Raw genomic sequence first — 72,089 nt, 5'->3', positions numbered from 1 at the left:
GATGCACCTTATTGGTATGAATATTCTAAAATAGACTAAAATAGATGAAGTAAAAATTAGTCCCTAGAAACCAAACACCCCCTAGTATTTGTTTTGAACTCAGGAAGCAAAGGATCTTAATCATGTGTCCAGGAATGAAGGAATCATCCATCTTCTTTATGAAAAGCAAAGAATAAAGAAGTAAAGTAACACAAGGCATAATATGCTTGCTATGGTTATTGGCGTTTCTTCCCATGCATTTAGGAGTAAAGTCGACTGTTTGAACTGATGCAACTTGCAATTCCTAGTGACAAAAATATTGTAGAAGCACTAGAGGCCGGTACATGCATTTTATTTTATCTATTCTGCGCACTTGTCCTTTTACTTATATATTCTCACTCAATTTTGATTGGAAAAAGGCTATATAAAATTATTTCTAGGTGTCCGTGTATTCTATTTCACACATGGCTGAGAAAAACCCGGAGAGACACTGCTCGAGAGCTAAATTCTCCGTGGAAACTATCTATTTCAAGAGATGTGCCTTCTTACAAAACATCCTACTACTAAATCAATTTTTAAACCTCGTCCCCTTCATGCGCCGTCTTGAGGACGTCCCAAATTTCTTTGGCACTTTTCAACCCTTGCGCCTTGTTGTACTCCTCTCGACACAAGGAGGCGAGGTGTATGGATGTGGCTTGGGAGTTGAAGTGCCTTATTTGGGCGGCCTCATCGGAGTCATAATCCTCGTCGCCCACTTGTGGTGCCTACGCTCCAAACTCAACAATATTCCATATGCTTTTGTAGAGTGAGGTTAGATGGTGCTTCGTTTTATCACTCCACATACAATAATCTTCATCATCAAAGTATGGTGGTTTGTCTAGGGGTACGGAAAGTAGGGGAGCACGTTTAGGAATGCGAGGATAGTGAAGAGGCATCTTACTATACTTCTTACGCTCTTGGCGCTTCGAAGATGTAGACTCGACACCGGAGGTGGAAGGTGAAGAGTCAGTCTTGTAGTAGACCACCTTCTTCATTTTCTTTTTCTTCTTGTCACCCTTCCTATGTGACTTGATGGAGCCGCCGGATTCTTCCTTGTGCTTGTCGCCGGCCTCCTTCGATGGAGTCCTTTCATCGTTCTTCTTTCCCGAGGCTTTGGGTTTTTTGCCAGTGACCATCTCCCTCTTGGCGTGTTCTCCTGACGTCACTTCGAGTTGCTAAACTCTAATGAAGCACCAGGCTCCGATACCAATTGAAAGTCGCCTAGAGGGGGTGAATAGGCGAAGCCTGAAAATTATAAACTTTGAACACGCACTACACCCAGGGTTAGGGTTAGAAATAAAATCAGAGTGTGGAAGATTGTTCCTCTTGCTATGAGTTGCTCAATCAATGCGAATAACTTTTGGGAGCTAACTCAAACCAATGTGAGCAAGAGAACTTCTAGTGAGAGGGGAGAAAAAACAAATCAAATAGTGAAGATCGACACGAATGGACACGGTGATTTGTTTCTCGAGGTTCAGTTCCAAAGAACCTACTCCCTGTTGAGGATGCCACAAAGGCAGGGTCTATTCTAACCCTTTCCCTCTCTCAATCGGTCACTTAGATCGGTGGAGCTCTTCTTCTTAATCACACGGGTCACTAAGACCCCGCAAGGATCACCACACAATAGGTGTCTCTTGCTAGCTTTACAAAGCACTTAGAAAGATTAGAGTGAGAAGAAGAAAGCAAACAAGCAACAAGAGCAACAAAACAAACACAAATCACCCTCTCTCAAGTCACTAAGCACTTTTGATCACTTGACTTGATTTTGGAGCTTGGAGAGGATTTGATGCTTTGATTGTGTCTTTGGAGTGTATTTTTTTGCTCTAGTATTTCTTTGCACCAGACAGTGAACAGTGTCGTGTCATTGCTGTCGATGGGCACACTGGGCAGTCCAGTGGTGCACCGGACACGACACTGTTCACTGTCTGGTGCGTGCCACGTCAGCCGACCGTTGGGGTTTGGAGCTGTTGACAGTTGAAGTCTTATGTCCTCTTGCGGCACCGGACAGTCCGGTGCGTTCTGACTTTGCAGACTAACTTCTGACTTCTACTCTGCTGACTATGCTGCAGTCAGCGCAGTCGACCGTTGGGCGAAGTTTACCGTTGCTCTGTTGGCTCACCAGACAGTTCGATGGTGCACCAGACAGTCCAATGAATTGTAACGGACATGCGCTGAGAAAGCCCGAGAGCAGCTAGTTCGCGGAGGGCTTGTATGCTCCAAACTTTGTAGAATTCCCTCAAGTTTTTTCTTTGTATGTTTATGTTGAACTTTATGCACCTGAAAAAAACATTACCTAGGCAAGCTAGTTAGTCCATATGGTTTGTGATGGACCTCAAACACCAAAATCGATTATAGGATATGTTGAAGCCATTTCCCTTTCACTTCTAATTAGTTCTCTAATTGTGGACATTGTTCTTTATTGTGGGACGATCGAACTACCAACTTTATAAACAACATATTCACATCCGATGATAGAGGCCACAACTCCAATGACCATTAGTGGCCATAGTCTTTATTTTTAATGTTGGGACTTGTTACCACTTGTATTTCACACTTGAATGTTGATACATATATCGCCACAACGTTAAAATGGACGAAATTTTATCGCTTGTATTGGGCTTGTTGATACGACCACGCCATTAAGCAACACGTTACAACCCCCAAGACATACTACATCAACTCAAGTACAACCAACATCATCACCAACCCAAGCCTTTGATGGACCAATTACACGTAGCCGAGCTAAGAAGCTACAACAAGAGGTGCACACACTACTTTATGAATTTCAATTAAACACTAATGAGAACTTTATGCTACCTAAGTCATGTATGTTGATATTACTTAGGTTCACCAAAGAGGAAGGACAAAACACATCAAAGGCGAATCAGCAAGAAGAGCTATGTCCGAGTCAGTCTAGCGCTACAGAACCGTCCAGAAAAAACAGTCATATCTTTTGATTCCCAAGAGCTATGAAGGCCCATAAGTACTTTTTGGAAAGCTCTTGAAGTCTAGTCTCCAATGTTTCTAAGGCCGACTTAATCAAATCTACCAGGAAGGCAGCCGACCTACTTTAGTGCTGACTGGTCAGAAGGTCAACAGTCTGTTTGATGACCAAGTTTTCGTATTAAACTGCAACATTCTACAAAGTTTCATGCATTAAGCATGCTATATATGGTGAGAAAGCATATCAAGTCAGCTTTCCAACGTATCCAACCCCACGTCATTTGAAGATTCCTAGAAGAAGTTATTGTCAAAATACTGAAGGCTGCGCAGAAGTTAAACAGCCACACGGAAATCAGCTCTGCAGATCTCCCGAAGAGGCTCCTTCACATTAGCACGTGAAAATACTTTTGTTTCGTGTTTATATCTCGCTAAGGCTAGTTGTTACTAGTATAAATACCCCCCTATGTCTATTATGTAAGGCAGCTTATGATAATCTAAAAACAGAACCCTTTTGTTCAGTTGTGTGCTAACAAATATTGAGAGTGATCTCTACCCCTTTGCTCTTGTGAATTCCTTTGCGGGATTGCAGAAGCGGCGACTTCATCCGCTCCCAAGTGGTGCTCCTACTCCCTTCGAGGTCTCCTCGATTGATTGTAGGCTGTGTTGGTTGGTTCTTTGAGAGTGTGGTTGGGCGAATCCTTGATTCAGGTTGCCGGTTAAAGACGGTGGTTGGCTTCGAGTTTTATTTGTCAGGTTGCACTAGTTATCGCTGCTTGCAGCAAGTTATTTTGGCTTCTTCGAAGCTAGTTATCTGAAGATTTAGCCTACGTCGTGAAGATCGGGCCTCAGTTGCCACGGTAGGATTCTTTACCCTTAGCTACATATATTTTGTGTTCGTCCTATCCACCAAAAAGCCATAAAATATTTTTGCCATAGCCCTTTGTTTCAGTATGTTGTTCCAGTGAGTTTTGTTAAGTTTCAGTCGTTAGAATCTTTGTTTAGTTGCTGGTCACTCTATCCTTTGTGTTTCCTTTGAGCCTCTTATATATATCTGAAAATATCCACAAGAAGAAAATTCTGAAAAAAACCTCATCATTTCCTTCGCGTTAACTTTGATCCTATTTAAGTTATAGCTGCTGGTTGAGTTCTTTGTTAATTATTATAAAGTGTGCAATATCATATCAGATCTCTGTGTTTAGTTCTATAAAAAAAGAGTATCAAAAAAGTGCCAAAAAAGTGTTGAACAAGATTGTGAAAGAAAAGTAGAACAATCAATTTGTTTATGTGCACAAGTGCTGAAAGTTTTATCAAGTTGTTCAACTAGTTTGCTATTGTCATTTGGTGCAAAATTTTGGTTGGATCTGATTGCAACACTTGCATTCCAATCATACTCCTTGTCTGCATCAAATCTGAAATTTCTTGCGCGTGTGTTTGATCTATTTACATCACTCGTATCTTGTGGTCAGCACTAAGAAGGGAACTTCTAGTTGGATGGTTATTTAACATTACAACAACTAGGATTCAGATTGCTTCCCTTGTTTATTATTCCCCACCAAGCTCCACATATAAGCCATCGTAATCGGTACTCTGGTCTTGTATTCGCTTAACCACCACTTTCTTGTTACCACCACACATTTTCTTGCAACACGCAGGGAACTCATAAGAGCCTTGGTTGGTAAGAGTGGTCAGGTTGTGAGATTCTATATAGCTTCATATTCCACCTATATTTGTTGCCTTGTCGCCACTAATTTCGCAGGAAGATGGATCCCAACATTGAGATTGAAGAATGTGTCACCATGATACAATTCAATGAGCTCAAACAAAGCATAGAAGCCAAGCAAGATCTTTTGGCACAAGATCTTCAGACACTTATGGCTAAAATCAGAGGTTGTCGTCAACTCCCTGACGGTGTAAGAAACTATGATGAAGATGGGGAAGAAGGTGAAGGAAATTATTCTAGAAGGGCAAGTGAACATGGGGGGAGAAATCAAGGTGCTGCACGTGGTAGAGGAAGAGGCCAGAATCGAAGAAATGATGACAATGAGGAATTTGAATTTGGGAATGATGATGATCAATCCCAACATCGCTATGGTCGTCGTCATCATAGAGGCGTCAACCAAGAAGAGAGATTTGGGAAATGTTGGACTTGTTCTCAAATACTATGAATTAAGAACAAGACAACACAAAATGTTAAATGTTAATGCCCTTCGTCCTTTGAAGCATCATTTCCCTTAGGATATAATGATCTTCAGATGAAGGTCATGAAGGACATACCTTCATGATTGCAGTATATGTTAATAAAAGAAGAAGCATATGAAATATAAGAGACAACATAAACAATCATATAACATTGTTGATTCATTCTTATTATATTATCATGGAAAGACAGAAACAATATTGAATTACAAAAGTACCTTCGGCTTGACAGAAGACAAAAAGTACAAGCGTGACGCAAAAGCAAGTACAAGTCAGCGTAAATAGTACGGGGATACTGTTCATCTATTTATAGGCACGGGACACAGCCCGTGTAAAATTACACCCATGCCCTTTACATTTGCTAATAACTTTAAGGTAATCCACCGAGGTCTAAATAGCCTTTTCCCTTTTAAGTCGGTTCCTTTTTCTGCCGTTATGTCGAAGCTCCCTTGCACGTAGCTTCGGCGCTGCGTCAACCTTCGTATTGTTCGTGCTTTTCACACTGCGTGGTTCTGATCCGAGTCCGAAGGCACCTGTTCATATATTACACTCGGGAAACATTGTTAATCATGTTTTTGAGGACCTTCGGAAGACGAAGGCCCCCAACAGTAGCCCCTCACAATATTAATTTGTTAGAATAATGAATTCAGATTGTGACATGGATGAAGGCCCTAAGCCGAAGGTCCGAAAAAACACCTTCCCTTTGCTAGAATAGCAACAGTCAATGACAGACGGGGCCCTCCAACTTGGAGCGCACTGGGCGTATAAATAGGAACTCACATCGACTGCACTTGATACACTGCTTGTGCCATTTGCCTTATTTTCTCAATTTTATAACTTGTGCTTACTAGCGCTTGATAGCTCTCAAGCTTTTAAGCTTCTGTTTGAAGGACACGTTTTCATTATTTCTGAAGAGAAGATGTCTCAAGACAAGAAGACAGTTGCTGAGACGAAGCTAACCGAAGAGGAGAAGCTCCTTGAGGAGAAGACTGCTGGATTTGTTGAGTCAATAGCAAAAACAAATACAGAGAAGATTACTAAAGAGATACTGGAAGGCTTGTCTGAAGATACTGATGATAGCAACAACTATGATGTGGAGAGTGGAGGCGAAGACTCTGAAGATCGGCCCTGGCGACCAAGTCATGCAGTCTTCGGGAAATCAACTATCAAACAGAGTCATCTTGATAATATGAGAGGAAGGTATTTTTGAGATATGTCTATTGTGAGGGCTGACGTAGACAGAGCCGTTCCTGCTCCCGAAGAAAACGAAGTTGTGATCTTCCGAAGCTTCTTCAAAGCTGGACTTCGGTTCCCATTGAGCAGATTTGTGGTTGAAGTTTTAAAGACATACCAGATTTTCCTTCACCAGATCACTCCCGAAGCAATTATTAGAATGGGGATCTTCGTCTGGGCTGTGAGAAGTCAAGGTCTAGAGCCAAGTGCAAGATGTTTTTGCAGTATGCATGAACTTTCGTATGAGACGAAGGCCTAGGGTAAAAAACAATATCATAACAATTTCGGTTGCTATAGCTTCGTTGCTCGCTCTGGCGCAAGCTACCCAGTGCCAACGTTTCGGAAGAGATGGCCCGGGGCCTGGATGGAAGAGTGGTTTTATGTAAAAAATGATTTGAAAGCGAGAGAAGACATTAAAGAGATCATCATGCGCCCCATCTGGTCCCGCTTTGGCCTCCGAAAGCCGAAGGTAGAAATTGATGAGGCAGCCGAAGCATGCCGAAGGGCCTTCTGCACAGTTTGCTCTTTTATTGGGACAAGAGACTTACTTCAAGAACATATAGCCTACAGGATATGGCCACTTATAGATAGCTGGGAAATGCCAAAAGAAACCATCACTAACCCTAGCGAAGGCGGCCTGGTTTGATTGAAATACACCTTCAAGTTTGGGGACAAGTTTGTCGAACCAGATGATGACTGGCTGAAGCGTATTGAAAATACTAGCAATGATCTACTTGGAGCATATTCCAAGTCTGAAGATAATGCACTATCTGCGGCCTTCGGGAGCCGAAAAAAGAAAAGATTAAATAGGGTTTTTGATGCTATTGGATTTGTGTACCCTGACTATCGCTACCCGCCACGGGGGCAGAAAAGAAAGGGTGCCACTTCTGGAAAGGTTGCTGTTTCGGCTGCTCCAAGCAAGACTGCGCCGAAGAGTAAAAAGTTGAAGGTCCTTACCCACCGACCACGCTATATTGAACCGGCCATAGTGCCTGAGTTTGGTGGGGAAACTTCTTCAGCTACTGAAGTGAAAGAACCTGCTCCTCCCACGCAGAAGATTGAAGAGCCGGCTGTAATGGCGAAGGTACCCTCAGCCGAGTTAGCTGAGCTGAAGACTGATAAAACTGAGGAGCCAAGAATCGAAGGAACAAAAATATTAGAAGTTTTAAGCCCTTCGGCAGAAGTGATAGTGCCGAAGGCACAAAAAGGTCTTGCGGCAACTCCCAAAAGAAAAAGGATGGCAAGTGTACTAGATGTGCTAGAATCGGTAAAGGCTTCAAGCTCTATACCTTCAGGGAAAATTGCCAAGGCTTCGAAAATGCAAATCAAAGCTGAAACAAAACCGGCCGAAGTTGAAGCTGCAGTGAGCCAGGCTAGTGCCGAAGTCGGACCTTCAAAACCTGCTGAGAAAAAACCCTCGGAAATTGAAGAGAAGGCAGCAGAGGAAGAGGCTATAGATCAGACTTTGCCTGAAAAAGTTGCTCCCGAAGCCTTAAAAGAAAGTATTGAATATATCATCCGTCATGCTTCGGGAAAAATACTCTCTAAAGAAGAAGAACGAGAAGCTCAACACTATGCCCAGAAACTAAAATATCCGAAGGGGGCATTAGTATTCAACGGCAGCAGAGAGGAAAATTTCTTGTACTGTCTCCCGGATAGCAAAGAGATATCTGTTTGCCGGGAGATGGGTAGAAGCTTTGGATTCCCAACGTTAGAAGATGGCCTCTCAGTACTGTCGAAAGATGAATTGGCCGATAGTTTGGCATATAATAGTATAAAGGTGCAAAAATTAATTTTTGTATTTAAAAACAAATTATTTCATTTGTTTATACTTAATACTATACTCCTTTTGCAGGGCTTGATCCTTAGTAATGCCCTCAAGGCACAGAAAAATATCGAAGATGAAGGGTGCACAATGGTTGTGAACAACCTTCGTTCAGAGGTAATTGAACTAAGGATCGAAGGCCTTGAAAAGGATAAAATATTAATTTCGTTGGTGAGCAAAATAAAAGAAGATGAGGCTAGTTCCAAAGCTCAAGCTGAGGCTCAGAAAAGTGAAATTGAAGATCTTCGGAAACAGTTAGCCGAGGCCAAATTAAAGTGCGCTGTTGCCGAAGCTGATCGAGATGCCAGTGAGTACTGGAAAAATTATTTTGAAAAACAGTTACAGAGCTTCGCGCATCAAAAGAAAGATGTTTTGAAAAATCTGTGGAATGCGTAAAAAAGATAAAGACTAGCTTCGCCAACGTGGGCGCCTACTCAAACGAAGACAACTTCATACGGGGCAACCCTGAGGGCGTCATCGAGTGGATCAATAATGAAGCCGAAGCTTTTGAGTGACCGTGGGGACGTCTGTGCATTCTCTGGTGGGAGGGGGGTTGTAGACATTTTGGAGAAGGCAGGCTGTGAACATGTTAAAACCTTGGCCCAGGCCGAAGCTACCTTCTCCGTCGACGATATGAAGGACCCCTCGGCCGAAGTGAGTTCAATAGGTGGAAATTTTTTCACTGATATCTGGGAAAATGGCGGCCAAGTGATGGCTCATGAGATAATGAAGAAGAGCGAAAAAGATATTCATGACGCTCGAGAAGCAACGAAAGAAGCTGAAAAAGCTGCGAAACTCGAAAGACGGATATGTATTACTTAATGGCTTTTAGCTTTGTTGTTGATTTTTGTGACTTCGAACTAATTTGTTTCTTCTACCGCAGCTGAACTATCTCCTCCTCCAGAGCCATTCGACCCACTGGCCGACCTAGAGGCAAAGAAAGCAATAGAAATTATTAATATGGCCGAAGCTATTGTAGACGAAGTTGTTACCAAACTGCTAACCGAAGCTGCAGAAAAAGTTCTGAAGGAAGAAGAGTAGCTATTGTAAAAACATTTCTAGAATATTAATGTAACATTTGCTGAACTATGCTTGTAATATTTGGTGCTTATAGATTTGAATGTAATATATGAATTGTTTGTAATTCAGTTCTTTGCGATGCATGAAACTTTATGTACATGCCGTTTTTGAGCCTTTGGCGAAAAAAACATCTTCCCTTCTTTTCATGCTTCGTAAAGAAGAGCTTTTATGCTTCGTAAAAATCATCCATACTTTGTAAAACATCAATGTTTCGTGAACAATAGATCCCTTTTTCCGCATTAGAACTGATGAAGCTGTAATTCTCAGCTTACTTTGTGCCTTGGCATCTTTTTATTTTTTTTGTAAAGCATTGCCCGAAGATCGGCTTCGTTTTCAATTGATGTCATTGATGTGATATGATGTATGATGTGATGCTATGCGATATGATGCGATGATATGATGCGTAGAATGATGCTAATGCCGAAGACACATACCCACGCTGAAACACGATATTTGTGTCCCCTTAGGAACCATCAAAAATCTCTTTGCCGTTTATTTTTGGCTTCACCGCTTATTTTTCGGTGTAAGTTCTGCATCCCCTAAGGAACGTCTTTTGAACTTCTTCGCCTTCTATTTCGGCGGTATTCGCGTTGACTTTTTGCGCTTCGCCTTATATTTCGGCGGTATTTGGCTCTGCATTCCCTTTGGAACGACTTTTGAGCAGAAAACTTACACTACGCTCCCTTGGGAACGACTTTTTGAAGCTTCGGCAAACTTACGTTGCGCTCTTTAAGAACGACTTTTTGTGGCTTCGGTGAAACTTCCACTGCGATTTTTAGCTCTGCATTCCTGAAGGAATATCTCTTTGTAGCTTCGGCATTCTCGTAAGTCTGTGACGAAAGTATATTTCATTTTGACATAAACGAAGCTAGTACAGGAAATTAAAAATGACAAGAAAACTAGGTTTACATTGATTGTTCCTTATTAAAAAGAAAATGACAGTGAATGTAAAACTGTGCCAGAGGTAGGATATCTCTCAATATATGTGTTTTGATTCTGGCGCAGTACTATTAACTCTGCGAGCTTCGGAACCCTCCCTGAAATCTTGCTGCTGATGGGTCTGTTGGCTCCCTTCTGGCTGTTGACCTTGTGAGTAGGCAGGTTGTAGTGGCGGCGGAGGTGGAAGCTGTGGCCAAGAAACTTGCGGCTGACTAGCCGAAGCAACAGAAGTTGCAGGATGATTACCCACATATTCTGGTATGTAGGGTGAATGACACGAAGCAGTGTGCAGGACCTGCTTCGGTTGACTTTGCCGGGCTTCGGCTTCTGCAATCTCTTTTTGCTTTTGGATGATGATTTGACATGTTCTTGTATTGTGACCCTTGTCTTCACCACAAAATAAGCAGTAGATCTTCCTGGGCTGGTCCCCATATCTTCCTCCGAAGCCCCTGGCGCCTCTGCTTTGTTGTTGCCCCGAAGCTTGCATAGAATACTGTGGCCTCTGTTGTTGACTTCCTCTGTCATCACTCTAAGTGGAGTTGTGAATTGACCTAACGTGTCTCGGGTGGATTCTTCCTCCGAAGCCCCTGGTCATTTCAGAGAACCTGTATGCTTCCTCCCTTCTTTGGCGGAAGTCATTGTCAGCCCGGATGTACTCATCCATCTTCTGAAGCAGCTTCTCTAGAGTCTGTGGGGGCTTTCTAGCGAAATACTGGGCAGTAGGTCCTGGACGAAGCCCCTTAATCATGGCCTCAATGACAATTTCATAGGGCACTGTAGGCGCTTGTGCTCGAAGACGCAAGAACCTTCGGACATATGCCTGGAGGTACTCCTCATGATCTTGCGTGCATTGAAACAAGGCCTAAGCTATTACTGGCTTCGTCTGGAAGCCTTGGAAACTTGTCACCAGCATATCCTTGAGCTTTTGCCACGAAGTAATGGTCCCTGGCCAGAAAGAAGAATACCATGTTTGGGCCACATTCCAAATTGCCATGACGAAGGATTTGGCCATGACAGCTGCATTGCCTCCATATGAAGATATAGTTGCTTCATAACTCATCAAAAACTGCTTCGGGTCTGAATGCCCATCATACATGGGAAGTTGAGGTGGCTTGTATGATGGGGGCCATGGGATAGCCTGCAGTTCTGCTGCCAAGGGATAAGCATCATCAAAAGTAAAGGTATCATGAGTAAAATCATCATACCATCCATCGTCGTTGAACAAGCCTTCTTGATGAAGCTCCCTGTGTTGGGGCCTTCGATCTTGTTCGTCTTGAGCAAGATGGCGTACTTCTTCAGTGGTTTCGTCGATCTGCCTTTGAAGATCAGCCAGTCGGGCCATCTTCTCCTTCTTCCTTTGTACTTGCTGATGGATTATCTCCATGTTTCTGATTTCTTGGTCCAACTCCTCCTCCTGGAGTGTTGTACTAGTGGCCTTCCTCTTCTAACTTCGGGCCTCTCGAAGGGAAAGGGTCTCCTGATTCGGGTCCAGTGGCTGCAGTGTGGCAGCCCCTGGCGCTTAAGCTTTCTTTGGTGGCATGACGAAGGTCAGTGCTTGCCGAAGGTGGTCGAAAAAGGGTTCACCGGAGGTGGGCGCCAATGTTGGACTTGTTCTCAAATACTATGAATTTAGAACAAGACAACACAAAATGTTAAATGTTAATGCCCTTCGTCCTTTGAAGCATCATTTCCCTTAGGATATAATGATCTACAGACGAAGGTCATGAAGGACATACCTTCATGATTGCAGTATATGTTAATAAAAGAAGAAGCATATGAAATATAAGAGACAACATAAACAACCATATAACATTATTGATTCATTCTTATTATATTATCATGGAAAGACAGAAACAGTATTGAATTACAAAAGTACCTTCGGCTTGACAGAAGACAGAAAGTACAAGCGTGACGCAAAAGCAAGTACAAGTCAGTGTAAACAGTACGAGGGTACTGTTCATCTATTTATAGGCACGGGACACAGCCCGTGTAAAATTACACCCATGCCCTTTACATTTGCTAATAACTTTAAGGTAATCCACCGAGGTCTAAATAACATTTTCCCTTTTAAGTCGGTTCCTTTTTCTGTCGTTATGTCGAAGCTCCCTTGCACGTAGCTTCAGCGCTGCGTCAACCTTCGTATTGTTTGTTCTTTTCACACTGCGTGGTTCTGATCCGAGTCCGAAGGCACCTGTTCATATATTACACTCGGGAAACATTGTTAAATCATGTTTTTGAGGACCTTCGGAAGACGAAGGCCCCCAACAGGAAACTTAAGTTTACCATGCCAAAATTTGATGGTAGATCTGATCTTGAAGATTATTTCACATGGGAATTTAAGGTGGAGAAAATCTTCCGCCTACATAATTATTCAGAGGAGAAGAAACTTGCAATGGCATCTCTTGAGTTTGAAGCATATGCCCTGATTTGGTGGGAGCAACTTCTTCGTGAGCGTGAAGAAGATGGAGAGGACCCTATTATTAATTGGCAAGAGATGAAGCGAGAAATGAGAATTCGTTTTGTGCCGAAGCATTATCGGCGTGATCTTTTTGATAAATTGCAGAATTTGAGGCAAGGAAGTTTCTCTGTTTAGGAGTATTATAAGGAGATGGAGAAGGCCATGATTAGAGCCAATGTGTATGAAGACGAAGAGCAAACCATTGCACGTTTCATGGCTGGGTTACACCGCAACATTCAGCGTATTGTTGAGTTTCAGCCGTACCAAAGTCTTACTGATTTGGTACATCAAGCCACCAAAGCTGAACGTCAGCTGCAACAAGATGCTAAGAGCAGCAAGCCCTTGTCATATGGTGCACGAACCATGACTGGTGGAAGCAAATCGATCTCAAGGTTTACTGCTGCATCCTCAGCAATAAAAGGTTCAACTGGAGGCTTGCGATCCAATATTCAAGGCAATTCTAGTGGAAAGAACGGTGCTGCTCCAAACACGAGTTATAAACCAGCAGCATCCACTTCAATATCAGTGGGTTCAACAGCCAAGAGTAGTGGTATTCAGTGCTTCAAGTGTGGAGGTCGTGGTCATGTCATAAAGGAGTGTCCAAATAATCGTGTGATCCTTGTGACTGATGATGGAGAATATACATCAGCTAGTGAAGAGGAAGCTGAAACAGGAAATGAAGATGACATTGATAAATCTGAAGAACATACGAGATGTGAATTTGAGCATGGTACTACTCTTGTGGTTACACAAATCTTGAGTGTTCAAATGAAAGAAGCTGAAATTGGACAGCGACATAATCTTTTTCAAACGCGAGCAAAAGTGCAAGACAAAGTAGTAAAGGTGATCATTGATGGAGGGAGCTACCATAATCTTGCAAGTCGTGAGATGGTTGAAAAGCTTGGTTTGAAGTTGCAGCGACACCCTCATCCATATCATGTCCAATGGTTGAATGAATCGAGAGATATCAAGATTGGTTATAAGGTGAAAGTTCCGTTCAAGATTGGAGAGTATGTTGACATAGTGGAGTGCGATGTTGCACCCATGTCTGTGTGTCACATGCTGCTAGGAAGACCTTGGCAATATGACCGATATTCTCAGCATTATGGAAGAACAAATCAATACACACTAGATCTGAAAGGGAGAAAGTTTGTACTCAAGCCTATGACCCCTCAACAAATCATGGCTGAACATTTACAAAAGAAAACTGAAATTAGTGCAGCAAGTAGAGGAGAAGAGTAAAAGAAATTGAGTGCCATCCACAATTCGGTGAGCGAGTGCTACAAGCCAAATTCAAGAGATAAAAGGAAGGAAGAGGGAGAACATCTAGTTATGCTAGCCACAAAATCTGAGCTGAGAGAAGTGAGGAACAACCCATATCAAGTACTCTTTGTACTTGTGAACAAAGATGTTTTGATTTCTCCTAACGGCATAACATCTCTTCCTAGTGTTGTGGCTGATCTTTTGCAGGACTTTGAAGACGTGTTTCCACAAGAAACACCGGCTGGACTACCTCCAATTCGGGGATTAAGCATCAAATCGATCTTATTCTAGGGGCTGCACTTCCTAACCGTCCACCATATCAAACCAATCCTGAAGAAACTAAGGAAATACAAAGGCAAGTGTAAGAACTTCTTGATAAAGGTTTTGTTCGTGAAAGCTTAAGCCCTTGTGCTGTTCCTGTGATTTTAGTACCTAAGAAAGATGGATCTTGGAGGATGTGTGTTGATTGTAGAGCTATAAAAAATATTACCGTTCGCTATCGCTATCCTATTCCACGGCTAGATGATATGCTTGATGAATTAAGTGGTTCCACAATTTTTACTAAAATTGATTTGAGAAGTGGATACCATCAAATAAGAATGAAAACCGGAGATGAATGGAAGACTGCATTTAAAACAAAATTTGGGTTGTATGAATGGTTAGTGATGCCCTTTGGGTTGACTAATGCTCCTAGTACTTTTATGAGATTAATGAACCATGTCTTAAGAACTTTCATTGGAAAATTTGTTGTTGTCTACTTCGATGATATTCTAATTTACAGCAAGTCTTTTGATGAACATGTGAAACACATTCAACAAGTTTTAGATGAGCTTAGAAAGGAGAAATTATTTGCTAATCTTGAGAAGTGTAGTTTTTGCACAGACCATGTTGTGTTTCTTGGCTTTGTTGTTTCAACAAAAGGAATAGAGGTGGATGAATCTAAGGTGAAAGCCATCAAGGATTGGCCAGCTCCAACGAATGTAAGTCAAGTAAGAAGTTTTCATGGTCTTGCTGGTTTTTATAGAAGATTTGTGCGAGATTTCAGTACCATCGCTTCCCCTTTAAATGAATTGACAAAGAAAGGTGTTGAATTTAAATGGGGAAACTCACAAGAAGATGCTTTTCAAGAATTGAAGAAACGTTTGACTGAAGCACTTGTACTTATTCTTCCTGATTTCACTAAAACTTTTGAAGTAGAATGTGATGCTAGTGGGATTGGGATAGGAGGAGTTTTAATGCAACAAGGAAAACCTATAGCATATTTTAGTGAAAAATTGGGAGGTGCTTAATTAAATTATTCTGTGTATGACAAAGAAATGTATGCTTTGGTCTGAGCGCTTGAAACATGGCAGCACTACTTATGGCCAAAAGAGTTTGTTATTCATTCCAATCATGAAGCTTTGAAGTATTTGAAAGGGCAAGCCAAACTGAACCGTCGCCATGCCAAATGGGTTGAGTTTATCGAAACATTTCCATACATTGTGAAATATAAGAAAAGTAAGGACAATGTGGTCGCTGATGCCTTGTCTCGAAGGAATGTGTTGTTGAATCAACTAGAGGTAAAAGTTTTGGGTCTTGAAAATTTGAAAGAAATGTATAATGATGATCCTGAATTTTCAGAACCATACAATCATTGTAAAGATGGAAAAGGTTGGGAAAAATATCATATACATGATGGATTTTTGTTTAGAGCTAACAAACTTTGTGTACCAAATTCTTCGGTTAGATTGTTTTTATTGCAGGAGTCACATGGAGGCAGTCTAACAGGTCATTTTGGACAAAAGAAGACTTATGAAATGCTCAGTGATCATTTATATTGGCCCAAGATGAAGAGAGATGTCATCAGACTTGTGGAGCGTTGTGTCACCTGTCACAAAGCTAAGTCAAAATTGATCCCTCATGGTTTATATACTCCTTTACCCGCTCCTAAAATTCCTTGGGAAGACATAAGTATGGATTTTGTTTTAGGACTGCCGATGACTCGAAAAAAGAGAGATTCTATTTTTGTTGTGGTTGATAGATTTTCAAAAATGGCTCATTTTATCCCATGCAACAAGAGCGACGATGCTTCACATGTTGCCAATTTGTTTTTCAGAGAAATCTTGAGGCTACATGGAGTGCCCAAGACCATCGTATCTGACCGTGATGTGAAGTTTGTGAGCTATTTTTGGAAAACATTGTGGGCAAAGCTTGGGACTAAACTTTTGTTCTCCACAACATGCCACCCCAAACTGATGGACAAACTGAAGTGGTAAATCGTACGTTGTCAATGCTGCTGCGAACAATGGTAAAGAAGAACTTGAAGGATTGCGAGGAATGTTTGCCACACGTGGAGTTTGCTTATAACAGGGCAGTACATTCTACAACTAATTTATGCCCCTTCGAAATTGTATATGGGTTCAAACCTATTGCTCTGATAGGTTTGTTGCCCCTTCCATTGCAGGAAAGAACCAATATGGAAGCTTCCGAGCGTGCTGCATACATAAAAAAGATACATGAGAAGACTAAGGAAGCAATTGAGCTCAAAGCAGTGCGCAAGGCTACAAGCATGAACAAGCATAGGAAGAAAGTGTTATTTGAACCAGGAGACTTGGTTTGGATTCACTTGCGCAAGGAGCGTTTTCCTGAGCAGCGCAAATCCAAATTGATGTCACGAGGGGATGGTCCATTTCGTGTTCTTGCCAAGATCAATGATAATGCATACAAGATAGATCTTCCACCAAGCTATGGCGTGAGCAACACGTTCAATGTTGCTGACCTCTTACCATATACAAGTGAAGACACTTTAGAGTCAAGGACGACTCCTTTTCAAGGGGAGGAGGATGATACGACCACGCCATTAAGCAACACATTACAACCCCCAAGGCATACTACATCAACTCAAGTACAACCAACATCATCACCAACCCAAGCCTTTGATGGACCAATTACACGTAGCCAAGCTAAGAAGCTACAGCAAGAGGTGCACGCGCTACTTTATGAATTTAAATTAAACACTAATGAGAACTTTATGCTACCTAAGTCATGTATGTTGATATTACTTAGGTTAACCAAAGAGGAAGGACAAAACATATCAAAGGCGAATCAGCAAGAAGAGCTATGTCCGAGTTAGTCTAGCGCTATAGAACCGTCCAGAAGAAACAGCCATATCTTTTGATTCCCAAAAGCTATGAAGGCCCATAAGTACTTTTTGAAAAGCTCTTGAAGTCTAGTGTCCAATGTTTCTAAGGCCGACTTAATCAAATCTACCAGGAAGGCAGCCGACCTACTTTAGTGCTGACTGGTCAGAAGGTCAACAGTCTGTTTGATGACCAAGTTTTCGTATTAAACTGTATCATTCTATGAAGTTTAATTAAGCATGCTATACATGGTAAGAAAGCTTATCAAGTCAGTTTTCCAACGCATCCAGCCCCACGTCATTTGAAGATTCCTAGAAGAAGTTATTGTCAAAATACTGAAGGTTGCGCAGAAGTCAAATAGCCACACGGAAATCAGCTCTGCGGATCTCCCGAAGAGGCTCCTTCACATTAGCACGTGAAAATACTTTTGTTTCGTGTTTATACCTCGCTAAGGCTGGTTGTTACTAGTATAAATACCCCCCTATGTCTATGATGTAAGGCAGCTTATGATAATCTAAAAACAGAACCCTTTTGTTCAGCTGTGTGCTAACAAATATTGAGAGTGATCTCTACCCCTTTGCTCTTGTGAATTCCTTCGCGGGATTGCAGAAGCGGCGGCTTCATCCGCTCCCAAGTGGTGCTCCTACTCCCTTCGAGGTCTTCTCGATTGATTGTAGGCTATGTTGGTTGGTTCTTTGAGAGTGTGGTTGGGCGAATCCTCGATTCAGGTTGCCGGTTAAAGACGGTGGTTAGCTTCGAGTTTTATTTGTTAGGTTGCAGTAGTTATCGCTGCTTGCAGCAAGTTATATTGGCTTCTTCGAAGCTAGTTATCTAAAGATTTATCCTACGTCGTGAAGATCGGGCATCGTGACACATCACTTGTTATTTCTTTATATATTGATTGTGTGTTGATGAAATGTTGAATGTGAGAATGTGTATGTATGTTATTGTTGGTCACTCATTTTTTACTTCTAAGGGACATCAAAAACAAGGCAACACAAATGAATTAGTCTAACACTCCACCCTTTTAATAACAATTCTTAGAGATTAATTAGAGGGAGAATGTACAAAGGATAAATAAAAGATGTAAGTAAAGCATGAAGATAAAGTGAATTACTCATCTTGGTTGAACATTACTTTACTCTATTTCTTATTGTAACGCCCCGTCCACTCCTGGACCAGCTGTACTTATGCCTAGCATCCCTCTAGGACCATAGACCATCCCTATAGACCAACACGAGTCTTTTGTGCGTATTTTGTCCTCACTCTTGCGCACCCGGAAAGACTTCTCGGTCGTTCATCCATTCCAAAATTGCTCTAGGGCCAAGCACACTTAATCTAGAGGTTCTTTCGAGACAGTCTTCTAAAAAAGAAGGTGCACCTTATTAGTATGAGTATTCTAAAATAGAATAAAATGGATGAAGTAAAAATTAGTCCCTATAAACCAAATATCCCCTAGTATTTGTTTTGAACTCAGTAAACAAAGGATCTTAATCATGTGTCCAGGGATGAAGGAATCATCCATTTTCTTTTTGAAAAGCAAAGAGTAAAGAAGCAAAGCAACGCAAGGCATGATATGCTTGCTTTGGTTATTGGCGTTTCTTCCCATGCATTTAGGAGTATAAAGAAGCAAAGTAACGCAAGGCATAATATGATTGCTTTGGCTGTTCGTTTTGGATTAAAGCCGACTGTTTGAACTGATGCAACTGCAATTTTTAGAGACAAAAGTATTGTAGAAACAGTAGAAATCGGTACATACATTTTATTTTATCTATTCTGCGCACTTGTCCTTTTACTTATATATTCTCGCTCAATTTCGTTTGAAAAAAGGCTATATAAAATTATTTCTAGGTGTTCGTGTATACTTTTTCGCACATGGCTGAGAAAAAACCATAGAGACACCGCTCATGAGGTGAACTATCCGTAGAAACTATCTATTTCAAGAGACGTGCCTTCTTACAAAACATCCTACTACTACTAAATCAATTCTAGGAAAAGTATAAACTCAAAATGGAGTTTAGGTTATAGGGTGAACTAATCACAGTTAGTAGTTTGTTATTCTCTAAGTGTTGTCTATCTCCATGATTACATAATATGATTCTACTCTTTTTAATGAGACATAAAAGTTAAATCAGGGATAAATCCTTATACTACATATTATTAATCTCACAAGGTTAAATATCCATTTACCACTAGGGTTTCCTTTTTATTTATCTTATTAAACAAATTAACTATCACATAAATTAACCTATAGCCTAGGAATAAAATTAAAATACATAGACAGTGAATGATCATAATTTATTTGGACAGAGAATAATCATATGAACATTTTGCAATTTGAATCACTAAATTTGGAGTTCATATGAAAAAGATATGAAATAAACAAGTTTGAAAGTTTAAAATACAAAATTAGGCAAAAATCTATGATTAAACAAAAGTCCTGGGATCTGTTTGCAAGAAACCAGAGGCCTGCGCGTAAAACTAAAGGACGGCGGGTTGATTCCTACAAAACCGAGGGCTTCTTTAGCAAAACCGCCGCGCGAAGGGGTACGGGGTATCCTCAGCCGTCAGATCCACGATCAACGACCGAGATTAGCTCAGTGGGCAAGTGCACGGGCGCGGGTGAGTGAGCGCGGCTGACAAGTGGGGCAGGGGTGTCAGCGACCTGAGGAGGAAGGCGGGCTGACCAGCCGGGCCCAGCGCCAGGGGGCGCAGGCATCGATAGATGGGGCCCAGGGGCCGAGCGCGTGGATACGAACCGGTGTCCGCAGATCTGGACCGTTGGATCGGGGACGGGCAGTTGTGATAGGGCGTGTGGGGCTTTATAGCTCGGTGACCGGCGTTGCTCCCTCCGCGGCGGTGAGGTAGACGCGGTCGCTGGGGGGTCTAGGGTCGCCGATGAGGGCTGGAACGGGTCAAGAGGGTCTGGTGAACTCACTAGCAGGCTTCCGGCCGCAAGAACGAGACCGGAAACGGGAGAACGACGAAGGGGAGTCACTTCGGGCACGTCGGGCAACTCCGACGAGGAATTTCGGCCGGCGAGAGGGGGTCTAGGGCATGCTAAGGCCTGGCCTAGCTGCAGTAGGGTAAGGGGAACACTACGGACCAAAGCAGGGGCAAAGGGCCGGCTAATTTGGCCAGTCACCGTGCGGGCGCGGCGAGCCGGCGCAGCTGAACCCCGGTGAAGCCAAATTGGCCAAGACAAAGCGGAATTGGGAGAAATCGAGCATGGGAATGAATGTCTCACCTCGGGACGGAGCTCGGGGTGGCTTGGCGCGATCTCTAGCGAGCTAGACTGTCGGTAGCACGGCCGCAGACTCCGGCGAAGCCGAGCGGCGAGAGCAAAGCGTGAGAGAGGGTGAGCTTGCGCGAAATGAGGAAGGGGAGCAAGTGCGGGTGCGGGCGTGCTCAAAAGGGAGCTGGGGTGTGTGGGCACGATGCAACATTTTCTCTATGGTTTTCAATTCAAATTCAAACCAAGTTTCAAATTCAAATCAAACATGTGCAATCAATTCAAAGAGTATTTTGGGCTCAGCACGATGCAACAATTCATGACTCACATAAGTTTTGACAAAAAATAAATAATAAATCCCTCACTAATTAAGCTACAGCTACTCAAAAGAAGAGAGAGAGAGAGAGACTAGAGAGGTAAATGGTAACATCTGAATTTGGTAGATATTTAGTTCTCTAATTATGAACTTTGTTCTTTATTGTAGGACGATCCAACTACCAACTTTATAAACAACATATTCACATCTGATGATAGTGGCCACAACTCCAATGACCCTTAGTGGCTCGTCTTTATTTTTAATGTTGGGACTTGTTACCACTTGTATTTCACACTTGAATGTTGATACATATATCGCTACAATGTTAGAATGGACGAAATTTTATCGCTTGTATTCGGCTTGTTGTCGCTTTATATATTGATTGTGTGTTGATGAAATGTTGAATGTGAGAATGTGTATGTATGTTATTGTTGGTCACTCATTTTTTTACTCCTAAGAGACATAAAAATAAGGCAACACAAATGAATTAGTCTAACACTCCACCCTTTAAACAGCTATTCTTAGAAATTAATTAGAGGGAGAATGTACAAAGGATAAATAAAAGATGACCAAAAGGTGACAGAAATTAATTAAGTAAAGCATGAAGATGAAATAAATTACTCATCTTGGTTGAACATTACTTTACTCTATTTCTTATTATAACACCCTGTCCACTGCTGGACCAGCGTTACTTATTCCTGGCAGCTCTCTAGGACCATAGATTATCCTCACAGACAAACACGAGCCTTTTGTGCGCACTTCATCCTCACTCGTGCGCACCCGGGAAGACTTTCCGATCGGTCACCCATTCTAAAATTGCTCTAGACCTAGCACACTTAACTTGAAAGTGCTCTAGACCTAGCACACTTAACTTGAAGGTTCTTTCGAGATATGCTTCCAAAAGAGAAGATACACTTTGTTGGTATGAGTATTCTAAAATAGAATAAAATGGATAAAGTAAAAATTAGTCCCTAGAAACCAAACAACTCCTAGTATTTGTTTTGAACTCAGGAAGCAAAGGATCTTAACCATGTGTCCAGGAATGAATGAATCATCCATTTTCTTTTTGAAAAGCAAAGAATAAAGAAGCAAAGTAACACAAGGCATAATATGCTTGCTTTGGTTATTGGCGTTTCTTCCTATGCATTTAGGAGTATAAAGAAGCAAAATAATGCAAGGCATAATATGATTGTTTTGGTTGTTGGATTAAAGCAGACTCTTTGAACTGATGCAACTACAATTCTTAGAGATAAAAGTACTGTAGAAGCAGTAGATGCCGGTACATACATTTTATTTTATCTATTTTGCGCACTTGTCCTTTTACTTATATATTCTCGCTGAATTTTGCTTAAAAAAGGCTATATAAAATTATTTCTAGGTGTCCGTGTATACTTTTTCACACATGCATGGCTGAGAAAAAACCGGAGAGACACCGTTCGTGAGGTGAACTATCCGTTTTCATTTTGAAGGCAATAAATTAAAACAAACTAAAGGACTAAATAATATTGTATCTTTACCCTTTTCATTTTGAAGGCTACAAATAAACACTTTAGTATTTCCTTCGAATTCAGGAAGCGAAGGATCTTAATTAATCATGTGTCCATGCATGAAAGATTCATCCATCTTCTTTATGAAAAGCAAAAGAATAAAGAAACAAGTAACGCAAGGTATATACTATGCTTGCTTTGGTTATGGGCATTATATTCCTTCTCATGCATGCATTACGCATGGAGTATAATATTATATCACATAGCTAACTTTATACGTGTGATTGGTTGTCCGCATCATCTCATTCAAGCTGATTGGATGCATGCGCTTTACGCAGGCTCCTAGGAGGGTGGCCAGCCAGATACACAAGATTTAGCCGTACCTATGGATGCAGTTAAAATAACTTATCTTGCATCTGTTCATGTAGCTCACGTCTCCGGTATGTATGTAACCAAACATAATCTCGGATAAAGTCAATGCATATAGTGGTCTAGAATAAAATGATACGGACAACCAATCAGACAGATTTTGAATCACCGCATACATTGACTTTATTTGAGATTATGTTTGATTGCTTGTACGTGGGAGTCACAGCCGGCATGGTTAGATACAAAATAAGTTATTTTGATATTATTAACCTGCATCCACTTATACACTCAAAATTATCGTATCTGGCTGACCAAGTCGACGCCAACTTGTGCATGGTGTATATATATCGGCCGCGACTCTCTATATATGTTCATTTAGATGCTTGTGCCCAGCTATGCTTGTACGCCTTGGATCTGAGGCCTCGCTCAAGGTAACCACGCAAAACTTCCATCGATGATCTCATATATTTGCTGGTTCTTGCTGCTTCGTTCTCCGAGTTTATACAAGATCTATTAGCATGATGGTCGGTCCGTGCAGTACATAGAATGAGTCAGTCACTCACACATATACTTGCTTCGTATGCGTGTAGGAACAAGTCTGGAGTTTTCTGGTGATTGGATACAACTTTGGCAGCTGCAACTCTAATAATCTGAAGCTATAAACACACACATGCCTCGGGTACATACATTCTGTTATATCTATTCTGCGCACTTGTTCTTTTAATTAATCAGATATATACATATATTAGTTTGGTTGGAAAAAAGACTATATGAAATGATTTCTGCTAGTTGTGCGTTTATTCTTTTTCACACATTGCTGAGAAAGGAATGAAGAAGACTATATAAAATGGGAGGTGGTTCGCCATCTCTAGAAATCAGAAATTATCTTAGAGCATCTTCAAGAGATGACTTAAGCCGAGTCTTAAAATAGCTTCCAACAAAGTTGCTATTTTATAAATTTCCATCAAATGAATATAGCACCCGAAGTCACAGGTGTTAAATATAGCATCCTAGTCAGCGGACATATTCATCTGCATCCAACGATTTTTCTGGAGTAGAAGTCCTTCACGCTTCCTGGACGCAACTACAATGACGCAAAGTTGGAGGCACCCGGAAGAAGCTTCATTTACATGACACGAAGATGGAACCGTGCCGCTAACAAGGGCGAAGGCAGCATCCAAAAATAGAGGGACCAAATTAGATTAGAGGGCTGTTAGAAGCATTTTTACACTATTTACATAAGAATTAGCTAAAAAAACTAACATATTCTATAGAATTAGGGGAGCACTAGGGGGGACATTGCCCCCTGTGCCCCCCCCTCGCCCCCGGCCGCTAATCTCGCGGACTCAACTACCACGTGGGTTGTTGGAGTTGAGAAAAAATGTTGATCCGAATTAATTTGAATCAGGTTCAATTTAGCTTTTGAGGTCCTAATTATAGAAGTTCCTCTTGGAGATGCTCTAAACGTCCTACTAAATCAATTTTTCAAAACGATATTTAAGAAAGCTCAACGTCATAAATAGGCACGATTAAATATATATTTTCGTACAAAGCCAAATGAAGATAAACGTAATATCAAAATTTTTGTAGAGGTCGATCATGTACAAAATTTATAGTAAACAATCGTTTCAATATTGGACATCATTTTACGGGCATCGTTATAAGATTCAGATCTATTTTAAAATTAAGTGTCTTCCTTTTGTTTGTAGACTAGAGGTAAGTTGTTAATTTAAGACGTTTGCCTATAAAATAATTCACACCTAAAGTATTATAAGGGGAGATTTTATTTCCTATTGCAATTAGCAACACGCGTGTAGTATATACTAGTCGGTTGTCCGTGCGTTACGATGGCTCACAACAATACCACGTAAACTATCCACCAAAACGATCTCAAGATTTTTTTATTGATCATCTCCGCACTCTGTATAATATTTTTTATTTGACTAACCGAGTCGACATCGTGGTAAAGAAAAAACCATGTAGACCGACGATGTCGAGCCATCGAATGGGTACCATAGACAGCAAATCAGGGACCCTATCCCTCTCCTCCCCCACTTCCAAGGTTTCATAGAGCAGGAAGGGAAGGGAAGAGACAGTCATACTTGTTCGTTGGCGGAGAAGGACACGACGAAGACCTGGACATCTAGAGGTGACATAGGTAGTATACCGCTAAATACATACAGGGAGAAAGAAGCCCAGCCGGAGCAACTCCAAACCGAGAGGCAGTCACACCAAGCGTCAGTCTGAAAAGGGCGAGAGAATGCGAGTGTCTTCCTAGCCCTGGACCCGCCGAGGCGACACAACACCACCACCAACTTCGTAGCATATGCCGACTGTTGCCACGATGCGGGCCTTAATTGTCCAATATCTCAGATCTGGACTCGTCGTCGCCAAGATAACTTAAGCGTGGCAGGCGTCATCGTGTCCTCCTCGGCGGCACGCACAAAGAAAAGCCAGGAGCAAGACTGACTTGCCCGTACCCGCGACGACGAGCGTCGGTCGGCTCGTTGCTGCGACCGTGGGCAGGGGCAGCAGGTTGGGGAGGAAGAATAGGGCGAATGCCAGAAAGACGAACGAGACGTCTGACGATGGCGAAAACGATGATACGTGCATGCTGTGAAACATCCTCGTAGACGTGCAATAGCCACTACGATGGTCGGTATCGGGGCTGGTATCGGACGAATACGGGAAGGAGGTGCCTGCTCCCATGCCCTCTGCCGAGAATGGGAGGCGCGGAGGCGGAGGCATGAGGAGAGAGAAAAGAAGCAGGATGGCGAACGAGATGGCGACAATTGAGGCGAGGGCCATCATTATCATGTGGAGGTATAGATGGCCAAATGGGTTGTGCCTGGCGGGCTAGTCCGGGACACGGCCCATTTAATAGTGCCTGGGCCAGCCCGACACGAGCGTCGTGTCGTGCTTGGGCCGTAACCTCGACCCGTAGTGCTAACCCGGCCTAGCACGATTATATTTTTTTATTTTACAAAAAATCGTATATACATATGTACAATTTATATTTAATATTAAAAATTCTTTACCATAATGTTCTACTGGTTAGACGGCTTCACTCAGTGTCTCCCGCCCTTCTTCCAATAGGGCTTGGGTTCGAACCCCACCTGCTGCCAAGGTTTTAAATAGGCTATAGCCTTTCAGGAGGTCTAGAGCTAATAGATGCACCATTTAGCGCTAATCAAAATTAGCCGTTAATAACCTTATTTAGCCTGCTAAATACACAACATTAGCTCGATTTAGCTGTTAAACATGCAATATCTTTTTTACTGTTCGAACCTTCGAAACATTGAGGCCTAAAAACAAACTATGGGCATGCCCTTTAACTTAATGTTTGTTAGGTAGCGATTAAATGCCTTTTACATATGTCGTTGAATGTTGAATTTGCATATACATTGATTTATTATTGAACATTTGAACTATTAGTTTGAATTGTCAGGTTCAAATATTGAACATTTAATTTATCTATAAAGTTATGTCATATTTTTTAAAAAAACCCACTAAATGGATTAGCTCGCAGCTATAGCCGGCTATAGCCGGCTATAGCTTATTCAAAAGCTCGCTGCTAAGGACCTTAGCCGGACATTTAAAATAGTGCATGCTGCACCACTTTTAACCAAATGACCCGACTGGCTAACGGGCTGGACGTGGAGGTTGTATGCATGGAGGAATGCAGCGGGTTAATTTGAAATAGATGTGAGGAGTTATTTGTAAAAATATGACGTGAGACGACCGTTAAAACTGATGTTTTAATATAGTAAAGACGGGGATGGCAAGAATACTCATGCGAGGCTTGAAACCATATGGATTTCACTTCTCTCGAACTAGCAGCATACATGGCGCATTGCTTCCAGAATTGCAAGCGATTGGATGAAACTATATTAACGTAATTATTTAAATGAAAGAATAAATTATTATATGTCAATGGTAGTGTGACGTGACATGTTACATGTTAGTTGTATTATACTGCAGATGTGGATTAAAATTGCATCCAACCACTGCTCAAGAAAGGGCCAACTGTATCTATTGCGAACTGGTTTCAATACCGGATTCCCGGTTGTTCGCTAGAACCGATGCTAAAATACCGATGCCAAATTTTATTATATATTTATTTACATAATAATGTGTACAATAATATATTTATATATATGTAAATGTGTCATATATATATATATATATATTTGTGTAGATTCAATAATTATATATATAGGGAGGGGATATTGGGAGTCCAATGCTTCTAATAGTTAAAAGAAGCCCAGCCCCAGCCGTCCCTGCACCCGCCCAACCAACAGCCTCGACCACCCTGACCGCCTCGACCCTCCCCCTGCACATGTCTCATCCCCTCTGATAGAAGGCAAGACCTGATCTTCCGTGAAGTAAGATAATTTGATTGGGTGGAGATCTCGACGTTGATGATCAAGGCTCCAAACGAACGGATCATCACAATCACTACACCACTGCTCCGTTGGTTATCACCCGTGACACACGAGTGACTCGTCACGAAGGCTTATCCCTGCAAGCGCAATCAAGAACATAAGCAAGAACAAAAAGAACACAATCAAGACTGCATTGATCACGAGGTATGGTCTCATAAACCAATGAACAATGACACTGTTCAATAACAAATATGATCTAAGCAAAACTCAAACCGTAATGTGCCGGCAGTTACTATTAAAATAGAGGTTAGGGGTGTGCACAACCCCTGGAGGTACCCCTAATGGGCTCCAACACGATACATGACCCAACAACCCAACAAACGGTGTCGCAGCACCAAAACAGAATCTAAATGCTGATTTGTTTCGACGATTCCTGTTGACTCCGAATGAATTTTAAGGTGGGACTGGTTGAGTTGGTTAGATAATCTTCTTATATTTCCAATCATATCAAGTACATCGCAATGGAGTCCGGATGTGTCCTGGGCGTCCAGTTTAGTGCAGACTAGTCCTATAACCTGAGATGAAATCCAGTCGAGTCGAACTTGATCTCCTTCGTGTTGTGGATGTCCTTGCTCCTCCTCCTCGACACCTTAGCCTTTCACAAGTCCTTGGTGGTCCTATCCAAAGTTCATAATCATTAAAACATCTATGGCACTAAGCGTAAGCTCTAAGGCAATGCTCGAGAGAATGGGAAACTAATCTCATCAAACATGACATGGCGAGTGACCACAATGTGGTTAAAAGGGAGATCTAGACATGGATACCCCTTATGATCAGAGGAGTAGCCATGAAAGACACATAGTATGGAGTGAGGGGGCAAGTTTGTGGGGTGGTGAAAAATAGGTTAGGATAGTAAGCACAACCAAATACATGAAGGTGCTCATAGAAAGGTGAGGTGCCTTAGAGAGCAAAAAATGGGTTAGGGTGTGGGATGGTTTTTGTGGGGATACTATAATTGACTTTCTATGACGTTCTGATGGTATCATAAGTGTCATAGAAGGTCTGTAACTAAAGGTATTCTATGACAAAACATCATAAATTATGACGTTCCTAAGTAGGAATATTCTTAGAATATGATGTTCCTTAATAGGAACGTCACAGAAAACCTTTATGCACCTTTTATGATGCTTATGATACCATCGGAACGTCAAGTCAATATTCTTGTAGTGGAGCTGACTCAATAAAAATGTAGCAATGTGGACTCCTTCATGGTGTAGTCAAACTAGGTATGAAGGTAAGAAAAAATTAGCCAAGGTGAAGGACTTCAATCATAGAGGAAAAGTATAGGAAAAGTGTGAGCATTTATCCAAAACAAAGCAACAATACTTGTAACCGGACACAGTGGAAATTGGAGAGGTCCACAGATCATAATGTACTAAGTCAAATTTTTAAATATCCTGAGAGGATGAATTATAAAAAGGCAAACAAGTATGTAGACCTAGTTGTCAAGCACCACATAAAAGAAGCATCAATGCTTTTTATTGCAATGAATGACGGATGACCTAACATGTGACAAGAGGGCCTTGAAGCTAGGATGACCAAGGTGATGATGGTAGATGGAAGGTGCATCAGTAGTCACCAAGGCACATGATGAAGGCAGCAAAAGTGGAAGGCGTAGGGAGTAGAGGGGTCTCGAACTATTAGCCACCTAAGACTAGCCTAGGTCGCATGGTGATCTAGTCAATTTAGGGGTTATAGATTAACATTCAGGGTGCGTCTCTCAATCTATCCTTGCCATTGGTGTCCTTGCCATTCTTGTTGCAGTGATGACGATGGATGGTGGAGCTGGAGGAGCCACTAGGTTGATGCTATGTCCGTTTTGGTTTGGTAGGCGTGAAGGTGGAAACGGACTACTATTGCATCTCTATGGCATCAAGTTGGCAAGGAAGGCAGTAGAAGCCAAGTTAGATGCCTCCTCATCCATGGTGAGATCCTCGACCAAAAGGTCGTTTTGAACAATCTAAAATGGCAGGAATGACATGGTGCTACTGATGATGGTCTTCATGCACTCAATCTTCTTATTGGTACCATGATGGAGTTTGAGGATGAGAATGCATTTGGGCATTAATTCACCAAGGTCCCCTAGGGCACGTCCATGCACTTCATCTTGTGCAATAGTCGCTGATAAAGAGATTTCCTTGGATGCAGGTACAGAAAGAGACATTGAGGTGGAGGGCATGAGTCTCCTAGTTGCCTAGGAAGTGTTCCTCTATGGCAAAGCAAACATCCTAGGTCATGTCGCCATTGATGTGAACCATGTCTTGCAACATGATAGTGATGGTGCCAAAGAGCCAAAATAGTACACCACTGATTGTCCATGTGCCGCCGGATGGTGGTGGAAGCATCGCCGTTGTTAGAGAGGACGTGGTTGTTGAGGACATAGTGCTTGATGGCGTGGAGGAAGAGTTCACGCCACTAGAGGTAGTTGGTGGAGAGGGAGTCCAAGTAAAAAGAGATAAACAATCTAATGTTTTGGACACTTGAGATCACCTAGAGGGGGTGAATAAGTGATCTTGCAAAAATCAACTCTAAACAATACAAACTTGGTTTATGATGAGTGTTAGTGAAAACTAAAACCAACTTTTTATGAGTATAGGTGGAGAGGAGAAGAGAACTCTTCACTTGATTGTTTCTTGAATATGTGTATTAAACTTAGGAACAACAATGCAAGTGAAATATGAGAACTCTTGGAAGATAAGAATCGCAATAAAGAAAATGCACAAGAAACACGGTGATTTTATCCCATGGTTTGGCCAATGCCTACTCCACGTTGTGGTGATCTCCTTCAATCAAGGGTTGCACTCAACCCCTCTCAAGTGATCCAAAGATCAAACTTGAGTACCATGTTGTTCTTCCTTATATCAAATCCCTTTGTGAGGAATCTCCACAAGTTGGAGTCTCTCACAACTTACACAAATGATCTCAATCAAAGCACAAGAGTAAGGAGGGAGTAGAAACACACACAAAAGTACAAGAGTGTCACACCCTGTTTTAGAAGGCAAATCGAATGCGAACCATGTATGTGTCAGGATCAGCAATTCACGTACACAACGATTACATAACTGGACATCATCACACAGTGCTCAAATAGCAACATAAAGAAGTATTAAGTTGATTACATCATGATGTCTGAGACATCCGCAGAGTCTTAAACATAGATCAAAGTGCGAAAAATGAAACATAGTAAAACACGGCCATCACAGGCAGCCGACTCAGGGTTTGCCGCTAACCCATGCCTAGAACTCATCATAGTCTTAGAACTCCTGGAAATCCTCCGCTACGCCTTCATCTTCTCCTGAGCAGGGGTTGCAATGTGGACAACCTGGTGTTTTTGGTGTTTTAAGCAAGGGTGAGTACACATCAACGTACTTAGCAAATGTCCCATTTAGCTAAAGGTGGACTAGCTGTATGTGGGGTGATGCTCAGAGCAATTGCTTTTAGTTGGTCAGGTAATTATTACTAGTAGAGAGCCAGGTTTTAGCATTAAACCCAAAGTTATTAACCCAAAGGTACTCCTTCCCAATGGAAAGAACACCGAAATCCATTATCATAATCATCACCATTAAACCCATTATTATCCTCATCATCATCTGTAATCATAGTTTTTCTAATCAAAGGAGCTCCCAAGGCCACTCATAATTGTGAGCACGGCTGATATATTAGTTTCATAACACTCTATAGAGGTTGCACACTTTACCCACGAGCCAAGATTCCCTCTCTAGCATGGGTTGTAGAGACCCGATCTTCACTACCGAGGTGAATGGCCAGGGATTCACTATGAAACCTTTACAAAGAGTCCCTGAAGATGTAGCCGCCCATGAGGTTTCCTAAATGTACTGCACTCCTCCCCAAGGGGCAAACCACCCTCGGCAGAGCGAGCCGCATACACTAATGTCACACCCGATTTTAGAAGGCAAACTGAATATGAACCATGTATGTGCCAAGATCAAAAACTCACATTCACAACGTTAACATAGTTGGACATCATCACACATTGCTCAAAATAAACAGCAGAAATAGTACTTTATTACATCAAGATGTCCAAGACATCCACAGAGTCATTAACATAACATAGTCATAAACGTGATCAAAGTGTGGAATACGAAATATAGAGATAAGGCCTTCACAGGCAGTAGACTGGGGGTTTGCCACTAACACAAATAGAACTCGTCGTAGTCCTGAAACTCCTCAAATTCCTCCATGTTGCCTGCATCTCCTCCTGAACACTGATTGCAATAGGGACAACCTAGGGTGGGGTGGTTTTTAAAGCAAGGGTGAGTATACATCAACGTACTCATCAAAAGTCCCATTTGGCTAAAGTGGACTAGTTGTATGTGGAGTTAAGGTTAAAGCAGTTGCTTTTAGTTGGTCAGGTGTTTATTACTAGTAATAAGCCAAGTTTTAGTAATAAACTCAGTTATTACCCAAAAGTACTCCCTTCAAGAGGAAATACCAGAGATCATAATTATAATCATCGCCATTAATCATCATAATAAAGTATCCAAAGTTTTTATAATCAAAGAGGAACCCAAAGCTTCTCTTAACCGTGAGCACGACTAATATACCCGTTTCTAACACTCTGTAGAGGTTGCACACTTTACCCACGAGTCGTGATTCCCTTTCCAGCCTAGGTTGTCCAGACCCAATCTTCACTACTAAGGTGAATGGCTAGGGATTCACTACATAGCCTTTACAAAGACTCCCCTAGTGCATAGCTGCTCATTAGGTTTCGCTAGTCGTACAAACACAATACTCCTCCCTAAGATGGGTGACTAACAAAATCAAAACCAAATCGAATGAACCTCGACACCCACCCTTAGCAGAGCGAGCACTATGCCCCGCCACCATTGATGGCCCTCCGACAAAGCCAACTACACCCCAGGTTCATCTAATTAATCAGCTAAGGGCATCCCATTCCACCCTCATGGTTGTAATGTTATCCCGAGTGGTCACTCAACGAACAGGTCCTTACAGAGAGGTACTCAGGAAAACAACCTGAGTCCCCTAAAGTGCCATAAGAACATCACCATAATCATAATAACAACATCGTATCATAAATATTCGCATCAAGTTTGTTGATTAAGGTAGAGCAATAGCATGAAGCTAACCATAATAACCCAAAAAGGTAAGCAAGGACAAGATAAATACAGACTAGTCAATCCTTAGGTTTCAATTAAGTAATGCGGAATAGTGAATTATAAATTAAGTTGGACATAATGGCTCAGAGGACACTTGCCTTCACGAGGTTGCTACTCAGGAAGGTCTTCGGCAACACACTCAGAAACCACGAGCTGCTCGTTGTCTATGCAAAGCGATCATGCATTCAACACATTTGGATAATAACAAAGAAACAATACACCAAACATGTACAATCAAGTGACCATGAATTCAAAAGAAAGTAGCAAACTCAAAAGCGAAGTCTAGGATCTAGGGTGGACTAATACACCTAGAGGTTTGTGGTTCTCTAAGTATTACTTATCTCAATAGATTACATAACTTAATTTCATTTATCTTAATGAGACACAAGAATTATACCAGGGATAGGTTCATATATTACATATTATTAACCTCACAAAGTTAAACATCTAATTACCATTATGGTTTGCCTTTTATCTTTCTTATTAATAATAAGCCATCACTAACACTAACCTATAGTCTAGGCATAAAATTAGCACATGCAGACAGTAAAAGGTTATAATTTAAACAGGTAGAGAATAATCTTATGAACATTTTGCATTTTGAATCACTCAATTTGGAGTTCATATGCAAAAGATATGAAATAAACAAGTTTTGGAATTCAAAACACAAAACTAGGTCTAATTCGATAACCTAAAAGATCAGGAGCCTTTTTGCAAAAATATAGGGGTCTACACGCGAAAACCATGGATAGCGGGTTGATTCTTAGAAAGCTGAGGGTCTCTTTAGCAAATCTACCGCGCGAAGGGGTACGGGGTAATCTCATCCATCCGATCGCAGACGAACGACCACAATCAAATCTGAGCGAGCGAGCGCACGCGCGGACACGAGCACGGGCTAACAAGTGGGTCAAGAGAGTCAGCGACCTAGGGGGCGAGACGGACTGAACGACCGGACCTAGCTACAGAACGCGAGTGAGGGGTGCGGATCCGAGCGGCCAGTTCTGCTTCGGACGGGTGGGATCAGATCGGGTTTAATTGAAGTTAGGCCGTCAGATCTCGGATGAATGCCTGAGATCTGATGGCGAGCGCGGGCAGGGTTGCTGGGCTACCCGTGGCGGCGTAGCCCGATTTGGCAGCGAAGGTTCACCGAAGGCAAGGGCGCGGCCACAACGAGGGTCTAGGGTGCCGGGAAAGGGCTCAGGCGAGTTCGGGGTGACACGACGGGCTCAGTCATGGGCACGACACCGACACAGAGGCACCAGAGGGCACGGTCCGCGGTGGAGTAGCCTAACGGCGGCACAACTCAACTCCAGCGAGCGATTGCACGGACAGTAGGTCAGTAAATGGGGAATTAAGGGCATGGGTGGGTTAGTTACCTCGAGAGACGGCTCTAGAGCGCTTGAGCAGCGGCGAGGACGCAACAAGGGCCTTGGTCGACGGTGGCGGAGGCACGATTGCGTGACGAGAAGTCTGGTGAGCGCGAACAGAGGGAAATAGAGGGGCTGGGGGCGAACCAGAGGGTGTCTTGAGTTGTTGGTGAGGAGGCGGAGCTCACCAGGACAATGGACGCGACAAGAGCTCGACAGCGGCCGTGAAATGGACGACGGACGACGGTGGTGCTCCACGGTTGCGTGCACGGTGCAAGGGGGTCTGCTGGGGGCGCTACTGAGAGAGGGGAGTGAGCGAGTGAGTGTGGTCTCCAAAAGGAGGTCGGGCGCGTTGGGGGAGTGACCGAGAAACGCGTGACGTGGGCGCGTCCACGGCGGAGTGCGCGAGCGGGAGGTTAGGGAACGGGAGGAGGCTGACCAGTGGGGTCCGCGAGCCAGCAAGGGCAAATTCGCGAACAGACGTGGGCGCGTCTATGTGCTTAGTGCGGATATGTTCAACGGGATTATTCGCCAAGCGGATTGCACTCTCATTATCACATAGGAGTGGGACTTTGCTCAAATTGTAGCCAAAGTCCCGAAGAGTTTGACTCATCCAAAGTAGTTATGCGCAACATTGTCCTGCTACAACATACTTGGCCTTAGCAGTGGATAGAGCAAAGAAAGTTTATTTCTTTGAACTCCAAGTCACTAGGGATCTTCCAAAGAACTGACAAGTACATGATTTACTCTTCCTATCAGCTTTGCACCCGACATAGTCAAAGTCTGAGTATCCAATCAAGTCAAAGGTAGACCCCTTAGGATACCAAAGCCCGATGTAAGGCGTGTGAACTAAATATCTAAGAATACGCTTCATAGCCACAAGGTGACATTCCTGGGGATCGGATTGAAATCTAGCACATATGCAAACAGAAAGCACAATGTCCGATTTACTTGCACAAAGATACATCAAGGATCCTATCATAGACCAATATACCTTTTGACCTACGGACTTATCCCTTGCGTTGAGGTCCAAGTGTCTGTTAGTTCCCATTGGCATCTTAGCAGGTTTTGCATCCTTCATCCCAAACTTCTTAAGTATATCTTGGATGTACTTTGTTTGAGAGAAGAATGTCCCTTCCTTGACTTGCTTTACTTGAAATCCGAGGAAGTAAGTCAACTCCCCCATCATGGACATCTCAAATTTCTGAGTCATAACCCTGCTAAACTATTCACATGACTTTTGATTAGTAGAACCAATATTATGTCATCGACATATATTCGACATATAAACAAATCACCATTGCAAGTCTTAGTGAAAAGAGTAGGATCAGCTTTCCCGACCTTGAAAGCATTAGAGATAAGGAAATCTCTAAGGCATTCATACCATGCTCTTGAGGCTTGCTTAAGTCCATATAGCGCCTTAGAGAGTTTGTACACATAGTTGGAGTACTTGTCATCTTCGAAGCTAGGGGATTGTTCCACGTGCACCTCCTCCTTGATTTACCCATTGAGGAAAGTGCTCTTCACGTCCATTTGAAAGAGCTTAAAGGAATGGCGAGCAATATAGACTAGTAATAAGCGAATAGACTCAAGCCTAGCTACAGTTCCAAAAGTTTCCTCAAAATCCAAACCTATGACTTGAACATAACCTTTTGCTACAAGTCTTGTTTTGTTTCTTGTCACCACTCCATATTCATATTGTTTGTTGTGAAACACCCATTTGGTGCCCACAACATTTTGCTTTGGACGTGGCACCAGACTCCATACTTCATTTCTCTTGAAGTTGTTGAGCTCTTCTTGCATGACCAACACCCAGTCCAGATCTTGCAAGGCTTCTTCTACCCTAAAAGGCTCAATAAAAAAGACAAAAGAGTAGTGCTAGCAAAAATTTGCAACACGTGAACGAGTAGTAACTCCCTTGCTAATGTCACCAAGAAGTTGATCCACCGGATGATCCCTTTGTATGTTGGTGCAAACTTGGGTTGAAAGAGCATGTGGTACTTCTTCCTTCTCCCTTCTTTCTTGTTCTTGTGCTCCCCCTTGATTCATGTCATTGCCTTGAGGTATCTGTTCCTCATCATGAGTTGGGGGTTGCACCATAGTTGAGGAAGAAGGTTGATCTTGTACTTGTTGTGCCTGTGGTCGCACATCGCCTATCGCCATAGTCCTCATTGCGACCGTCAGAACCTCATGTTCATCTATATCATCAAGATAAACTTGCTCTCTTTGAGAGCCATTAGTCTCATCAAATACAACGTCACTAGAGACTTCAACTAAACCCGAAGATTTGTTAAAGACTCTATATGCCTTTGTATTTGTGTCATAACTAAGTATAACCCCTTCAACGGCTTTGAGAGCAAACTTTGAATGCCTACCTTTCTTTACCAAGATGTAGCATTTGCTCCAAAATACATGAAAGTAAGAAACATTGGGTTTGTTATTGGTGAGTAGCTCATATGTCATCTTCTTGAGGAGGCGATGAAGATAAAGACGGTTTATGGCATAGCAAGCCGTATTCACGGCTTCCGACTAAAACTATTTTGGCGTCTTGTATTATCCTAGCAGCGTCCTTGCCATGTCAATGAGCGTCTTGTTCTTCCTCTCCACTACACCATTTTGTTGCAGCATGTAGGGAGCGGAGAACTCATGTTTGATGCCTTCCTCCTCAAGATATTCTTACACTTGAAGATTCTTGAACTCAGATCCATTATCGCTCCTTATCTTCTTTACTTTTAGCTCAAACTCATTTTGAGCCTGTCTTAGGAAGCGCTTGAGGGTTTCTTGCGTTTCAGATTTATATTATAAAAAGAACACCCAAGTGAAGCAGCAATAGTCATCTACAATTACTAGACCATTCTTACTTCCATCAATGCTAAGGTAAGCAATGGGCCCGAAGAGATCCCTGTGGAGAAGTTCCAATGGCCTTGATTTCGTCATCACATTCTTGCTTGGATGACTTGTTCCCATCTGTTTACCTGCTTGACATGTTGCACAAGGTATTTCTTTCTCAAAATAGACATCGGTTAGTCCTAATGCATGTTCTCCCTTGAGAAGCTTATGAAGGTTTTTCATCCTAACATGTGCTAGACGGCGATGCCAAAGCCAGCCCATATTAATCTTAACAAGTAAACATGCATCTAGATCAGCATTTATATCCAAGTGATTCTACCAAAAAAGTAAACATGCATTTAATCTTAACAAGTAAACATAATTGACTAATGGAAGCAAATTATATCCAAGTGATTCTACCAAAAAGACATTAGAAATTGAATGCTTAGTAGTAATCGCTATTTTACCTATCCCTTTTACCTTGCCTTGATTCCCATCTCCAAAGATGATCGTGTCATGATGAGAGCACCTAGAGGGGGGTGAATAGGTGATCCTATAATATTCAACACTTAAACAACACAAACTTGGTTTATGAAATGTTAGTGATGTCAAACCCAAGGTGTTATGTATATAGAGAGAACTCTTCACTTGATTGTTCCTTTAGAATGAGTATTAAATTTAGGAACAATAACACAAGTGATTAAGTGAGAACCCTAAGACAGAAATCAATCACAATAAAAAGTGACATAAGAGACATGGTGATTTTATCCCATGGTTCGGCCAATGCCTACTCCACGTTGTGGTGACCTCCTTTGGTCAAGGATTGCACTCAATCCCTCTCAAGTGATCCAATGATCAACCTTGAGTACCACGATTTTCTTCCTTATAGCAGATATTTCCCTTTGTGAGGAATCTCCACAAGTTGGAGCCTCTAACCCTTACAATATTGATCACAATGAAAACCACAGAGTAAGGGAGGGAATAGAAACACACGCAAGCACTAGAGTCGCAGCAACACAACGCACACAAGTTAAGAAACGAGCACACAACCACAGCGAAGCGAGTTCACAACTTAACAAGTGCTCAAATCTCAAACACAATGATCCGAATACGTGTTTGTGGAGTCTAGGCGTCTTAGGATGTTCAATGGAGGCTTGGTGTCTTGCTCCATGCGCCTAGGGGCCCCTTTTATAGCCCCTAGGCAGCTAGGAGCTGTTGAAGCTCCATTTGGTAGGCAATTCTTGCCTTATGTCCGTTGGAGCACCGGACATGAACAGTGCACGATTTCTTTCCTTCTTTGGTGAAGCCGACCGTTGAACCCTCGGTCCACTTGGCACACTGGACATTGTCCAGCGCACACCGGACACTGTCCAGCGCACACCGGATAGTCCGGTGCTGCCTAGTGACTGTTGGCTCTGGCCACACGTCACCCGTTGATTTCGCGTTAATCGCGCTGCCGACCGTTGGCGCGAGCGCTGCTGGCTCACCGGACAGTCCAGTGCACACCGGGCAGTCCGGTGAATTTTAGCCGCAGCGTCCTCGGCGATTCCCGAGAGCAGCGAGTTCGTCGCTGAGCCAGCCTACGGACAGTGTCCGGTGCACACCGGACAGTGTTCGGTGCACCCGTAGCTGGTGCTCCACTGGTTGTTTCAGCTGAACTTCTTTTGCTCATTTTGGACTTGACTTAATTGAGTTCCTAGCACTTAGACAAGCATGTTTATCACATAAAACAATTGACTAAGTGTCTAGAACTTACCTTCACACTTAATCCATCTAGATATTCCTTTGCTCAATATTATGTTAGTTCACACATAGTGTGTTGTGCATCTAATCACCAAAACACTATAGAAATAGCCCACGGACACATTTCCCTTTCACATGAGAATCCTTGTTCTTGACTTAGGAGGTGAACATGTTCTTGTCCCCTGACATGTGGTTTGTGCATCCGCTATCAATGATCTAGCTTGAGCCCCCGGATACATAAACCTGCAAGGTATTTAGGCTTGGGATTTAGTTACCCAACTTGTGTTGGGTCCTATCAGGTTAGTTACACAAGTTTTGGGAACCCAAATGCAAGCCTTACCTTTCTTGCATTTTGGTCCCACATTTGTAGCAACAATTATATCATTCTTACAATGAATTACATAAGATGCATCAAAAGTGCAAAGTAGAATTGAAGGTTCATGAGATGCATTCCTATGCTTAGGCGCATAAGAAGCATGACGCCTAGTTCTACTCCTATCAAAACCACTAGATGAAGTGAACATAGTGCGAGGAGTAAAACTATCATTGCAATTAATATGATAAGCATTATGAGGAGTACTCTTAACATGAGAATACAAATAAGCATGGTTTTTCTTCTCATGAATCGAATGCACACTATTAGCCATAGGTGCCTTCCCCTTCTCCTTTGTGAAGTTGAGGTCCTTTTGGCTCTTAGTGTTCTTGGTTCCCTTTTGGAAACCAAGTCCGTCCTTAATGGATTGATGTCTACCAATGGTAAAAGCATCCCTAGCAAATTTTACCTTTTCTACTTCATTTTTGCAATTCTTAAGTTGAACATTTAATTGAGCAATCTCAATTTTGCAATAGTAGAACCATGATTACTACAAACATTTAAATCATGATATTTGCACTTTGCACAAACTGAAACATGCTCAATTGAAGAACTTGCAACATTTACTTTTTTATTCTAGCATTCAAGTCATCATTTAAACTCTTGAGGCTAGTAATAGATGAATGACAAAAAGATAATTCAAAGGCAAGCATTTCATTCTTCTTTATTTTTAAAGCAAGATATTTTTCTACTTCTACTACTTTATCATGTTTTTCATAAAGTGGATCATATTGTTTTTCTAGCAATCTATCTTTTTCATTAAGAGCATCAATTAATTCATTAATTGTATCTACCTTAGCTCTATCTAAGCCCTTAAAGAGATTGTTATAATCTACATCATCAACATCACATTCCTCATCACTAGAAGAAGTATACTTAGGGGTATCACGTGTATGTACCTTATTCTCTTTTGCCATGAGGCAAGTGTGATGCTCATTGGGAAAGAGGGAAGACTTGTCGAAGGCGAAGGTAGCAATTCCTTCATCGTCGGAGTCGAATGAAGAGCAGTCTGAGTCTCATTCCTTGCCAATATGTGCCTCACCCTTTGTCTTTCTATAGAACTTCTTCTCCTTCTTCCCTTCCTTTTCTTGTACCTGGTCATTCTCATTATCGAGACATTAAGCAATAAAATGACCAGTCTTGCCGCATTTGAAGCGTGAAAGCTTTCCCCTTGATTTGTTCTTGTTGGGGTAGTCCTTGCGTGCTTTCAATGCAGTCTTGAAGCGCATTATTACAAGCGCCATTTCTTCCTCATTAAGTCTAACAGTCTCTACTTGTGCCACCTTGTTTGGGAGCGTCTCCGTGCTGGTCGTTGCCTTGAGTGCAATGGGCTACAGCTCGTAAAAAGGAAGAGGTCTGTTGGCAATGTCATCGACGTACCTTGCTTCTTTCACCATCATACACCCACTTATAAACTTACCAAGGATTTCCTCAGGCAACATTTTGGTGTACCTGGGGTTTCACAAATAAGATTGATAAGATGAGGATCAATTACTATAAATGACCTTAGCATGAGGCGCACGACGTCGTGATCTATCCATCTTGTGCTTCCATAGCTTCATATCTTGTTCACCAGGGTCTTGAACCTATTGGATGTTTCAGTAGGCTCCTCTATCCTTTTCATGGCGAATCTCCCTAGTTCACCTTCCACCAATTCCATTTTGGTGATCATCGTAACATCATTACCCTCATGAGAGATTTTGAGGGTATCCCATATTTTCTTGGCGTTGTCCAAGCCACTAAATTTGTTGTATTCATCCCTGCATAGAGATGCTAGCAAAATAGTAGTAGCTTGGGTATTTTTATGGATTTGCTCATTAATTAATATGGAATTATCATTACTATCAAAATGCATTCCATTTTCTACCACTTCCCAAATATTAGGATGAAGATAAAATAAATGATTGTGCATCTTATGACCCAAAAAGAGTAATCTTCCCCATCAAAATGAGGAGGCTTGCCAAGAGGTATAGATAGTAAATGAGCATTGCGATTGTACGGAATTCGAGAATAATCAAAAGAATAATTTTGGTTCACCATCTTTTTCTTTGTAGAGGAATCGACATCGTCCTTTGGGGAAGAAGAGGAGGTGTCACTGTCGTAGTAGATGATCTTCTTGATGCGCCTCTTCTTCTTCCCTTCCTTCCTCTTGTTGTTCGAGCCTGAGTCGGTGAGCTTATCACCTTTCGGCTCTTCAATGTTGAGAGTCTCCTTCTCCTTATCATTGATCACAATCCCCTTGACCTTAGGATTCATCTCTCTAGACGGATAGTCCCTTGATGAAGAGAATGGCTCCAATAGCAATTGAGAGCACCTAGAGGGGGTGAATAGGTGATCCTGCAAAAATCAACTCTAAACAAGACAAACTTGGTTTATGATGAGTGTTAGTGAAAACTAAAACCAAGTTGTTATGAGTAGAGGTGGAGAGGAGAAGAGAACTCTTCACTTGATTGTTCCTTGGATATGTGTATTAAACTTAGGAACAATAATACAAGTGCAATATGAGAACTATTGGAAGATAACAAGCGCAATAAAGAAAATGCACAAGAGACACGGTGATTTTATCATGTGGTTTGGCCAATGCCTACTCCACGTTGTGGTGACCTCCTTCGGTCAAGGGTTGCACTCAACCCCTCTCAAGTGATCCAAAGATCAAACTTGAGTACCACGTTGTTCTTCCTTATATCAAATCCCTTTGTGAGGAATCTCCACAAGTTGGAGTCTCTCACGCCTTACACAAATGATCTCAATCAAAGCACAAGAGTAAGGAGCGAGTAGAAACACACACAAGAGTACAAGAGCATCAACATCACGCACACAAGTAAAGGAGAGAACGCAAGAATCAAAACGATAGAGTTTCTCTCAAGAAAACACTCAATTCTCTCTAGAATGAGTCGAAGGCATGGTTGCGTTGAATCGGAGTTTTGGTGTGCTCTTAGTATGCTTCGGTAACAGCTCCATGCGCCTATGGGGTCCTTTTATAGCCCCAAGGGACCTAGGAGCCATTGGAGCTCCATTTGGAAGGCCCTGGTTGCCTTCTATCCGTGGGTGCACCGGACAGTCCGGTGCACACCGGACACTGCACAGTGTAATGACTATGTATCTCTTGATTGGCTTATTTTCTCTTCTAGGGGGCACCGGACCGTCCAATGGGTGGCACCGGACTTCCCGGTGGTCCAGTTGACCGTTGGCTCTGGCCGACGTGTCAACTAGCTGTTGGTCGGCTGACACATCGGACTGTCCAGCACTCTGCACGTACTGTCTAGTGATTTATAGCCGACGAAGGCTTCTTTTCCCAAGAGCAGCCCTTTCGGTCGGACCATGCACCGGACTATCCGGTGGGTGGCATTGGACCGTCCGGTGCTCTGCAGAACAGCCTAGATGCTCCTTTTTCATTTCAACTCTCTTTCGCTCCTTTTGACTTGACTTCAAATAGTCCCTAACACTTAGACAAATATGATTAGTACCTAAAACAATTGACTAAGTGTTTGGAGCTTACCTGTCGGTCACTTGTTCTTAAATGCTATGAATCAAGAACAAGGCAACACAATTGTTAAAGATTAAGGATCTTCGTCTTCCGAAGCATTATTTCCACATGGGGATAATACTCATCAGACGAAGATCATGAAAGACTTGCCTTCATTATTCAATATGCGAATAAGAATATGAAGGGATAAAGATGAAGAATATATCTTATTAATTCATTTATATTTGTATTCCATAAAACATAAATGAATATTCAATAGTATTAATACTGTATTGATACCTTTCGCTTGCTCGAAGGAGTGAATGCGAAAGAGTGATGACAATCCAGCATGAACAGTACGATGCTACTGTTCATCTATTTATAGTCACGGGACGCAGCCCGAGTAAAATTACATTTATGTCCCTTACACTTATCTATTATTATAACACAGAATATTAGGGACTAAGTAGTCTTTGTCCCTTTTCGGTCATCGTCGTGCTCGGCCTTGATCATTACATCAAAGCCGAAGCTCCTTGGTTACAGCTTCGTCGTTCATTCTTATTACCTTCGGGCTTCATCTTCACCTTGCTATATAAAAAACTTCATCCCGAAGCCGAAGCCCCCTGTAACAATCCATGTCATACTGAAAACATATGGTCAGTTACGTTTTTGAGGACCTTCGGAGGAAGAAGGCCCCCAACATTACCTTTTTCACTTGGTACCATATGGATTTATGGTATGTCCACTTTCAAGCCTGAATGTGCCTTTTTCTCAATTTGATTTAACTTCCTATGCTCATTGCTCATACAAGATGATGTTAGTCTAAACCTAATGTGTTGAGCATTTAATCACCAAAACAAAATAGAAATGACCCAAGGGCACATTTCCCTTTCAACACTAACAACTTACGTGTGGAGGTTGCCAATGATGGAGACCTCATAGATTGTAGAGGCCTCAGCGTTAGAGAAGGTAACGATGGGGGCCTGAGCCGGCTTGAAAGTGGTGGCAGTGACACACTTTAGCGTAGCGGTGGCGACTTGTTCCTTCTCTAGGGCATTGGTTGCGGCAATGAAACAGGCATGGATGTCAGTAACAACCTTGGCGTCAACATCAGCTTTGACGACTATGTTGATCATCTTCTTAGTCATAGCAGTGTTCTCCTTGGTGCACTATGTAGTCTCCTCTTAAGCACCAGCAGATGTGAGCTTGGGCTCATTGGGGTTGGTGACGTCAGCGACATGGTGGAGATGAGGCATCGATGGGAGAGAAAAGAAGGGTGGTGCATGGAGACTAGGGTAGTGTTACATGGAAATGAGGGGCATAGGATCATACCCATCTTCTGATACCATGATAAAAAGCCTATTGATGTATTGTAGGAGATATAGTGTTTTACACATATATAGGCAAGGATAGCCAAGAGTTTATAGAAACAAAATCAATCAACGGATATCCTTACCTAATATATATATATATATATATATATATATATATATATATATATATATATATATATATATATATATATATTGATTTATCATCAACAAAAATCATTGAGAAATAGATCTATCTATCCTAGCCATATAGGTAGGATGCTAACAGCAATCAATGAATGTCATTACATGATAGAGAGCAATATATAGATCCTTGCATAATAGAGATCAATATATCTATCCTAGTGATATAGGTCAGATTCTAAAACTAGCCTTTTTGGTTCCCGGTGATCGAGTTCAGGTTTAGAGTAGAGTTAGGGTCCTTCACCAAGTTGTGGATTTGTGATCTTGAGAAGCCATCAAATGTTCTGGATGCCGGTAGCCTACAAGTGGAGGTTGGCGATGATGAAGGCCTCATGGATCGTTGTTGCCTCAGTGTTAGAGAAGGAGATGGTAGGGGGTTACGCCATCTTGAGAGCGGCATGGTCGCATACTCTAGGGTGGTGGTGGGTGCTTGTTCCTTCTCTATTGATTCAGTTATGGCTAGGACATGGACATGGGCATCGGCATCAAGCTTGGCGTTGACGTTGGCTTTGGTGACTAGTTTGTCCCTCTTTTTCTCAGTGGCACTAGCGTCCTCCTTGGCATGTTGTACAATCTCCTCTTGGACACGAGCTTTGGCAAGCTCAACCTCACTAGGGGCTAGTAACACTAGCGACATGGTGGAGATGAGGCACTGGTGGGACAGAATAAGAGGGTGGAGCATGAAAACTAGGGTAGGGTTAGGCAGTAGCGAGGGCCACTGGATTGTGACTATCTCCTGATATCATGATAGAAAGGATATTGTTGTATTGTAAGAGATATGATGTTACACATATGTAAGCAAGGATAGCTGAGTTTAATAGAAACAGAACCAATCAACCGAGATCATTGCCTAATATAGATTGATCAATCTATCAACCGAGACCTTTGTGAGATCGATCTATCTATTATAGCCATAAAGGTAGGATTCTAACACCAATGAATATAGACTCTTATCTAATAAAGATCAATCTATCTATTAACAAACATCCTTGCCTAATAGATATCGGTGTATTTATCCTAGCCATATAGGAAGGATTCTAGCACTAGCCTTTTTTGTTTCTGGTGAGTTCAGATTCATAGTAGACTTAGGGTCCTTCACTAAGTTGTGGATTTCTGATATTCAATAACTACATCTAAATAAGGTCAAAATATGCATATCATGTTCTTAGTTGTCATATGTCTTCTTTGATGGTGAGAACGTGGCCACATAAGCGCTGACAAATAACTTTTAGGATAAGGCTCTTAATTGCTGACTTCAAAGAGACGTGTTCTTGGTAACCTCGAATGTGTTAAGAACTTTCTACTTACTACTAGCACTATATACTACCGTTAATTACTATTTTTATTGAATTAGCATATTTTACTCAAGTGATTTTTATTGTTTGTTTGAATAAAAAGTAATTATTTTTTTGCTTTAGGGAAGGGTCCAAACCTCAAGGCATTAATTACTGAGAATTTTTTTCTTAAATCAACTTGTGCAAGGGTTTAACACTACTCATCTTAGCACCTTATGGAGAGAATGCCATTTTTTAATTGTTAGCAGTCTATCACCTGATTGCACAACATTAAACATATACAAGTGATACTCAGCCCCTCGCTCTGTTTTTGGATCGGTCGCTTGCCTGAGGCATAGAAAAGAAAATTTCCTCGCTCTCTATCACACATGAACAATTTTGATGCGAAAGTAATTCAAACGATCTCATTTGGTAATTGTTTTTGAACATTGTAGGTAAGGTTGATTGACGTGGAGAACACGTTTGATGCAGCTAGAAAAATACTCCATCATGTGGAGTATAAATATAAGGAAAAAAAGGTGTTCTACTTTGAAGGCTGGGATGGAATGGGTGCATCTGCTGCTCTCAAGGAAGCAGCAAAACGCCTAAAATCTTCAGCATCAAAGTTTGACAGTGTTCTCCATTTGGATTGCTCATTATGGAAAAGTAGGAGGGCCCTACAGAAGGCTATCGCCGAGGAGATAAAGCTCCCCCATTCAGTGATGGCCATCTTGAGCCAGCATGACAAGGAGGATGATTTCGACGGTGTAGAAGAAGGCGCTAGAAAGGAGGTACAGGAAATCAATACGCATACCTACAGAAAGCTATCCACCGTCAATAGATTAGTTGTGGTCTTCCATAATGGAAGTGGTAGCTTCATTGACCTGAGCGAGTTTGGTATCCCACTGAACCGAAACTTCAAAGGTGATGTGTTGTTGTGGACAATGCAAGGGAGGTTTAGCTACAATATATATGAAAAAATATATGAAAATATTCCTAATATGGTGTATCTTTATGTGCATCGTGATATAGTGCAATTAGATGACACTTCATTGTGGGGCATTGTGAATGAGGAAGCTAAGGAGGTTGCTCAGTACACGGGTATCATGGACCACATGGTAGTGGTGGCATGCATCCTGTACACGTGGAAGCTAAAAGACATGGGTAACATAGATTGGGATACCCATGCTTCAAACTACTGGGTTTGTGATGGCATTATACAAGGCAGTAGTAGCTCGGAAGCATGGGCTTGGAAGGTTGGTGATGCACTACAGAGAAACACACAGTTGGACTGGAGAAGGTCTTATATGCATGAATTCTTTTCATCCTCAGCTATTGAGATGCAGATGCAGCATCATTTACCACGACCTCCAGTGATTTGTTGCACTTCCAAGATTATTAGTGTGCCTGCTGAAGCAACTTCCTTTTTTCTACAACCAAAATATGAAGATGAAGAATCTCCCTCTAGAGGGGTTGTTACTGTTGACACAACAATACAATTACCAGCTTCTATGTTCAAACATTCAGCCAGTAATCTGCGTGTGCTGCATCTCTCTCGATGCACCTTTAGATTTGCATCACCACCATTCCTCTACTGCAGCAACCTAAGGTTCCTCCGCCTTCACCGTTGCGAGGACGATGGCACAAGTATCACACCAACAGAGGGCAAGGAACTTGACGACCAGAGTGGAGCATGGAGGGCTTGCTTCGGGAAGCTGCGAGTAATGGATTTGAGCTACACCCAATGGTGCTGGTTGCTGTCAGAAAGGATGATGAACATAATGGCCAACCTCAGAGAGTTGAATGCAAAGGGAATCAAGAACTTGAGCACAAGTCATCTACGTGGTTGTGGCAGCCTTATCAAGCTTCGAGTAGAAGACGGCAGCGTTGACGGACAAAGATTAATACTTGAGAACTCTGTTGCACTGGAACAAGCCGTCCTCACCAACGATGCTAAAGATGAAGGTGCTACAGTTGATAGGATACGCAACATCTCCTTTCGTGGTTGTGCTCAGTTGAGGAGTATATTGTTGAGAGGATTATTTTGTTGCCTCCATGAGTTGGACCTCTCTTGCACATCTGTGGAAACCGTCAACTTGCGAAAGGTACAAGCCCAGAGATTGAAGCGGCTCATCCTACTTGGGTGCCAGAAGCTCCGTGCAATACTATGGCCACTGAGCACCTCATCTATTGCTAAGACCTTGGATGTGTTTTGTGTGAGCACCACCCCATCCATGACAGCATCAGGACAGGAGTGGCCGCGTCTATGTAAATGGGAAGAAAAGAGGAAGGAGGCTAACTCTGCTTCTACTACAGAATCCTCATCCTTGGACAGAAACTGGTACATTTGTGTAAGGGATGCGAGGCTCCTCCGGTCGCTACAAATCTTTCGTACCTATGAAAACAATCGTTTTTCCCTTGGCTGGCCTACACGTGTGGAGTTCACTACACCACCAGCATCAGGTGATCTTGTTGCTGCTCAAGGAGTCAGTATCTTGCAGCAGACTATACATGTTGTAGATGTATATGCAAGAGATATGATCACCCATAACCAACTTATTCATGATGAGGATGCAACTGCTGGTGATGAGGACGGTGAAGGAGCGATCCACTGGATGTGGGATTGCCCAATGACCCGGACGATGCATGGTCATGGCTGGTATATTCACGTACAAGCAGAGGATGATGAGCAGGAGGGAGAGGGTGGTGAAGCACAGGACAAGACAGGTGGAACATGGTCAATGCCCCCTAGTTTTATATGCACAAGTGCTGATGTTGTGCATGTGCATGATTGCATGTCCATCACCTTCGGCATCTCTCTGTCATATATTACCTCATGGAATGAACTTCATTGGTGCCGAGTTGAAAGGTGCCCCATGTTGCGATCTGTCTTCACTGCCTTTTCTGAAGGAAAAGAAAATGATGTTTCTAGTGATTCATGGCTGATATTTCAAAACCTGACAACATTCTGGGCATCACACCTCCCGATGGCAAAGCACATCTGGAACTGGAGTCCAAGAGCTTATCCATCTGCATACTCCTTTCAACAGCTCCAGTTCTTGCACCTGGACTACTGCCCGAGGGTCATCTTCGTGCTCCCCTTGGACTCGAATATGTCGCTGCCTCAGCTTGAGACCCTAGAGATCATTTGTTGCGGTGATCTTAGGGAGATCTTTCGCTCATGGGATCCCAGGCTCGAGAACCAAGAGGAGGTTGTCAAGCATTTCCCCAAGCTACGACGCATCCACCTCCACAACCTCCCGACGCTGCGCGGCATTTGTGGCCGCATGATGTCTTCACCAATGCTCGAGACTATCAATGTCACAGGCTGTCCAGCACTCAGGCGTTTACCGGCGGTCGGCGGCCGTCTCGCGCAGCCACCCACAGTGGTGTGCGAGAAGGACTGGTGGGATGGCCTCGAGTGGGATGGGTTGGAGGCCAAGCACCACCCTTCCCTCTTCCGCCCCAAGCACTCATGCCACTACAGGAAGCCCAAGCTTCTTAGAGGCAGCGTCCTCAGGTCAAGTAATCTGCCAATTTATTGCATGCATGCCTAGACATTCACTCAATCATCCCATACTGTTGTATATATAGTGTTGTTGATCAATTTACTGAATAATTCCTTGCAGGTAATCAACAACAGCTGCCATTGGAGGCGAATGGACCCCTCCACTCCATATATATGTTGCAGGTTGCACAGTATCGACGTCCATTCCTGACAGCAGTCGATGAAATAAGACTCCTATTAATTATTGGTATCTCCCTCTTCAAGTCGTGGTGTGTGGTTGGTTCCCTCTGCTTCAACTACGTTGTTCTTCTGCCTTTCTCTGCATCCACATCACCACCACCAGTTTATTGTCTACGCTTGTGTGTGTTGTTTCATCGCTGAGCAACATTAAATATGTGTTTTATGTGTTGTATTTATCTATTTGGTACCATGGTTGCTATATAATTATGTGTGGTTTATGTGTTGTATTTATCTATTTGGTAGCCTGGTTGCTATATAATTGTGTGTGGTTTATGTGTTGTATTTATCTATTTTGTACCCTGGTTGCTATATAATTATGTGTGGTTTATGTGTTGTATTTATCTATTTGGTACCCTGGTTGCTATATAATTATGTGTGGTTTATGTGTTGTATTTATCTATTTGGTACCCTGGTTGCTATATAATTATGTGTGGTTTATGTGATGTATCTATTTATCTATTTGGTACCTTGATTGCTATATACTTATCTGCTTTTATGTGATGTATCTACTATCTATCTATGTGACTGGATACTCCATATATATGCACAAAGTAGTCGGATGTCATACTAAGTCATATGAAAAAGTTTCCATCAATTTCATCCAAATTCTAAAGTGTGAATGTGAGGTTTTGAAGTTTTATGGTCGAGCTTCATATATGGGTCCCACATATGCATCTAATCTTATTAATTTGATAAAGGTGTTTTGTGATATTCTGGCCCCATCGGATGGTGATATCCTAGTCCAAGGCTTATAATAGAATTAATAGAGTACTCAAACCAACAAGATACATCTTTTTTTCGGAAGCCTACCTCAAAAGAACTTCTGAGTTAAGCGTGTTTGATCTAGAGGAATCGTGATGCACTATACCACAACACCAAATTAGTGTCGGACGACTGTCACAATAAATAGAGAATTAGCATCGAATTGTTAGTTGGTATACATTGCCACAGATGGTGAGTCGGCATATGTCTATATTCCAACTGAGTGTTAGTCGTTATATTTATATGTGAATAGTGTCGCTTTGTCAGTCGACAATTCATACCTATAACCTCGCACTGTCAGTCGCCATAAAAAGCATTGTGCAATTTGCGGCATCGGTGGCCTGTTGGCACGCAAAATTGGTGGCCCAAATACGAGTTGCCGCCGCCCAAAACCCTATCTCTCCTTTCCCGTAATACCAGCCACCGCCATCCAAATATTCCAACCATCCCCAGCCGCGCGCTAGTTTCATCCGGTCGGCCGCCAGTCGTCCTCCAACCGCGCGCCCTGCTAGCTTCTTCCTTTGTTTTTTCTGAGCCGACGACGCCCCACTGCTACTCCAGAGGAGCAAGGCCGACCGCACTGCTACGAGTCCGGCGGAGAAGCGCCGGCCGACGCGGCCACGGCTGTGTGCTTGCGCGAGTAGGCCTACGGTACTGCCGTCCGATCCCAGGCAAGTTTTATGTCTCCTAACCTTTTAGTTTTGTAATGCTACTTTGCTACTATGTGATTTAGATCCTAGGATCTAGAAATGGCCACCAAGAAAAACTATTTGGTTAATGTTAAGTAGTGTTGCTCAGCACAAAAATATTGTAAGGGGACTTTGTTCATGTAAAACTTCACTAGTAATCCACACATACAACTCTAAATTATGCTACAGTGTTTAAATGTAAATTAGTGGGGAAGGAGGGAGTTGTGAGTTGATAACCTGAAATATATTTTTTCTATAACTTTGATGTTGCAGTCACTGAGTTTCTAAGAAGTAGTCCTAAACCATGGTGGATAAGACATGGATCAATGATGATGCTAGGTACAAATTCATTATAACACAAATATAAATGTGATATCTATAGCTTAAATACTAATCCATTACAAGAGAGTAATAAGCTATCTCTTTGTTGTTTTTCATATATGGTGATTGCATATTTTCTAACTAATGGTTTCTATGATTATATAACTAAAGGTGAGCAAGACATCAAAATCATCCCAGAGTGCTACAGGTATATATATGATTGACATCAAAAGCATCCTTACTTTACTAGGTACTCTAATTGATTAGAATAATGCTTTTGGAATGGAGTTATGTTGCGTTCAACTATTGTATATTTAGCTTAATCATCGAGCAAGGTGGTATCTATTCTATAGTTTATTTTGGAATGGATTTCTAAGTAGTCTACTAATGATTTGGGTTTTAATTTTGTCAGGAGGGAGGTCCTAGAGGTAGTAAGTCACTTGTTTACTCCATGATGACAATAGCAAGCAGATCGCGGTGGTGCCTATGGATGCTACAACAAGAAAGATCAAAAGTTCTTTTGGATGGATGCAACTAGATATTTTGTTTTGTATTTTCTCCAAAAGAGAAATTTGCAAGTGAACTTAAAATTGTGAAACCAACATGTGGTTGTACTAGCTAGTATCTCTAAGCTTTCACAAGCCAAACTTAGTGTTGTTTGCTGCTTATTTTGATCTTTATTACAACAAAAGCAAACTTGTGAACTTTTTATGTATGAATGCAGTACAATTGTTATTGTCATGAATGAAAACATGAGCTATGTCAACATGAGCTATGTATGAATGCAGTACAATTGCTATGTATGAATGCAGTACAATTGTTATCTGATGTTGATGATAATTGGAAACTGCTAGTAATATATTTTTTTAGGCTCATATAGCCGTAGCGTTTGATTGTTAGTCGATAAAAATACATATATCACATCAGACAGTGTGTCGGTATAAGTTCTAACAGACTGTCCGTTGGGATAAATATGTTAGTCGGTATATCTTTTTAACGTCTAACCGTCCATCGGTATAAACATGTCTGTCGCTATACGTTTATGCCGACGCCACTTACAGCGTCAGAAAGTGTTAGTCGGTATAACTCTATAGCGACTGATAGTACGTTGCTATAACGGTTTATACCGACTGTAAGTAAGTCGTTATAGATAGGTTGTGGTATAGTGATGGGTGACCGACCAAGAAGTTTTTCCGGTGCGCAAGAGTGAGGATAAAATGCGCACAAAAGATTCGTGTAGGTCTGTGGAGATGGTCTATGATCCTAGAGGACTGTCGGGAGTATCACTGGTCCGGGAGTGGATGTGTTGTTACATTGTTACATGCTTACCATTATAATGAGTCATTTCACCAAATTTCATTTAGTTTAACTGGAGTAAACAGCCAGTCACCCAATCATCCTCCCCATCTCTATAGTTGTTATCCATTGTGAGGATCTTATTTATTTATATATTTATTTATTTATTTCTAATCAAGAACAATTCGATCCCTCACAAGTGTACACAATAATCTCTGTTAATTATTGACCTTGTCTCGTATATGATTGATCTCGTCCGCAAGATTTATAAAACAAGCAAGAATGTATAAGGTGGTGAAGTTCAAATTCAAATATTGCTAATATGACACCGAAGGTAAATAAAGGTCTAATATTGATGCTTAATTAGGAAACTGCTACATTTTTGTAAAGGATGCGAGGCTTCTAGGTCACTGGAAGTCTTTGTGACAATTGAATACAATCATTTTCCACCTGTATGTGTGTAGATAGCTTCACCACCGTCATCAGGTTATTTTGTTGCTGCTCAAGGTGTCAGTCATTAGAATAGATATGCAATGTATATTCTATACCCATGTATATCTTGTACTCGGTTAACAACCTCCCGCTACTTTATTGGTTAGATATGCTTGCTTGTATCTAGGAATAGATGAAGGTTGTTACTCAAGTATATCTATTATATACCCTTGCGCACCGTATGCCTATATAAACATGCACACGGTCCCTAACAGGGGTAAGACGCTTCAACTGCCCTCTGAATATTTACATGGTATTCGGAGCCACATAAACCCTACAACAATCATGTCAAATTCCTCCTCCAATCCTCTCATTACCCATCCAGTATCTGAGAAGCTTACCCGGACAAATCATGCAATATGGGAAGCTCATGTTCGTGCAGCCATGCGTGGCTGTCGCCTCATAGGCCATCTTACTGGTACCACACCAGTAACGGAGAAAGAGATCGCTGACGCAGGAGGCAAGAAGACATCAAATTCGGTGTTCGAGGAGTGGGATGCTCGGGACCAACAGGTCCTTAGCTACCTGCTTTCGTCTATCTCCATGTAAATTCTGGTCCACATCTCAAGATCTGAGGCGACAACCGATGCATGGAGAAAAAATCAGGCAATGTTTGCCTCGCTTACCCGAGCCCGGGTTGTGAATCTCCACATCGCTCTCTCGACGACCAAGAAGGGTAACGTGAATGTTGCTGAATATTTTGCAAAAATGAAGGGGTACGCTGATGATATGACAGTAGCAGGACGTCCTCTCGAAGACGACAACTCGTCGAATACATCATTACTGGGTTGGATCGTGAGTTTATTTTGCTTGTCTCTGCCCTCGTTGCAAGGGTGGAGCCAATCTCTGTTGAAGAATTATATTCTGAGATGCTAAGCTATGAAACAAGAATGGATTTAATCCAAGAAAGAGAGCAGTTTGCATCCGCTAACATTGCAGGACGTGGGGGCCATTCTCAAGGACCAAGCCATGGACGTGGGCGCACTCGACCACCTGCTCGCGGCCACAGCAACGCTGCAGGCGGGAGCAGCTCCTCTGCCTGCAGCTACAGTAATGTGCCAGGTGGACAAGACAACAGCGCATGGATAGGGAGGCAACGTGGCTACAGTAACCGGTGCTCCAACCCAAGCAGTGAACCATGCCATGTCTGCTTCAAGAAAGGACACGACTATCAACTGTTAGCACCGATATGATGAAAATTACATCCCACGCTGCTGTTGCTGCGACAAGCTCATACACAATACACACAAACTGGTATACTGATAGCGGAGCTACTGATCATATTACCAGTGAGCTAGAGAAACTGTCCATCCGAGATAAATACAATGGGGAAGATCAGATCCACACCGATAGCGACAAAGGTATGAAAATCAACCACATTGGTGATTCCTCTGTTAGCACCTCTAGTCGTAATCTTCATTTGAAAAATATTCTATATGTTCCTAAAGCCAAGAAAAATCTTGTTTCTATCCATCGATTAACCACAAATAATTCTGCCTTTGTAGAATTTCACCTAGATTTCTTTTTGATTAAGGATCAGGCAACTAGACGCACTCTCCTTAGAGGGCCATGTCGCTCGGGACTGTACCCTCTTCCTCCATCACCATCAATAAAGTGTCATGCCTATGGAGTCAGTCGGCCATCGATCTCTCGGTGCCATGATCGTCTTGGACATCCTTCATCCACTACAGTCCAACATATTGTTAGAAGCAATCAACTCCCTGTTTAGATGAGTCCAATAATGAGTCTGTATGTGATGCTTGTCAGCAAGCAAAAGCACACAGCTGTCATATCCTATTTCATCGAGTAAGTCCAGCTCTCCTTTAGAGCTCATATTTTCTAATGTCCGGGGTCCTGCAATTGAGTCTGTAGGCAGAAAACAGTATTATGTCAGCTTCATTGATGATTACAGCAAATTACCTGGATTTACCTTATCAAATTGAAATCTGAGGTGTTCCAAAAATTTGTTGAATTTCAACAACTCGTTGAAAGGCAGTTTGATAGAAAAATTTGTGCCATTCAAACAGACTGGGGAGGAGAATATCAAAAGGTAAATCCATTTTTTACTAAAATTGGTATATCTCATTTGGTCTCCTGCCCTCATACACACCAGCAAAATGAGGCACCTGAACAAAAGCATCGACACATTGTCAAAGTTGGCCTCTCCTTACTATCTCATGCTTCTATGCCGCTAAAGTTTTGGGATGAAGCTTTTCTGTCGGCTAGATATCTTATTAATAGACTACCTAGCCCGGTTATTAATAATCGAACTCCTATAGAATGTCTAGTGGAAGAATTTGTTGCCTGTGGAATGTGGCCGCTGGCGCACGGGTGGGATCTAGGCGATGTTAGGCCTCGCCTGATGCTGACGTTAGGGGATCTGATGGTGCTGAGCCCAGCCTTCGCTATTGATTTGCGGGGACGGGATGCGACTGCCTTTGTGCTAGAGGTGGAGTCGGAGGCCATTAAAATTGTTGGAAAATATGAGCCGAAGACTGAGATGTTGAGGACTTGGGATATCCGTGGTTCCAACGTTAGGTTGAACTGGGTCTTTGAACTGAATAATTTGCCATACAGTCCTTACCTGGAGGGGGGGACTCTGCTGATGCCGGTGACGACTGAGGAAAGTTGGTGAAGACCTAGTCTAAAGAGGGCACCTCGAAGGGGAAGGCTATGATTGCAGCTACTCGAAAAAGAAAAAATAGAAGTGCAAGGTACAAAGGACGAAAAGACGGGGCCGAAGGCCTCTAGGCTTTTTGTTGAGGAGTTGACGGGGAGATGCGCGGATCCTGAGGAGGTTATGACTTCGCCCGATCTCTGGGAAACATCTTCAAGCGTGCTGAAGGTTACCGGAGGTCGATGGCATAGGAAGGACCCTATACCCCGGGCCGCTGGAGACGATTATTTTACGTCCCGTTTGGCTCGTGAGCTAAAAATATTTCCTTACGAGAGAAATATTGGTGCTATTGTGTCAGCAGTGATGGAGAAGGGTCGTCAAGAGATCCAGCAGAAAAAAACGAAAAGCCCCACTACGGCTAGTGGACCGACGTCGCGATGCCAAGGCGACGCGACCCAGTATGAGGGGGCCACTCCGTCTGCGATGATGCCCCTGTAATACCCACTTTGTAAGAAAAGTGTAGAAAGAGAAATTATATTACTTTACATCTATATGTGTTATCTATGTTTCTCATTTCATGTGAACACCACAATTAAACAAATAAATAAATGATAAAAGATACCCAACAAAACTTGCCTCATGCTGAGTTTTTACTTGATTGTGCATTTGTGCTTAATAAAATAAATGTATCATTAATAGCATACCAATTGATCCATAGAATTTATACTCTAACTTGAAAATAAAACCATGAAAATAGAGGAGAGAAAGGAATATTGTTTAATACAAATAAAATCATAATTTAATAACTTCATCACAGTTGGTGTGATCAAAATAAATAGTTAGCCAGTGTACAAATTGCCACAAATTTTGAATTTGAATTGAAGTTTGAATTTGGAAAGAAGGGAAAAGACAAAAGAAAAGAAAGATAAAAGAAAAAGAATACTGTACCCCTAACTGGGCCTTGGTTACCATTTCAGCCCACCCACTCCTCCACGCCGCACAGCCCAGTTACAAGGATCGGCGCCTACACCGCGGGGCCCGCTTGTCATCCGCTCTACGCCTTCGTTTCCTTTACTCGGTCGCTGACGTCTGGGGTCCGGATGTCAGCCACCTATGCGCTCGCGCTCGTTCTCTTGCTCTGGCGCTGACTAATGGGGTCCCGGCGTCAGAGCGGGTCGTGCCCAAGCTCAGCGCAATTGCCGTCGCGGCTCAACCAACTCCGCCGTTTTCGTCGGGGGCCGTTCCTACGAATTGGGCAGTCCACCCGTATATAATCGCTGCCCGCAACACTCCTGTTCTCCTAATTCGCCGGAGCCGTACGCCAATTCGACTGAAAGGGAGGAGAGGGGGGAACTGAGTGTGCCGCCGCCGGTGAATCTCATCGCTGTCGGGCCTCTGTCCTCGAAGTGGGGCTGAGGAGGGCCGTCAGTACCTGGGGTAATCGTTCGAGGCCACTATTGGAGGTTGGGACCTGCGGTGCGTGAGCAATTCCTCGCTGGAGTAGATAGAGCACCGCCGAGCCGCCCCAACGCGAGAACAACCTGTCTGCGCACCCGATTTCCGGTATTCTTCACCTCCTTCGTGTTCGCCATGGTCTTATGTCAGTGTAGCACAAGTAAATTGCGGGATGGCGACAGGATTAGTGTGGGTGCTGCTCCGGTCATGGCGCTCCGCCGCGGTGGGCACGACCGTCGGGGTTTGGGGATGACTTAGGAAGGGGGGGTTTTATGTTGGCCGTTGGATTCGGGCCAGACGGTCAGGATTAGAGTTGGCGTACCCTTTCGCCACGAGTAATGGTGACCGTTGATCTAGATCCGAGGGCTGCGGCGAGATCTCGGCTTCATTATATCCGTACCGTAGGATCCAGATCCAAGGGCGTCGGTAGAATACCCATTCGGAGATAGTAAGATCTAATCTGGTTCGTGTGTCTCGGATCGGACGACCAGAATGTGCGGGTACCTCTTCGCCCGTGTACATTTCCTAAAGACCCCCCTGGAAAATAGAGGAATTAACCCGCAGTCCCCGGCTGGACCGGCTCTGTGTCTTGGACACATTTGCGCTATAAACCCTAGGTTTCTCTGTATTTGAGGCACAGTCCAGAACCCATTTAAAATTGAATAAATGAAATAGAGAATGGATTTTTAATAGTAAATTAATTACTAGAAATTCAATAATTCATAGAAAATGCATATGAACTCCAAATTACTTCATTCCAGTTGCTAAAATTTTGTAATATTATTCACTTTCACTTAGAGTATCTATTTTGACATGAAAACAGTAAGAAAATTTATTACTCACTTAATCCTATTTTAAACACATAAAACCTTTGAAAATTCATAACTTAAAATCTATAGCTCCAAAAGTTATGACTCCTGTTCCTAGGATTTTATTTTAATGAGTAGATTATTACTGTGTATTTTGTGTACATGTTTGGTGTGATGTTAATTTTCTCTATATACTGTGCTTGTTTGTACTGTGGCGAGTAGAAGAGCCCGTGACTGAGGATACTGGTGAGCAGTAGATAGAAGTAGCTGAGCAGGAGCTCATTGAAGGCAAGTTGTGCCCTTGACCACTTTTTACCCAATAACGTTCTTTAATATCATTTATTCATGCATAGGTTAATTTTGATGGGACCCAATAGGTTACCCTAGACTGTTTATCTCATTACCTTGTTTACCCCTGAATCACTTGGGTAGTTTGCTATTGCTTTACATGGATTTGGGATAATTATTTATCATATCTATGTTCCAGTTATTTTGTTATTTCTATTTATGTTCATGTCAAGATCATTAATGTTAATTGGAACATAGAGCTTAACTTGAGAAACACGTGCCACCACAAGGGTTTATGGACGCCCTTGGCTGATTAATTAGGAAAGCTAGTGGAGGACTACCTTACCCGAAAGGGGCAAGGGTAGTAGGGGAGTGGTCAGTGTAGGGAGGTCCTTGGTTGATTTGCTGCGATGGCGGTCAGGCAAGAACCCTGCATTGGAGCTTCCTATAAACTGTAGCGGGTTTTCTGAAGCTAGTGGAACTTTGTAAAGGCCTCGTAGTGTTACCCTGCCTCGCCTCCTTGGTAGAGGTGTATGGGAAGTCGCGATCCCTTGGCAAATGGGTAACATGACTTGTGGGTAAAGGGTACCACCTCTGCAGAGTGTAAAACTGGTATACTAGCCGAGCTCACGGTCATGAGCAGCTCAGGACTCTATGATGATTAACTTATGGAACTAAATTCAATTTGTCATATGCATTGCATCGCAGGTGATGTTGTTACTTTTGTTCTACTACTTAATTGGGTTGGTATTTACTTATACTTAGTAATTGCTAATAAAATTTTGACCAACTTTAAAAGCAATGCTCAGCTCTAACCATCCTCTTTGGTAAGCCTTACACTTCACGTGAGCTCCCACCTTTGGCGAGTTCATGCACATTATTCCCCACAACTTGTTGAGCGATGAACGTATGTGAGCTCACTCTTGCTGTCTCACCCCCCACAGGTCAAGAACAGGTACCGCAGGATGAGGCGCAAGGAGGATGCTGCGACGAGTTCGTGAGAGGTCTAGGCCGTCGTCTCCCAGTCAACTTTGGGTTGCTGGACCGTTGTCTCCTTATAATGTAATTATTTATTTTGTATAGAACTCCTGTTATGTAGTAAAGATGTGACATTCGATCCTGTGCCATGATTCATCATATGTGTGAGACTTGGTCCCAGCACACCTGTTGATTATGTTCGCGCCTGGGCCTTGGTGCCCCGAAACCCGGGTGTGACAGAAGTGGTATCAGAGGAATGTTGACTGTAGGACGAAACCTAGATAGAACTGGACAACCATTGTCTACTTACCTTTGCCACTCTGATTCTTATCTAAACTTTTCTTAATATTTCTCATCTAATTCCGCTTACTCTGATTATTCTTACCTTTTATTTCTAAAGACAAAGGTGGATTTCACACTTTGAAGTCTCGTACCTAAAGTGACCTTTAGGAATAGGAGACCTAATCTTAGGAACAAAAAAACAAAACTATTTTTTATCTATACATTTGAATGTTTGTTCTGATGATACTTGTCTGATTTGGATCTTTGATTGAGTGTGATGAGTTGTGGAGTAATGTCCACAATTACATCTGCATATACATATAAGCATAAATAGAATTCATAAGATAACTAAACAGCCTAGATTACTCTCCATTAAAGTGTATCTATTTTAATAGATCAATCTTATCTTGAAAGATTATTTCCTATCTTAATAGATTCTCTTATCTTAAAAGATACTCTCCTATATTAATAGATCCATTTTATCTTAAAAAGATTCTCTTTTATTTTAAAAGATTCTCTCTTATATTAAAAGATCATTCTTACCTTAATAGTTCCATCTTATCTCGAAAAAAAGATTCTACCCTTTTCTACTAGATCTAACTAATCTCAAAAGATTATGTCTTATTCGTAGAGACTTGTCTTGTTCTAACAAGCATACTTACCCCAACCACTTGGCTTATATCATAACCTTCTAACGAATATGATCTATTCCCACCTAACAACAAACACACTTTTAACCTACATCTTGTAGTCTATCTCACCCATATATATCCCTCATCTTGACAGATTCTATCTTACCCTTGGATATTCACCTTATGCGACTGGTTACCCCAATCTGGACATAAAACAAAGATTAAGCCCTACTAAAGAATCTTCAGATTATAACCAGCTACTAGCTTATTCATTCCGCCTATTGAATAATTTCCTTAGCAAAACTATTACCATATGCTTCTAACTTTCATGGTCAATACCAGGAAAGGAAAGATTATCACACAACAGCAAACAAAAATGAATCCTCCAAATCCTCCACCTGTTGAAATCGATCAAGTGGTTGCTGCCCAAAGACTGGTAATACAACAATTAATAGACCTGGTGACCGAGATGCAAAATCAGATAAGACAAGAATGCGAGGAAATACGTCAGGTCCGCCAAGAAATAAGGCAAGCGCGGTTGGAGAGACAACAACAACAACAACCTCCACCACCACCACCAGCTCCACCAAGCTACATAAACATATATATAAATTACTACTATTTGTAAGATCTAGATGTTACTTTAGTTAGTAGATGATTTGATATTATTTTAGAAGGAATAATAAGGTCTAGTCGACCCCATGGCTTGCTAATGAAGTATGCATCATGCTGAGATTTTGTTTGCGTATATGTGTTGAGATAATATGAGTATACACCCTTTCCTTGCAAATCTCGAGGACGAGATTATTTTTAAGGGGGTAGGATTTGTAATACCCACTTTGTAAGAAAAGTGTAGAAAGAGAAATTATATTACTTTACATCTATATGTGTTATCTATGTTTCTCATTTCATGTGAACACCACAATTAAACAAATAAATAAATGATAAAAGATACCCAACAAAACTTGCCTCATGCTGAGTTTTTACTTGATTGTGCATTTGTGCTTAATAAAATAAATGTATCATTAATAGCATACCAATGGATCCATAGAATTTAAACTCTAACTTGAAAATAAAACCATGAAAATAGAGGAGAGAAAGGAATATTGTTTAATACAAATAAAATCATAATTTAATAACTTCATCACAGTTGGTGTGATCAAAATAAATAGTTAGCCAGTGTACAAATTGCCACAAATTTTGAATTTGAATTGAAGTTTGAATTTGGAAAGAAGGGAAAAGACAAAAGAAAAGAAAGATAAAAGAAAAAGAATACTGTACCCCTAACTGGGCCTTGGTTACCATTTCAGCCCACCCACTCCTCCACGCTGCACAGCCCAGTTACAAGGATCGGCGCCGACACCGCGGGGCCCGCTTGTCATCCGCTCTGCGCCTGTGTTTCCTTTACTCGGTCGCTGACGTCTGGGGTCCGGATGTCAGCCACCTATGCGCTCGCGCTCGTTCTCTTGCTCTGGCGCTGACTAATGGGGTCTCGGCGTCAGAGCGGGTCGTGCCCAAGCTCAGCGCAATTGTCGCCGCGGCTCAACCAACTCCGCCGTGTTCGTCGGGGGCCGTTCCTACGAATTGGGCAGTCCACCCGTATATAATCGCTGCCCGCAACACTCCTGTTCTCCTAATTCGCCGGAGCCGTACGCCAATTCGACTGAAAGGGAGGAGAGGGGGGAACTGAGTGTGCCGCCGCCGGTGAATCTCGTCACTGTCGGGCCTCTGTCCTCGAAGTGGGGCCGAGGAGGGCCGTCAGTACCTGGGGTAATCGTCCGCGGCCACTATTGGAGGTCGGGACCTGCGGTGCGTGAGCAATTCCTTGCCGGAGTAGATAGAGCACCACCGAGCCGCCCCAACGCGAGAACAACCTGTCTGCGCGCCCGATTTCCGGTATTCTTCACCTCCTTCGTGTTTGCCATGGTCTTATGTCAGTGTAGCACAAGTAAATTGCGGGATGGCGACAGGATTAGTGTGGGTGCTGCTCCGGTCGTGGCGCTCCGCCGCGGTGGGCACGACCATCGGGGTTTGGGGATGACTCAGGAAGGGGGGTTTTGTGTTGGCCGTTGGATTCGGGCCAGACGGTCAGGATTAGAGTTGGCGTACCCTTTCGCCACGAGTAATGGTGACCGTTGATCTAGATCCGAGGGCTGCGGCGAGATCTCAGCTTCATTATATCCGTACCGTAGGATCCAGATCCAAGGGCGCCGGTAGAATACCCATTCGGAGATAGTAAGATCTAATCTGGTTCATGTGTCTCGGATCGGACGGCCAGAATGTGCAGGTACCTCTTCGCCCGTGTACATTTCCTAAAGACCCCCTGGAAAATAGAGGAATTAACCCACAGTCCCCAGCTGGACCGGCTCTGTGTCTTGGACACATTTGCGCTATAAACCCTAGGTTTCTCTGTATTTGAGGTCTAGTCCAGAACCCATTTAAAATTGAATAAATGAAATAGAGAATGGATTTTTAATAGGAAAATAATTACTAGAAATTCAATAATTCATAGAAAATGCATATGAACTCCAAATTACTTCATTCCAGTTGCTAAAATTTTGTAATATTATTCACTTTCACTTAGAGTATCTGTTTTGACATGAAAACAGTAAGAAAATTTATTACTCACTTAATCCTATTTTAAACACATAAAACCTTTGAAAATTCATAACTTAAAATCTATAGCTCCAAAAGTTATGACTCCTGTTCCTAGGATTTTATTTTAATGAGTAGATTATTACTGTGTATTTTGTGTACATGTTTGGTGTGATGTTAATTTTCTCTATATACTGTGCTTGTTTGTACTGTGGCGAGTAGAAGAGCCCGTGACTGAGGATACTGGTGAGCAGCAGATAGAAGTAGCTGAGCAGGAGCTCATTGAAGGCTAGTTGTGCCCTTGACCACTTTTTACCCAATAATATTCTTTAATATCATTTATTCATGCATAGGTTAATTTTGATGGGACCCAATAGGTTACCCTAGACTGTTTATCTCATTACCTTGTTTACCCCTGAATCACTTGGGTAGTTTGCTATTGCTTTACATGGATTTGGGATAATTATTTATCATATCTATGTTCCAGTTATTTTGTTATTTCTATTTATGTTCATGTCAAGATCATTAATGTTAATTGGAACATAGAGCTTAACTTGAGAAACACGTGCCACCACAAGGGTTTATGGACGCCCTTGGCTGATTAATTAGGAAAGCTAGTGGAGGACTACCTTACCCGAAAGGGGCAAGGGCAGTAGGGGAGTGGTCAGTGTAGGGAGGTCCTTGGTTGATTTGCTGCGATGGCGGTCAGGCAAGAACCCTGCATTGGAGCTTCCTATAAACTGTAGCGGGTTTTCTGAAGCTAGTGGAACTTTGTAAAGGCCTCGTAGTGTTACCCTGCCTCGCCTCCTTGGTAGAGGTGTATGGGAAGTCGCGATCCCTTGGCAGATGGGTAACATGACTTGTGGGTAAAGGGTACCACCTCTGCAGAGTGTAAAACTGGTATACTAGCCGAGCTCACGATCATGAGCAGCTCAGGACTCTATGATGATTAACTTATGGAACTAAATTCAATTTGTCATATGCATTGCATCGCAGGTGATGTTGTTACTTTTGTTCTACTACTTAATTGGGTTGGTATTTACTTATACTTAGTAATTGCTAATAAAATTTTGACCAACTTTAAAAGCAATGCTCAGCTCTAACCATCCTCTTTGGTAAGCCTTACACTTCACATGAGCTCCCACCTTTGGCGAGTTCATGCACATTATTCCCCACAACTTGTTGAGCGATGAACGTATGTGAGCTCACTTTTGCTGTCTCACCCCCCCACAGGTCAAGAATAGGTACCGCAGGATGAGGCGCAATGAGGATGCTGCGAAGAGTTCGTGAGAGGTCTAGGCCGTCGTCTCCCAGTCAACTTTGGGTTGCTGGACCGTTGTCTCCTTATAATGTAATTATTTATTTTGTATAGAACTCCTGTTATGTAGTAAAGATGTGACATTCGATCCTGTGCCATGATTCATCATATGTGTGAGACTTGGTCCCAGCACACCTGGTGATTATGTTCGCGCCTGGGTCTTGGTGCCCCGAAACCCGGGTGTGACAGCCCCCCCCGTGGCGCCAGTGTTGGCTACGAGACTGAAACGACGGTTTCGGGGACTGAGGGGATGGACCAGGAGTTGTCTATGGACGACTACCTAGTGGGTGGAGTCACCATGTTCGATGCCCAGACCGGGCTATCGCCTGCTGGTAAGTGGAATGACTTATGCTTCTAGCCAGGGTGATTATCTTTTTGCTAACTTGTCTGTGGTGTAGGGGCGAAGGCTGGGCAATTGGCAATGGTGCTGTCTAAGGTGCCTGCCGGTCCGGTGGGTACAACGAAGGGTGACACAGGGACTTCACTGTACCCATGGTTGAAATTTTGTGTCGTCGCTAATGGCGGAGGCGAAGTCACCTCACCTGTTGGCGCCGTTGGTGTAGCGGCTTCTGTCACGCAACAGCTGTGATATGTAAGTTTATTTTGCTAATTTTGGTAAATTGCGATGTCAGGCGGCGGTCTTCGCTGACCAGGTTGCTTCGGGGGTGCTGACCTCGCAGCTGCTTTCCGAGAGGAAACAACACGAGGGGAGGATTGAGCACCTTCGGACGCAACATACGGAGGTGGTCAGGGACAAGTCGGCGGTCGAAAATAAGAGCCGAAACCTTCTCGACAAGGTGATGGTGCTTGAGAAGGAAAAGAAGGAACTCGGTCGCCGGCTTAGTGATGAGAAGGAAGATGCGGAGAATGCCCGCGCGGAGGCCCAAGCTGCCCGCAAGCGTGTCGCGGACCTGGAGCTTGAGGTGAGGAACATGCGCAACTACCGTGAGAAGACGGAGTTGGCCACCTGTACTGGAGTGGACCAGGCGCACACACTTTTTGTGGATACATTGTAGCACCCCGAAAATTCAAATCTTGAAAATTTCTCAAACTCGTTCTAAATTTGAAATGAATTTTAAATTTCGTTTCAAAATGTTTGTTTGCGAGTTGATCTCAACAAATAAAATATAGTGGTCTATATTATCTCCAAAATCCTCCTGAAAATATCCTACAAATATTTCCCCAGTGATCCCCTCTTATTCTTTCCTGAAATACTGGCCAAATATTCCACCGATATTTCTCCAAATAATTTCCTCTTGAGAAATACCTTCATAATCATTTTAAAGTCCCTACAAATATTTTCTTAATAATTTTCCTCATGCTCATACGTATATATACGCCTCCAGTGTCATACGGTGAGCTCTACAAGCTAATTTCACTTTACACGACTAATACATGCTTATCTCCCACTAATCCTCGCCTCCTCCCACTAGTCCTCGCTTCCTCACCCTAATCCACCCCACCTTGCCTATAAATAGAGGGGCAAGGGCATCCCCTCAAGCCACCCCAAGCCATTTCATGGCAACTCACTCCCCCCTCACTCCCACTCTCACTCCCACTCCCACACAAGCACAAGGATCGTTCGGTCGTTCATTCGATTGTTCGTCCACCTATTCATAGTTTGTTCGTTCGTCCGATCGTTCATGGTTCATTCATTCGTTCATCCGATCATTTATGGTTTGTTCGTTGGTTCGTCCGTACGTTCGTCCAAATAATCTTTGTTCGGCCGTTATGCTGCCAAAATTCCGATCCTTCGTTCATCCGATCATTCGATCGTTCATCCGTTTTTTCATAATCCCTATTCATCGTCCGTTCATACAAACTATTCATCATTCGTCGTTCGTTCATAGTCACTATTTACCATACATTGGATCGTTCATAGTCACTATTCATCGTTCATCATTCGTTCATACGAACTATTCATCGTTCGTTCATCGGACTATTCATCGTTCATCGGATCGTTCATAGTCACTATTCATCGTTCATCGGATCGTTCATCGTTACTATTCATCGATCATCCGATCACCCAAATATTCAACTGCTCATCCATCAAGCTGTCCAACTCACCTAAGACCTGCCAGGTCAATATTTTGGTCATACGAACTTTGGTGCATGTGATTTTCCTTCTAGTAAGAACTTCCCATCTGGTCACCCATCCCAGATTTCTCCAAGTTGAGCACGCTTAACTTTGACCAAGTTGAGCACGCTTAACTTTAAGATTCTTTTGAACCAAGCTTCCAAAAAGAAAGGCAAACCATGTTTGTATGGATACGCCGTCAATCCTATAAAACCTGGCCAAAGATACCACAACCCACCTGGACCAGAATACCAAAGTATTCCAGCTATTTGGGTCCCGCCTTACTGTTGTCCCATGTGACACAGTTGGTAGGAATAGTTGCCACCAACATAAACCTCTGCCCAAGAATAACCCAGAAATAATTCCTGGCACTTCGCTCAAAAATACATTAATTTTCCAAATATCTCTAAATATTCAAATTCTGGAATATTCCAGGAATATTCCTTTTCCCTTTTCTTTTCATTCCTATGATTATAAAATCCAAAACTCCTCCATCTAAACTTAGATTCCAATAATTCTTGTTTCTAATTTTTTATAAAATTATTCCCTATCCAACCAAGTCATCCCTTGAGCATGGTTCATATTCCAGAAAACTCCAAAAACACTTGTGTCCCATATTCTGCATATAATTTCCTTGTGCGGACTGAGTCAAATGATTCATTCACCACTACTCTCACAAATAGTGAACTTTACCGTACTAAACCACACGTACCCAACTATAAATACACCCACCTACCCTCTCCCTCTCCACACATTCAACACCCTCAGCCAAGGCAAGCCCCCACCCGTTCAGTTACCTAGTTCTGCCGGCTACACGTCTAGTGTCGCTTCGCCTCCAATCCACCATTCTACTAAGCACCTCCACGCCGCCACCAGTAATATCACAACACCACATCACGCAGATTCTGCTCAAGACTCTACCCATCCATATATCACCATTCTGACCACTATACTAAATTTTTGTTGATATACTTGCTAGTTTGTATGTTTGCTTGTTCATGCTACATAGTTATCGGAGTGTTCGTGCCATCTCGTGAAGGCCAGTTCTGCAAGTCTGCGCCAGACGGTGGAGCCAGAAGCCAGTTCCGCGAGCTCTCACCCTTTCGCTGATTAAGGCAACACCAAGCTCACTGGATCCCTTTGATGCATAAATTACCTATGTTTTTCAAACACAACCCTCAGCCTATTATTTTATGCATGATATGATTTTACTGCTAAGAGACATGTTAATATGGCCATCCAGCCTTAGAACTTTGCCGCAATTCATATTTATACTCCTTGACATTTTTTGTTACAAATGATTTGAGAAAAGGCATTAGTTTTTCAAAAGAAAATGTTTTCAAAATGTGTATGATGAAGGGTTACCACCCTTATCACCTTTGAGTGGGATGATCAGGGACTCCCTGGTTTGGGACGGCCTTAAGGTGATGGCTCATCCAGGTTAGGTGTGAGCATGAAGGATTGTCCCTCTCGCATACAGACCAGTTTGTCATCACTCCTTACCTATACTCTTATCAAGTACAACCACTCAAGACTGTATGGGCAGTCGCTTGATCCAAACTTGCACGGTCTGTGCCCTAGGGTTATGATGGCTAGGGAGCACCGGGAAGACAAGGAGGGGGAATGTTTTGTCCTGGTTTGGCCATGGAGGTGGCCTTGTTCCTTTCTGTATAACCACCAAGGTAAAGTCATGCAAGGGAATATAGAGTTTCAGCATTCGAATCTCATGACGATGAGATTGCAGAAACCGGACTAGTGGGTAAAGTGTATAGCTCTGCGTAGAGTTTAAAAACCTATTCGAATAGTCTGTGTCCATGGATATGGATGAGTCATGGCATGGATTTGACAATTAGTGTTTTGTTTTCCAAAAATGCTTTTGAAAAGTGGTTTTAAAAGGTCCGGCGGTTGAGCATGAGCTATGGTGGACGGGAAGTCCAGTAGATGTTTTTGAAAATGAAAACTGGTGGGAAACTGTTGAGATACCTGGATGGTTAGTCCAGGGGATTTTGTTCTACATTAAAAAACTTCCTGCTCCTTTGGGAGAGGATGCACTTTGAAAAAGATAAAATGTTTTACAAAATAGCCCTACATCAATAATTGCTTTTTTGCAAAAAAAATATCTTGAGCTCCACATATTCCATGCATTATATCTGATTTCCCCATTCCATGGGTGAAGGTGGGCTGCTGGGTACATAAGTACTCACTCTTTCTTATTTGTTGTTTTTCAGAGAAGGAGATCGCTGATTGGGTAAGAGTTACGCCTGTTCCCAACCATGCCTATGGTTGTTGGACCACTGATTTGCTTTGCTGCGTATATCGGGCTGCTTCACTCCCACTCTAATGATATGCACCAAGTTGTGGACCAACTCTTAAAGTTGATCGCCACCTTTATAGGTTTGTCTCGTTTAAGCAGATCTGTAACCATCTGATGTATAAATATGTTTACTAGCCTCCTAGGACTAGTAATTGTATCACATTTGAGTCCTAGAGGATTGAGACGCTTCATGCATACCATGACCTCGATGCGTAGACTGCTCCCTTTGACAAGTCAGGGGAGGAGGTGGGACCCATTTCTTGGGGTGGTTGAAGGAGGAGTTAGAGTCACTCCCATCCATTGTGACGGGCCTGATGTCCTACGCGTCGCTTGTGACTTGTGAGGGCGCTGCGAATGCCTTATCTAGCAAGGAATGTAGGCACTTCGAGGCCTTCGATCGGGGCAACGAGGACTTCGATGCTAGTGTATTCCAGATTGAAGACGATGTGCTAAAGCGCTATACCGAGGCGCTTTATGATAGGATGGGGTCCTCACGGCTGCGACGTTGTTCGAGAGAGGGCCGACCGAGCACTGACACAGGTATGTTTGTCTTTGACGATGGTGGTGTGTGTGTCCTCGTTGTCTGAAACATTGTTATGTTGTCTTCACAGGTGATGAGGGATGAAGAGGTGGAGGACCTCACCGGTCTTGAGAGCACGGTGGCCTGAAAGGACGCTGCGGTGGAGACTGGTGCGGGAGAGTTATCCTCGCTCAAGGAAGGCGGCACTCATGAGGGCCCTACGACAGTGGGGACTTGTTTGCAGGTTTCAAGATTTTAGGAGGAGTGGTTTAACAATGTTCACTTTGTATATGATACTTAAGATTGGCTGCTACGTAGGTTCCGACGTCTGGGCCTACGCAAGCAAACTTTAGTGATAACGAAAATGATGAATCGTGAATGTCTCGAAGTGTAATAATTCTTAGTAGTGACACATCTGATGGATTTGATACCGAGTCATGGTCTTCGGAGGGTGAGGGGTTGGTGAGCCTGTTCACTAGGATGGACGACGAGTCTTTGGAAGATGATCTAGATTATTTTGTGGCGCTAGATTTGTCTGTCACGGAGACTCCGTCGAGGGTTGCCCCCCTGCAGCATCAGGGACTCCGGCCGGGGTTGCCCTAGGTGAACCGTGGGGCCGAAAAAAGATTGGGGTGTCAAAACAAAGTGTGGGAATAATAGGTGAGTCTTCGCAAGGTATCAGAGTCCCACGAAGACATTGCTGAATGGGAATGGAAAGGTCTAATCTTCGGAGTGGAACGCGGTTGGAGCAGGGGACCCGCCGTATCATACTGTGGCCGACGGCCGGGTCATGTTTCGGGGAGGGCGATCTGCGGGCTCTTTTTGACGGCGAAGAGTTGAAACTGATGTTGTTAAATTTCTGTGAAGCCAACCTTATCCAGAAACAAGAGCCAATGTAAGATGCATGTTGCCATCGTCGTTCTTTGGTGAATTTTAAGTGAAAACGCTGCCCTCACCCCCCCTTTGCCAAAGGACGACTATGGGGGCACTTGTATGTGAACGATTTTTCTGTGTGTATTGTGCATCTTGTATTTGAAATATGATGTGCCTTCCGTGGTGGTAACATTAAATGTATTTGCGCTATCTCAGCTGCGTCCTTGGATGACTTCGCGCTCTTAGGTGTCGTTAACACGTTTATATTGATCCGGCTGCATCTTTAGGTGACTTGTGCTAGGGTATAACCGTCTATCTTGGCGGCGACTTCGCACCTTTGTGATGCACCTGCTGTGTTAATCCAGTTGCACCCTTCGGTGACTTTTGCTTGGATAGAAATATACGTCTCTAGGACGACTTTGCATCCTTAGATGCTATTAAGCACTTGTTGTGCTGCTCCAGCTTCTCCCTTAGATGACTTTTGCTCGGATTGAAATATGCGTATCTTGGACAACGTCGCACCATTGGATGCTGTGACACACTTGTTGTGCTGATCCAGCTGCACCCTTAGGCGACTTTTTTTGGATAGTGCCTATCGCACGCAACGGCTATTGAAACTGGCCGTTGTGGTGACTGTTTTAGCGTCGAATGCCGAAGACTGACCCTGCGGTCTTTTTCGACATCCTGTTGTCATGGTGTCTTTTTTGTGGGGTGATTTTTGTGGCGATATATTATATGGCACCGCCTCATTAAAAACCTCACCCCTGCGAGGAAAAGAGTGTGGGCCCGGCTGGAATAATGTATGTAGGTATTACAAAGATGCAAAGGCCTAGGGATCTATTGCCTTCTTTGTCGAATTGTGTTGTGAGCCTGTAGCTATTTGGGGACATTTTCTTCTTGATGATGAAGGGCCCTTCTCATTTTGGCTCGAGTTTGCCTTGGGACTCTATTCTGCTGGTTCTAATTAGGACGAGGTCACATTCGTCGAACTCTTTAGGGCTGATGTTGTTGTCTTGCCATGCCTTCGTTTGCACTTGGTATCTGTTCAATGTTTTGAGGGCAAGAACACGATCTCCATCGAGAAGGTCCTTGGTAGTTCAGTCGGCGACATCTGGTGTAGCTGTGGCATTTGTTCGTGGTGATCCATGCTTCAGCTCTTGTGGAGTCATTGTTTCGGATCTGTACATTAAACAGAAAGGGGTACACCCGATAGCTCTAGATTATGTTGTGTTTAGCACCCAAATGACTTTAGGAAGTTGTTCAGCCCATTTGCCCTTTTTGTCGTTAAGGAGTCTCTTCTTTATAGCGCTGAAAATTTTATCATTGGCGTGTTCTACTACTCCGTTGGATTATGGGTGGTAGACTGATGTGAACACTGCCTTCGTGCCGATGGAGTTGCAAAATTCCCTGAAATCTCGATTGTTGAATTGTTTGCCATTGTCGAATGTTAATTCGGAGGGGACTCCAAATTGACAAATAATATTCTGCCAGAAGAATTTTTGCGCTGTCTTTGACGTTATTGTTGACACAGCTTTGGCTTCGATCCACTTAGTAAAATATTTGACTGCGACGAAGGTGAATTTTAAATTTCCTTGCGCTGTTGGCAGTGGTCCAACAATGTCAAGTCCCCAACGCTATAGTGGCCAAGTGTGTGCAATGAGCTTTGTGAACTGCGAAGGGGCACCCATTCGAGGTGAGAATTTTTGGCATGCTTCGCACGAATGGCTCATTCTGTTAGCTGTGCACACGATGACTGGCTAGTAGAAACCTTGGCGTATGACCTTAGCAGCGAGAGCTCTAGGTCCCGAATGCGATCCACAACCTCTGTGGACTTCACGAAGAAGTTCGATGCCTTCGACTTCGATTTTGCATTTTAACATGGGTTGACTTATTCCCTTCTTGTATAGATGACCGTCGATCACAACGAAGTCTCTGCTTCTGTGTTTTAACCTTTTAGCTTCGCTTTGGTCGGAAGGATGGTAGTGGCCTTGAAGGTATAAGGTGATGGGCGCCCTCTAGTCTTCGGTCATTATTAGATTTACTATTCGACGCCCATCGAGGTCTTTTGTTATCTGTAGGCCTTCGGGGTTTCTTACGGCTGGTGTGCCGATCGTGTTCAAAAACACGTCGGATAGCAAGGGTTCGCCCTTCGCTACTGCTTTGGCTAACATGTCAGCTTCTTCATTCTTGTTCCGCTCTACGTGTTGCAAGGTGAACCTTTTGAATTGCTTATCTAGACTTCATACGATAGAGAGATATTGCATGAGTACTTGCTCTTTGGCGGAGTAGTCCTTTTTTATTTGGCTGGCGACTACCTTAGAATCAGTCTTGACTATGCACGTTGTCACCCTGAGGGCTTGTAGTTTGCGAAGGCCTAAGATGACAACTTCATGAGACGCGCGACATATCTGCATTTGAGTCCTGTGGGCGATGTAATGATTGTTGTAGCATTGGCGCCCGCGTGACACCACGCCCTGTCGCAGTGGATGGTCCAGATAGTCGCTGCGCGCAGTTGCTGTGGCTCTGAAGGCCCTGTCCAGTCTACTATGAAGTATGCCAAAACCTGGGATTTGATTACTGTTCTAGGCTCGAGATGTTGTAGCCGGAGAGTTCAGCGGCCCATTTAGCTATTCTGGTAGATGCCTCTGGATTTCTAAATAAGTCTCCAAGACCCCGATATGAAGTGACTCGTACTTTGTGTGCCTCAAAATAATGTCCTAGCTTACGCGAAGCCATGACGACAGCGTACGATATCTTTTCTAACTCGGTCATGTTGCATTTGGAGGCAGTGAGCACTTCAGAGACAAAATATACTGGGCATTGGTGGGTCTTGCCCTCTCTGCGCCTTTCTTGTACCAAGGCTGCGCTGACTGCACTGGGTGATGCTGCAATGTAGAGTAGTAGGGGTAAACCTGGGTCTAGGCTGGTTAATGTCGCTAGGTCAGATAGATATTGTTTCAAAGACTTGAAGGCTTCGGCTTGCTCTGGGCCCCAGATAAAGTCCTTGGCACCACGCACCGTTTTGAGGAAAGGAAGGCTTCGCTCAGCAGGTCATGAGATGAATCTGTTCAGTGCGGCCAGTCTTCCTGTCAACTGTTGGATGTCTTTTGATGACTGTGGCGGTGCCATGTCCTTGATAGCCTAGATTTTGCTAGAGTTGGCTTCGATCCCTCTGAGCGATACAAGGTAGCCAAGTATCTTGCCTTGGCGGACTCCAAATATGCACTTTTTTGGGTTCAGACGGAGTCAGGCTTCATGCATGTTGGCGAATGTTTCTGCGAGGTCAGCTAAGTGGTCTTCTTTGTTTTTGCTTGCAACAACTATGTCATCAACATATGTGAAAACATTGTGGCCCATCTGGTCTTCAAGGATTCTTTTGGTGAGCTGGGAAAAAGT

At 42.8% G+C, this 72,089-nt stretch overlaps 1 protein-coding gene across 2 annotated transcripts; it reads left to right on the top strand.

Moving 5' to 3' along the window:
• The first annotated feature begins 22,839 nt into the window (after positions 1 to 22,839).
• LOC103648085 (uncharacterized) lies at positions 22,840 to 50,794 on the top strand. Of its 2 annotated transcripts, XR_002267452.1 has the most exons (5): positions 22,840 to 22,909; positions 23,069 to 23,157; positions 45,083 to 48,147; positions 48,257 to 50,165; positions 50,319 to 50,794. XR_002267452.1 is itself a non-coding variant. In XM_008672590.2 (4 exons), the coding sequence occupies exons 2-4, from the start codon at positions 23,149 to 23,151 to the stop codon at positions 48,258 to 48,260; spliced, it is 3,078 nt and encodes a 1,025-aa protein (XP_008670812.2). In that variant the 5' UTR covers positions 22,840 to 22,909; positions 23,069 to 23,148; the 3' UTR covers positions 48,261 to 50,794. The 2 variants fall into 2 exon arrangements, 1 of the variants encoding a protein (XP_008670812.2); XM_008672590.2 differs by having other exon boundaries at positions 48,257 to 50,794.
• The last annotated feature ends 21,295 nt before the right edge of the window (positions 50,795 to 72,089 follow it).

This window comes from Zea mays, chromosome 2 (genome assembly GCF_902167145.1).
Source record: "Zea mays cultivar B73 chromosome 2, Zm-B73-REFERENCE-NAM-5.0, whole genome shotgun sequence".
In the NCBI taxonomy this organism is placed as follows: domain Eukaryota; kingdom Viridiplantae; phylum Streptophyta; class Magnoliopsida; order Poales; family Poaceae; genus Zea; species Zea mays.
This window is presented reverse-complemented; position numbering and strand designations above follow the sequence as displayed.